At 41.1% G+C, this 51,512-nt stretch overlaps 3 protein-coding genes across 4 annotated transcripts; 1 reads left to right on the top strand and 2 right to left on the bottom strand.

Moving 5' to 3' along the window:
• LOC109823537 (cation/H(+) antiporter 15-like) lies at positions 7,779–10,540 on the top strand. The gene is made up of 3 exons (XM_020389816.1): positions 7,779–8,122; positions 8,209–9,225; positions 9,320–10,540. The coding sequence occupies exons 1-3, from the start codon at positions 7,886–7,888 to the stop codon at positions 10,538–10,540; spliced, it is 2,475 nt and encodes an 824-aa protein (XP_020245405.1). The 5' UTR covers positions 7,779–7,885.
• LOC109823536 lies at positions 21,695–22,324 on the bottom strand. Its single transcript, XM_020389815.1, has one exon. It carries the CDS (start codon positions 22,322–22,324, stop codon positions 21,695–21,697), a length of 630 nt encoding a protein of 209 aa, XP_020245404.1.
• Positions 29,745–47,699, bottom strand: LOC109823673 (cation/H(+) antiporter 15-like). 2 transcript variants are annotated; one of them, XM_020390001.1, is made up of 5 exons: positions 46,150–47,699; positions 34,149–34,939; positions 32,289–32,548; positions 31,186–32,202; positions 29,745–31,091 (listed from the first exon to the last, which is right to left on the bottom strand). In XM_020390001.1, the coding sequence occupies exons 2-5, from the start codon at positions 34,225–34,227 to the stop codon at positions 29,871–29,873; spliced, it is 2,577 nt and encodes an 858-aa protein (XP_020245590.1). In that variant the 5' UTR covers positions 34,228–34,939; positions 46,150–47,699; the 3' UTR covers positions 29,745–29,870. The 2 variants fall into 2 exon arrangements, with proteins under 2 accessions (XP_020245590.1, XP_020245591.1); XM_020390002.1 differs by lacking the exon at positions 32,289–32,548.

The raw sequence follows: 51,512 nt of genomic DNA, 5'->3' as shown, positions 1-51,512 counted from the left end.
ATTTCATCTTATTTTGACTTTTCTTCTGGTAAGTGTGGATAAAATTAGCGTAAACATGGTGTGCTTGATTATACATACATGCCATGTCCAAGGATTCTTTGGTTTTGCAAATAATTCATTTACACGTTAATGTATCAGTTGAAATAATTGCTTCCTCGTCTTATGACATTATGAAAATGGTATTTTCTTCGGAATCAAATTAAAGTTACCATATGAATATTCATATGATTCAGATGGTAGCTTGGCTTAAAACGATTCATCTATCTATAAAAAGTAGGGGAAAATGCTTCCAGCCCCCCAAAACATAAGAAAACGTGCCCCCCAAGACTTTTTCAACGAGTGCTTTGCCCCCAAAATGCTCCGCGATTTTCTTCCAGCCCCCAAAACGAATCCCCAGTCGTAACTCCGTTTAAACCCCTCACGAAATACCCAATTAAACTACCCTTCGCAGCATGTGTTCGTCGCCCTCTCACGTCGAAAACATGACGTTTCAACTGTAAGCATTAAATGGTGATTAGAATACCATTTTTTTTTTGGGGGGGGGATTCCCATTTCCCTCCAAAATTATCACCAGATATATTCCCCTTCCAGTCGTAATAAAATCACTGAGTTCCCCCCATTCTATTACCCCAACTAATCTGTTCCTTCCCCTTAATTCTCCTCAATAAAAGCCTCTTTGATTCTTCAACTACTCCATGTAATAAAATGGCGGATGGATCTCTTCTATGCGTGGTAACGAAGGCAAAAAGCAACAAAAATGGTGACGGTGTATTCGTCGTTATCAAAGAGAATACAAAAATAATCAGCTTGAAATATCAAGTATCAGAAAGGCTTAAAATACCAATGCAATCTCTTTCACTGAAGTTCATATGCGAAAAGAAAAAGAAATTCAGTATTTTAATTGACAATGACGACTTAAATTTGATGTTCGAATATTATCGGCGTAATGGATTTACAGACGCGAATTTGTATGCTACCTCCATTGGGGAATCCTCAACTTCGCAGAACACGCAGACTACGCCGGAAAATACGTAGGAATCACACTTTAGATTTCCTTATGAGTTCACTGATAGGTTTTGCCATTAGTTGTTAACCTTATGCATTGGTTTCTTAGGTAATGAGTTGGTTGTCAAGGTTAGGTTAAGGACTGATTGTTAAGGTTATTTGTTCGCTGTTACGTATACTAGTTGGTTGATATGATAAGGTGTTTGATGTTAAGTATATGCGTTTGTTGTTAAGGTCACGAGCCTGTCCTTAAGTATAAGGGTTAGTTGTTAAGGATATGTGTTGGCTGTTACGTTTATGAGTTCGTTGTTAAGGTTATCAGTTTGTTGCTGAGGTTATGTATTTTTATTACTACTTTAGGACAACACCGATAGAAAATTCGCGGTGCACAGATACCACGTTCACCCAAACCTATAATGATGAGCGTATTCCTAATGACACCCCACCAGCGACTCGATCATGCTGCTGGAAAACATGCTTAACCACCAAACAAAGATCCCAACTGAGTGGCACACCTCCATATGTGAAGTTGGTCAGAAATTTGATAGTGCTGCTGAAGTTAGATTAGCACTTCAATACTATTCAATTGCTAAACGGTTCGAGTATGATTTTTACCATAATGAACGAAGGCGCATAAGAGTCTATTGCCGATTCAAGCACACACATGGTTTTTACCACTTATGAATCTTAACTGTCTTGTTATTGTACAATCTCATTGAAGGGAGCCACTTACGAATTTCTGAGCGGGGAAGCAAACAACATCCAATGGCAACCATGTGTATGCTTGAATCGGTAATAGACTCTTATGCACCTTTGTTCATTGTGGTAAAAATCATACTCGAACTGTTTAGCAATTGAATAGTATTGAAGTGCTAATCTAACTTCAGCAGCACTATCAAACTTCTGACCAACTTCATGTATGGAGGTGTGCCACTCAGTTGGGATCTTTGTTTGGTGGTTAAGCATGTCTTCCAGCAGCATGATCGAGTCGTCGGTGGGGTTGTCATTAGGAATACGCTCATCATTACAGGTTTGGGTGAACGTGGTATCTGTGCATCGTGAATTTTCTGTTAGTATTGTCCTGAAGTAGTAATAAAAATACATGGCCTCAGCAACGAACTGATAACCTTAATAACGAACTCATAAACGTAACAACCAACACATATCCTTAACAACTAACCCTTATACTTAAGGACAGACTCGTGACCTTAACAACAAACGCATATACTTAACATCAAACACCTTATCATAGCAACCAACTAGTGTATGTAACAGCTAACAAATAACCTTAAAAACCAGTCCTTAACCTAACCTTGACAACCAACTCATTACCTAAGCAACCAATGCATAAGGTTAACAACTAATGGAAAAACCTATCAGTGAACTCATAAGAAAATCTGGAGTGTGATTCCTATGTATTTTCCAGTGTAGTCTGCGTGTTCTGCGAAGTTGAGGATTCCCCAGCGAAGGTAGCATACAAATTCGCGTTTGTAAATCCATTACGCCGACAATACTCAAACATCAAATTTAAGTCATCGTTATTGTCAATTGAAATACTGAATTTCTTTTCCCTTTCGCATATGAACTCAATTGAAATACTGAATTTCTTTTCCCTTTCGCATATGAACTTCAGTGAAAGAGATTGTATTGGTATTTTAAGCCTTTCCGCTGAATTTCTTTTCCCTTTCGCATATGAACTTCAGTGAAAGAGATTGTATTGGTATTTTAAGCCTTTCCGACACTTGATATTTCAAGCTGATTATTTCTGTATTCTATTTGATAACGACGAATACACCGTCACCATTTTTGTTGCTTTTTGTCTTCGTTACCACGCATAGAAGAGATCCATCCGCCATTTTATTACTGGGAGTAGTTGAAGAATCGAAGAGGCTTTTATTGAGGAGAATTAAGTGGAAGGAACAGATTAGTTGGGGTAATAGAATGGGAAGGAACTCAACGATTTTATTACGGCTGGAAGGGGAATATATCTGGTGATAATTTTGGAGGGAAATAGGAATTCCCTCCCCCCAAAAAAGGGCATTCTAATCACCATTTAATACCTACAGTCAAAACTCCATGTTTCCGACGTGAGAGGGCGACGAACACAGGCTGCGAAGGATATTTTGGGCATTTCGTGAGGGGTTTAAACGGAGTTACGCCTGGGGATTCGTTTTGAGGATGGAAGAAAATCGCGGAGCATTTTGGGGGCAAAGCACCCTTTGAAAAAGTCTTGGGAGGGGAGAAGCACGTTTTCTTGTGTTTTGGGGGCTGGAAGCATTTTTCCCTAAAAAGTAATAATGATAACTATTTTTCCTAGTGTATGCCAAAAGAAAAATAAAGAAAAAGATTTATAAGTTTCAGTCGTCTCAAACAAGATTACAGTTAAGATCGACCTGATGGACCAAAACCATCAGGGGTACAGTGCATCAATCCTGGTACAAACTGTTGGGAATTTATCAAATAAATAAAGATTATAGCATGAATTTAAACCTGAAAATTAAATAAATAATACATCAAAGATAGATAATATAAATTAGAGAAACAGGCCTGACGGGAGCAGTCGTGTAAACACTGCCCTAGAAGATTGAGGACCCGCCTATCGCCCTGGCGCAGATGATCCCTTCTCCCCTAGCGGTAAAAACCCCCGGAAACGGCCCGGCCTCTGCACTCGGGCGAGAGTGCAGAGCTTCAGCTCAGATGAAGAAGTTGCCCATAAAGTAAAACTAAAGTATAGATGAAAATGATATGTAGAGGAGAAAAGAAAACAAGATAAGTTTTCCACATTTTTCTTCATGTTTCTTGAGCTCAACATATGTTGTTTATATAGGGGTTGAAAAGAGCCGTTACAAAATCCCTCAATAAATTTCGTAACGTTCGTCATAATGTATAGTCATTATGCCCATTTTAATTACAAATTAAAACACATTAAAACATATTTTAATTGCATATTTTAATTACAAAAATTTATTAGAATTCATTAAGGCAAAATTGCCTTTTCTTTAAAAATATCCAACAGTCCCCCCCAAAAGGCAATATTAACTGAAAACTCAGTAATCAATAATCAATAAATAAATCAAGAAATCATAAAATAAATATAGGTTGGGCAACCTTACGTATCGTGAATTCGGGAAAGGTAGCTTTCGGCTTTGAACCTTTCCTTAGTGAGTTCATCGCCACCTGAGGGACATAATGGACTAGGCCTTGAATTAGGCCCCTTTAATCAGGTATTGATGAAAACACACACAATACGCTTCATCTATTGAGCAAAGCGGGTTGAGCGTTAAAGGCCATGCTCACAATAAACCGACTCATGAGAGTTTCTAGGGGTTAGCCCAGCCCCCCCTAACCGCGGCCATCACGGTTCCTCTCACGTAGGTAAGTCCTCAAAGGGTACTACAGCTGTTTATTTAATACCCCCCACAATACACGCGTTGGACTTATTAAGAGTAAAACTCAGCCTAGCCAGCTGTATCATAAGAGCATCGTCATCATAGAGAAGGGGTAGTAGCAAATGCTACATAATGATATATAAATATATCTAGGTCGATGCTCCACACGAGTGTCACTAGTCCAGCTTGTTTCTACCACATTGAACCGACATTGGGACTACGTCTCCAAATAAGGGTTGGGTTGCCGCTGTCAGTGACCTCATCTATGGGCTTAACCCCATCTCCCTCGATGAATCCAGAACCACACTCCTGGATAATCCCTTAGTCAAAGGGTCATCAAGATTCTTTTCACAGACTTTACAAAGTCTAGAATCATAACTTTGCCTAGCAGGCGTTGTATTTATTTATCAAGTTCTTATTTTGTAATTAGTCCATCATATTGTTTGAAATTGACATTAGGTCATGATCTATGATCATAAAAGATCATAGTCTATGTCTGAAGAGATTGACCTTAATATCTGAACATTTCAAACTAATGTGGAACTAAAAATTCTGCAGTTATGCATATGCACATACATGAATGAAATTAATAATATATACATGCAAAGCATAATAGGATTTTGTATCTTAAAATATATTTTCGTATCTTAAAATATATTTCATACTTCATAATTCAAATGCATAAAATTTTTAAATTATTCTATTATAAGAGGTTACAAATTGGTTGCCTACAAAGGAGACCGTCCAAATTTAAATCGGTTGCCTACAAATGAGACCTTCCAAATTTAAATTGGTTGTCTACAAAAGAGACCTTCTAAATTTATGTTGCCATTTTCTAGTACCACCTCTTATACAAATAATAATAATAATAATATTTGTACATACGTGCTTTAAATTTTTCAAGTGTATTCTTGCATAAAACCTTGTAATTAATCATGTAACAAATGCAAGTTATCTAAAAAGACATATGAACATTTATTGCAATATTCATCAAAATGCAATAAAAATGATGAACTTTACATTTGAAGATTTGAAATATAATCCACCATATAAAATAGAATTTTAAAAAATGCACCTCTTTGATTTGTTCGCTCATATATTGATCATTTATCATTAGGCAATATATGATGCAAGAAGCGTAATTAAATAAATGCATATGAATTTTTCTCATAATTCCGGTCCTCTTATTCCAAACCAAAAACTCCTAAAGTGAAAAGATTAAAGTTTTACCCGGGTAGTTAGCCAGGTAAGGATAGTAATAGAGGTTGATCAAAGATCAATTAAGTACCTCGTTCCTTGCAGAGTGCGTTACGCAACCCTTAAACCTTGCCTTAGACACCAACTAATCCAAGAAAACTTAAATCGGTTCACTCAATGAGTTTTTGTTCCTTAACAGTATATAGAAACTTTAAATTATTTCGTGCAATCATTTAAATTGCCTAGCAATTATACTGCAAACATATGATGGATAAGGCCGAGGAGGGGTTTACCTATTGATGTTCGAACCTCATGATTTTCATGTCTTGAGAGTAAAAACTCATCTGCTGCAGACAACTGCCACTTAAGTTGCTGAACAAATCTGCATTCACTTTTACCACCTTCTGTACTAAGCTTATTAGATGCATAAATACACTAAAGTATGGAATTATTAATAATAGAAGGTACCATATTGATAGGTTAAAGAAATAAAAGCATTAAACCCTGAAAAAATCCAGATATTTCAAAGCATTTATGCATCCATAGTTTGTTCTCTTTATTCTTGTCAAAACCATGCTATGAAATTTTCAAGAATAAAAATGTGCATTGCTACAAATTTATAGCATGTTTCAAATGCGAGCATATTCACTAGCACAAGGGAATAAGGGTAGGCTTTAGATGATTCTAACAAATATAAACTAGGCTTTTAGAAACCAAATTTTCATAGAACAGTAATTGTATTTTTATGAAATAAAAAATAATAATAATTCTCTGATGAACAGTGTTATATGTAAGCATTAAGCAGGTTTTTTTTTAAATGAACATTAAAACTGTTTTTAAATTAACAATAACGTTTCTTTTTAAATAAATAAATGAACAGTAACGTCATTTTTAAAAATGAACAGTAACGACATTTTTATAAATGAGCATTAACATTCTTAAAAATAAATAAATAGTAACGTTCCTTTTTTTTAAATGAACAGTAACATTCATTAAAATGAATGAACAGTAATTTTTTTTAAAACATTAAAAACTGTTTTAAATGAACAGTAATGTTTTTAAATAAAATTAAACTCTGTTTTTTTTATGAACAGTAAAATTTTTTTTAAGCAAAAGTTTAATTAATAGATAAGCAATTTAGTAGCAATAATTTTTTTTTAATTCGGATGAACAGTAACCATCTCGAATGAACAGTACCAAAACTGATTTTTTTTAAACAATTAATAGATAATCAAGCAATTAGCAATAATTTTTTTTTAAGCAGTAATTTTTTAAATGAACAGTAAATAAAAAAATTACCATGATGCTTACGAACAGTAAATTCCCAGGTGAACAGTAAACTGTTGATGAACAGTATTTTTTAATTTTTTTTTTAAAAAAAATAACAACTATGAATTCTCAATCTTCTAGATTGTTGGGAATTTATCAAATAAATAAAGATTATAGCATGAATTTAAACCCGAAAATTAAATAAATAATACATCAAAGATAGATAATATAAATTAGAGAAACAGGCCTGACGGGAGCAGTCGTGTAAACACTGCCCTAGAAGATTGAGGACCCGCCTATCGCCCTGGCGCAGATGATCCCTTCTCCCCTAGCGGTAAAAACCCCCGGAAACGGCCCGGCCTCTGCACTCGGGCGAGAGTGCAGAGCTTCAGCTCAGATGAAGAAGTTACCCATAAAGTAAAACTAAAGTATAGATGAAAATGATATGTAGAGGAGAAAAGAAAACAAGATAAGTTTTCCACATTTTTCTTCATATTTCTTGAGCTCAACATATGTTGTTTATATAGGGGTTGAAAAGAGCCGTTACAAAATCTCTCAATAAATTTCGTAACGTTCGTCATAATGTATAGTCATTATGCCCATTTTAATTACAAATTAAAACACATTAAAACATATTTTAATTGCATATTTTAATTACAAAAATTTATTAGAATTTATTAAGGCAAAATTGCCTTTTCTTTAAAAATATCCAACACAAACTCCATATTTAGCCAATGCCACTTAACCTTACCTCTACAAATATTTCTGTTTTTCTGTTGATCAACGCTAAATAGTTGCTAATATTAGAGAAACATAGAAATACAGTTTTTCCTTTCTAATAAAGGCGTATATTCGGTTAACAGATCTCTCAACAGCTATCTCGATAACTGGACAACCGATTCCTTTCATCTTAATCTTCAATATAAATTCTAATCCTCTCATTCTTTCTTTTTCAATTCCATATCAAATTTATTCCAGCTTTCTTCTTCTTTTGTTGAGCAGAAGCTAGCAGTCTTCGTGCTCAAATGGCTCAAGCCTCAGAGATGAACAATAGCGTGTTGAATTCGACAACTCCTAGTGTAGAGCTAGAGTGTTTCTCCCCTTATATGATCATCACCAATGGAATATGGCTTGACGACGATCCTCTAAGATACTCTCTCCCTCTTTTCCTTATCCAACTCCTTATAATAACGCTGACCAGTCGCACTCTTAATGCTATCTTGAAACCCTTTGGCCAGCCTATGGTCCTCGCTGAGATCCTAGTATGTTGATGCAAACAAGTATCATATTTTTCTTATTTCAATATTAAATTTTGATAGATGATGATTTTTGACATTTACAAATGCAGGCAGGGATGCTGCTGGGACCATCTTTTGTGGGAAAATTCTTTCAAGGATTTCAGGCTCATTTCTTTCCACCAAGAAGCATCAGCATACTGTCGTCGATGGGTAACTGTGGCCTACTTTGCTTTGTGTTCATGGTTGGAGTTGAGATGGACATAAATGTGCTAAGGCAAATGAAGAAGAAAGTAATGGCTATCGGAGCGATTAGCATTGTGCTTCCTTTTGCGATCACCTTGACTGCTGCCTACCTCTTTCGCGGCTATTTCCTTGAAGAAAAAAAGAACAATGCCTTTTATGTCTATCTCGCTCTGGCTCTATCAATCACTACATTTCCTGTGCTCGCTCGAGTCCTTAGAGATCTCAAGCTTCTGAACACAGAGGTCGGTCGAGTTTCCATATTGTCCTCTGTCATCAACGATCTGTTCTCTTGGGTGTTGCTTGCCCTTGTCGCTGTACTCTCAGGAACTATGAGAGCCGATAAAGGGATGGACGGCCTACCATTCCTCTACATCTTGCTGTCGAGCCTGGGCTTCTTTATCATCTGCGTTGTCTTGGTGCGACCGGTATTAAAATGGCTCGTGGACAGGACGCCGGAAGGAGAGCCTATGAGCGATATAGACCTGGGCGTGGTCATCATGGGGGTGATGGTATCTGCATACGTAACTGATTTCATCGGCGTTCATGGTGTTTTTGGGGCATTCATTTATGGACTGATGTTTCCATATGGAACCCATGGTACTGCACTGGTTGAGAGATTGGAGACTTTTGTTACAGGATTAATCCTGCCAATATACTTTAGTGCTAGCGGGTTCAGGACTGATTTATCAACGATGGAGCACTCTGATATTATTGCCATCCTCATCTTCATCTTCATCCTCTCGAGCTTCGCAAAAGTGGTTACCACGACACTGGCATCTTCATACTTTGGTATGCCCCTGTCCGAAGGTCTCTCCCTCGGTTTCCTCATGAACTCCCCTGGCCTTTCCGAAATAATCCTCCTCAACGTCGCAAGGGATAAAGATGTATGCATAAATGCTAAAGTTGTTCTGAATAATGACTAAGATTGGGCATTTCAGTTTCTTTCTAATGATCATTGTCTGGTTTGATTTGTCACAGATCATCGCCCAAGAGACGTTTGCAATTGTCGTGGTGATGTCCGTCCTGATGACAGCATTGATGATGCCGTTGGTGTCAGCATCATATAAGCCATTGAAGAACATCATCGAGTACAAAGAGCGATCTCTTATGAGCGTGAAGCCCAATGAAGAGCTCCGAATGATCGCCTGTGCCCACTCCAACAACAACGCCGCTTCTCTGATCGGCCTCCTCGACATGTCTAACCCTACGAAGAGATCTCCGATATCTGTTGCCTCTCTCCACCTCATTGAGCTCACGGGCAGAGAGTCTGCCGTGCTTATTTCCCACAACACTGACTCTAACTCCTCCATGGCCGGTGGCTTTAACATGAAAAACAATGAGGCTCAAGCGAAAGACGTTTTCACTACCTTCGAGACCTACGAGCAGCATGCAGGCGGCATCTCCATTCAAGCCCACACGGCCATATCTCCGTACTCTATGATGCACGATAACATCTGCACCCTTGCGGAAGAAAAGCGTTCCTCCATCATTATCTTACCTTTCGACAAGCTCCAGACATTCGATGATGCAGCCAATCTCTCCATCCGTAGTGTAAATCAGAACGTCCTCGACTGCGCGCCCTGCTCCGTTGCTATCCTCGTCGACCGTGGCCTGACAACCCCTAAGCTTGCAGGAAAAGCCAGTCTCTACACCAAACGACATATCGTCCTTCTATTTTTCGGTGGCCCTGACGACCGCGAGGCGCTTTCCTATGCGTGGAGGATGGCGGAGCACCCTGCTGTCACCCTCACCGTGATGAGGTTTGTCCCTGGTGAACAAGTTGCTGGAGAAGCAACAAGTATCTCACCATCACTGTTTTCATATGGTGATACGAATGAACTATTACTACATTCAAGCATCATCGACATAGGTAATTCGGAGGTCGATAAAAATCAGATTTCTGATGAAGAGTATGTAAGTGAGTTCTGGGTGAAAAACATGGGTAATGAATCTATCGAGTATGTGGAGATGGTAGTGAATAGTAGCGAGGAGACTGTGGCGATAATCAGGTCGATTGATTGTAGATGTGATTTGTACATCGTGGGGAGGTCACAGGGGGCATCCCCATTGACTGCAGGACTGACAGAGTGGATGGAGCGTCCGGAGCTTGGGCCGATAGGAGACTTGCTTGCATCGACGGATGTCGGTGAGGGGATGTCGGTGTTGGTGGTGCAACAATATAATGAGAAATTCACATGAAGTCGATTGCTGCGTTAAGCTGTTGTGTTAGAATGTAAAAATGATAGTTTCAGCTAACTGTAACAGTACCAAATTGAAATGTCTTTTGGCCGGCAAGATTGTAGGGGTTTGATGCAAAGTATCTCCATTGTTTTGCAAATTATCAGATTTCATTAATGTTTTAGAATTGTCTTATTCAGGATTTAAATTGCTATATTATATGCAAAGAGTGGTAACAATCCTGTGCACGAATCCAGATATTTTATCTGATCAACTTTCTACAATTAGTTTGAACAGGCCAGAAGAAATTTGGCATGTAATCCCTAGATCAGATTTCATCAACTTTTAGACTTCGCTATATATAGTTCTTGATCTGAAGCCCAATTTTTTCAGCTTGCACACAGACGATACATGAATTATACTACAAAGGTTACCAAACCAACGAAAAAGAAAAAACTTCCACATTTGACACCCATATATGAAAGTTTTTGGGTCCTTGATTACTGCTGTTCATAGATAGATCATGTTGGATTCCTAATCTATTTTGGTTTAGGATTCCTAATCTATTTTGGTAATAGGTTATTAGGATTCCTAATTTGATTTGGCTTTTGGTTTAGAATTCCTAGTATGTTTATGATTTTAGGATTTCTATATATATGGAACAATTGAAGGAGAGAATAGGAGAGAATTAGCATTGTTTTGAGCACTTTGAGAGAGAGATATTGTGAGGGAGTTGAGAGCTTTGGTTAGGGTTATATTTGAGTGATTTTGTGAGTTGTAACCCGTTGTATTTCTCCTCCATATAGTGAAATCTCCCCATCCTCTCCCCGTGGACGTAGACAATTTGCCGAATCACGTAAAAATTGGTTGTACTGCTTTTGTGTGATTTGTAATAGCTTTTAGGATCCCTCGACAGGTCAGTCCTAGAACTGATGAGAGGAAGAGCCGATATCTCACTTTGTTGAGATATTCGCTTCAGATTCTTGTTTCCTTTGTGAGACGGGAATTCTTATTGCGATCCGACTCTCTTGTTGTGCTGCCGAAGTGCTGCCGAAATTTCCGCTGCGCGCAACAAGTGGCATCAGAGCCCAGATTTCAGATCTAGGGTGTTTTGGATTTGGTGGAGGAAGTTTTTTGTGTGAAGCTTGGTTCTTGGAGTTCTAGGCTTCGGTGGAGATAGTATTAGGAGTTTCCGTTGGAGATTTCGCTTTCCTCGTGTGGATAGGAGATCTATTTGGAATCCGATCTAGGGTTCAGTTGGGTGGTTCCTAATTCTATCAAATTTATTCTTTCTCTACAATTTGGAGTTAGTTCGCAATGGGAGAAGAAGGTGAAAGCAGCAAATCGATGGCGGGTACAATACAAGTTGGTTTTCAAAACACCAAAATTAGTGTGGTATCAATTTTGGTTTGTGGATGAGCGACGTACAGGATGCGCTCAATGCTCAGAATTTGGAAGAGACCATCATGGTCCATGAGAGGCCACCTAAATATGATGAGGCGGTATGGGAGAAAATGAATAGGAATGCTTGTGGGGTGATCAGGTCCTGTTTGGAACAGGAGCTGAAGTATGATGTGATTGGGGTGACGTCTGCGATGAAGATGTGGGAAATTCTCAACAATAAGTATCTCACAAAGAGTGTTGAGAACAGGTTGCACTTGTTGCGAAGACTCTTCAGATTTCAGATGTCCAGAGGCACCTCGCTTGCGGCTCATGTGAACAACTACACTAAGTTGTTGTCAGACTTAGCGAATGTTGATGAGAAGATATCGGATGAGTACAAGGCGATTATTTTGTTAGGCTCCTTACCGGATGAGGAGTATGATACATTTGTGCTCACTTTGTTAAATGTGAGATATTCTATCAGTTATAGTGAAGTAACTAACGCTTTGACGAACTATGATTTGAGGAGGAAGGACAATGAGACTTCCCGCACTAGTACTTCAGGCGAGGCCTTGTCGACGAGAGGTAGAAGCCCATATCCGAAAGGTGGTAATAGAGAAAGGTCAAAGTCTAGAGGCCGTCACCAATTAACAAAGAACCAATATGCATTCTGCAAGGAGCAGGGACATTGGAAGAGAGACTGCCCGAAGCTCAAGGAGAAGGAGAATGGCAAGAAAAAGGGCCCGAAGGCCAATGAGGTGAACGTTACAAAAGGCGATGATTCTGATGATTCGTGCTTTTCTCTATTGATTACTCCGGAGGTGAACCATGTGGATGCATCAGATTGAATGCTTGATTCCGGCGCTACTTATCATGTGACCCCTAGGCGAGAGTGGTTTGCATCGTTCGAGAGACTCGATGTGGGTGTTGTTGTTATGGGAAATGATCAATCCTGTGGCATTTGTGGGATAGGTACAGTGCAGATTAGGATGCACGATGGAGTAGTCCGTGAGTTGAAGGAGGTGAGATTTATTCCTCAACTGAAGAAAAATCTTATCTCAGTTGGAGCTTTGGAGGCGAAGGGATTCAAGGTGACTTTCGAAAACGCTATAGCGAAAGTTACTAAGGGATCATTGGTGGTGATGAAGGGAGTCCGTAATCGGAATTTGTATTATCTGAAGGGAAGCACCGAGATTGGCCAGGTTGCTTCGGCTATTTCAGAAACGGACATGAGTAGACTTTGGCACTATAGGTTGGGGCATACAGGTGAAAAGTCACTGCAGGCATTGTGCAAGCAGGGGCTATTGAAAGGAGCCAAGAGTGGGAAGATTGAGTTCTATGAGCACTGTGTTCTTGGCAAGAAGACTAAGGTGAAGTTCGGGACTGCCATTCATCAGACGAGGGGCATCCTGGACTACGTGCACACAGACGTTTGGGGTCCCACCAATACTGCATCACTTGGTGGTCGATATTGGTTCGTCACGTTCGTTGATGACTATTCTAGGCGATGTTGGGTGTACACCATGACAAAGAAGAGTGAAGTCCTAGATATATTCCTGGAGTGGAAGAAGAGATTAGAACTGCAGACTGGGAGAAAGATCAAGACGTTGTGATCCGACAACGGTAGAGAGTATACTTCAGACCCCTTTTTGCAGCTATGTCGAGACGAGGGCATAGAAAGACACTTCACGGTTAGTCATACACCACAGCAAAATGGGGTGGCAGAGAGGTTGAATCGGTCTTTACTAGAGAAGATCCGATGTTTATTATCGCAGAGTGGTTTGGAGAAGATCTTTTGGGCTGAGGCACTTACATATGCGAGCCACCTCATTAATAGGCTGCCTTCATCTGCGATTAAGGGGAAAACCCCTATGGAGATATGGTCAGGAAAGCCAGCACATGACTATGACCAGCTCAAGGTATTTGGGTGCCATGCATATTATCATGTTAGAACTGATAAATTAGAACCTCGAGCTAGGAAGGCCATATTTGTAGGATTCAAGCGTGGTGTCAAGGGATACAAGCTTTGGGATCCAGTGGATAAGAAGATTGTGCTGAGTAGGGATGTCACGTTTGATGAGGCTTCTATCTTGAAGCTTCCCAGCTCTCATCAGGTGGAGAGCGACCCGACGGAGGAGATATCGCAGGTGGTGGAGATCGATGCAGCTCTACATTGTCCAGATGGTACAATATCCATGCAGGTGCCGACTGAGGTGACGCCAGGCGAGCACGACGGTAACACGGAGGATACGAGTATAAATGTGCAGGATCAGGAACCGACGGCTCAGGTTCAGGATTCTATTGGGGTTCGGAGACAGAGGAGAAACATACAGATGCCAGCACGGTATGCCGACACAGTTGCGTATGCACTTCCGGTGGAGAGTATCAATGAAATGGTGTCTACTACATTCAGAGAGGCCGAACAAAGTTCGGAGGCTGATTCGTGGCAGGTGGCTATGCAGGAGGAGATGAAGTCTCTTCATAAGAACGATACATGAGAGCTTGTTGAGCTTCCAAAGGGACGAAAGGCGATTGGTTACAAGTGGGTATACACGAAGAAGGAGGGCATTGAGGGCACTCTAGTGAGGTTCAAGGCTAGGTTGGTTGCGAAGGGCTATGCACAGGAGGAAGGTATTGACTATAATAAGGTTTTCTCTCCGGTGGTGAAGCACTCTTCGATTCGGATTTTGCTAGCTTTGGTGACACAGTATGGTTTAGAGTTAGATCAGTTGGATGTGAAGACAACATTTCTTCATGGTGATCTTGATGAAGAAATATATATGACTCAGCCATTGGGATTCCGAGCTGCAGGGAAAGATAAGTTGGTTTGCAGATTGAAGAAATTGCTATACAGTTTGAAACAGTCTCCTCGACAGTGGTATAGGCGATTTGATGGTTTTATGCTTGGTCATTCGTACACTCGGAGCCAGTTTGATCCTTGCGTATATTTTCGCAAGTTGAAAGGAGGTGCGTACATTTATTTGTTGCTCTATGTCGACGACATGTTGGTTGCCTCTATTTCCAGGTCGGCTATAGATGAATTGAAAGTTCAGCTATCAAATGAGTTTGAGATGAAAGACTTGGGTGAAGAAGGGCAGAATTTGTTTGACACATGTGGCTTATTTGAAGAAGGTTCTACAGCGATTCCATGTTAGCATGGATACGAAGCCAGTTAGTGTACCATTGGGAGCCCATTTGAAGCTTTCAGCTGGTCTTTCACCGAAGTCAGTTGAAGATCGTGAGTTGATGACGAAGACTATATATGCGAGTGCAGTTGGCAGCTTGATGTACGCGATGGTATGTACGAGGCCGGATTTGTCACAGGCGGTGAGCATAGTGTCGAGATACATGCACGATCCAGGAGTGGGTCATTGGGACACCGTGAGATGGATTTTGAGGTACATTCGAGGTACGTTCAATGTTGGTTTGGTTTATGAGCGGGACACTACAGGTGGGCAGTTGTGCATTTGATATGTTGATTCGGATTATACCAGGGATTTGGATAAGCATCGGTCTACTACAGGATATGTGTTTACTTTGACCCGTGCGCCGGTGGCTTGGTCTACGACGGAGGCAGAGTATATGGCGGTTACGGAGGCTGTGAAGGAGGCTATTTGGCTTCGAGGACTTTTGGAAGAACTTGGTATATCGCAGCGGTCCGTCACCATTCATTGTGATAGCATGAGTGCTATCTATTTGGCGAATAATCAGGTTTTTTATGCGAGGACGAAGCACATTGACGTCCGTTATCACTTCGTTCGGGATGTTCTTGAAGATGGCGATGTGAAGATTGTGAAAGTCCACACAAAGGATAATCCGGCGGATATGCTCACTAAGGTGGTTCCGAGCAACAAGTTTGATCATTGTCGAAACTTGTTGCACATTCGTGATTGTTGAGGCTGTTGACGGCCATTTGGATGAACTACGGGCGGCTTAATCCCTTGGGAGAGGGGGTACGTAGGCAATCATATTGGTGCAGCCGAGTTTAGAAAGACGACACATTGATGCTCATGTTGGTGTCAGCTCAGTGTTGGGAACACTTCGCCGAGGTGGAGAATTGTTGGATTCCTAATCTATTTTGGTTTAGGATTCCTAATCTATTTTGGTAATAGGTTATTAGGATTCCTAATTTGATTTGGCTTTTGGTTTAGAATTCCTAGTATGTTTATGATTTTAGGATTTCTATATATATGGAACAATTGAAGGAGAGAATAGGAGAGAATTAGCATTGTTTTGAGCACTTTGAGAGGGAGATATTGTGAGAGAGTTGAGAGCTTTGGTTAGGGTTATATTTGAGTGATTTTGTGAGTTGTAACCCGTTGTATTTCTCCTCCATATAGTGAAATCTCCCCATCCTCTCCCTGTGGACGTAGACAATTTGCCGAACCACGTAAAAATTGGTTGTACTATTTTTGTGTGATTTGTAATAGCTTTTAGGATCCCTCGACAGGTCAGTCCTAGAACTGATGAGAGGAAGAGCCGATATCTCACTTTGTTGAGATATTCGCTTCAGATTCTTGTTTCTTTTGTGAGACGGGAATTCTTATTGCGATCTGACTCTCTTGTTGTGCTGCCGAAGTGCTGCCGAAATTTCCGCTGCGCGCAACAGATCATTGGATACTTTTCTACAAACCCAGCTCAAATCATCCTTGGTTTTAATTTAAAGGTTAGATTCTATAGTTAGTTCTGATCTAAGTCCTTAAGCATGCATGCATTGCAAATTATGTTTTTTCGGAACATAAATTCTCTATATTTTTCAGTTTGAACAATCTTTCATATACATCTCTTTTCAATAAAATTTTTTATTTCATCAAGGATGTTCCTTTTTTTCTTCTATATTACATATATATAATCTAAGGATTTCTTGAAACAAAAAGGTATGATTAAAATTTATGGAAACTTACAGCAAATCTCAACCTGCGCTTACAAGAGAAGAAAAAGAACCGTAGCCATAAAAGAGAGATCAAAGTATTAAAAACTGCCTTCTGCAATTAAGCAAACGATATTTCAAACAGAAAGTCGTAATTGTAATCAGGTCGATTTTTCAATATCAATCAGAACATAAAATCTAGCCATTACCCAATATTTTCTTCAAAATGCTAAAATCTTTTCATGTAGCATTACCCATCAAAAGTTGAATCTCTGAGATCATCAGATGGAGATCTTTTCCAGCACATTGCATCAGTATTTTTGACAATAGTAGAATACATTTGCAAATGCAACTCAAGAGACTTTTTATAGGGGTTAGGAACAAAATATGTGCTTTGATACATGTCATAAGCAATATGCATGCTTTTTATTCTAGCTAGCACTTAACATTTCATCTTGAAAGTTTCTATCAACATCTTCTGGTGATTGATCCAAAGGCAAGGTGCTCATCTACCGAGACTTTATTAGTAGCCAACACGTTTCAACCCTGTCCATAAAACTTAAATTAGCATTATGATATAGTGAAAAATCAATTTAAACTTGTAATAAGAACAATAAAATGCTTTACAAATTTTACAAGATTGAAAAATAAATAAAACAGTTTTGATTGTTTCTTTTACTTGTGTTCTGCCACCTGAAACCATGTTGGATTCCTCAACCTTTTGTCAATCAACCTCGAGAGGTCTTAGGGCTTTTTTGTCAACTCATCCACTAAGTTGCATTTGGACACTAACTTGGATAAGGGCTTATACTGTGTTTGGCAAAAAACTTGTACAAGGTAGCAAACTTCTTTGCTAACTGCTTCTTTAATTTGTTTCTCTCTTCTAAACACGGTCCTGCAACTAACATGTCATCAACATACAATAATAACATGATATAGCTGGTCTCGAACATCTTAAAATAGCAACAATGATCTAAATTATATCTTCCATAGCCATTGCTCTGCATGAAGTTGTCGAACTTCTTGTACCACTACCTCGGAGCCTGTTTCAAACCGTGCAAGCTCTTCTTGAGCTTACACACCATCTCTTCCTTTCCTTCTTCAATGAAGCTAACATGTTGCTTCATGTAGATTCATTCATCCAAGTCACCATGAAGAAAGACAGTCTTCACATCCAACTGCTCAACGTAGAGATTTTCAGCAGCTACTAAGCTTAACACCACTCTAATAGTTGTAAGCTTTACAATGGGGTAAAATATCTCAATATAATCCACTCCTTTCTTCTGTTGGAACCCTTTCACAACTAATCTGGCTATGTACCTCTTGCTTCCATCACTCTCCTGCTTGACCCAATAGACCTATTTATTATGTAAGGCTTTTTTCTGTGCAAGTAGCTGGTCTAACTCCCATGTCTCGTTCGAGTGGAGAGAATCCATCTCTTCTTGCATTGCCTGCTCCCACTGCTGAGATTCACTAACTTGCATAGCCTCCTCATAGCACTCCGATTCTCCGGCATCTGTCAAGAGCAAATATTCTAGTGACGAAAGATATCTAGGATTCGGTTTGGGTACCCTGGATGACCTCCTAAGCTCCACACCCTGGGTAGTAGCCTCTGCACCTGTAGTCTCCTCCGTTCTTCGGTTAGAACTAACACTATCTCCCCCATATGAAAGTTCCTCCAAATCCATATACTCAGATCCACCTACATCCTTAGTGCTGCTCCTACTACTTTGGTTACCTTTGTTATTGTCTGTCCTTGTACATCACCTCCTCGTTAAATATCACATCTCTGCTCCTGATGATTTTTCTGTTCTTCTCACCCCAAAGATGATACCCAAACTCATCAATGTCGTATTCAATGAATGTATATTTTTGTAACTTAGCTTCTAGCTTATCCCTGATATGGTCACTGATATGAACATATGCCAAGCAACTAAATACTCGTAAATGTGAGAGATTAACCTTCTTGTCACTCCAAACCTCTTCTGGAATCTCAAAATCCAATAAAACTGATAGACATTGATTAATCAGTTAAGCTGTCGTATGCACCGCCCCACCCAAAACATATTAGGTAGATCTGCATGGAAACACATACTCCTCGTACGTTCTGTCATCATCCTGTTCATCTCTCTACAACGCCATTCTGTTGCGGCGTCTCTGGAGTTGTCCTCTCCAAATAAATCTCATTTAGAATACAGAACCTCTTGAACTCCTCCAGGTTATATTCTCCATCATTGTCTGATCTCAGACACTTCACCTTCAGATCTGTCTCGTTCTCTATCATGGCTTTCCACTTCTTAAAGATCCCGAACACATCTGACTTGTGCTTCATGAAGTATATCCACACATTCCTCGAGTGATTTTCGATAAAGGTGACATAGTACGTGTTTGGTTCAGAAATTTCTATTTTTATTGTCTTGATTCTATTACAACTTTAGTCGTTACAATAAACTCAAATAAATAAAAGTTGATCTTTTTATAAGATCTTCTTACACAATAAAAATATAAAGATTATAATTCATTCAAACAACACTCAACATCAGTTTATCTCCTGTTGCTTGCGTGCGATCTTTGTCTGTGTCGGGTTTTATCCTTGGACCGCCTACGGATCGGATCCGGTTGATAGAATTATTGATCAGAGCTCTCACTTCATGAAGGAAGCAATCGCTGAAGTTTTGATCTCGACCAAGCGAAATCATAACTCTTCTCAAGATCAAAACCAAGTTTGATTCGAAGGAAAGGGAAACGAGCCTCAGATCTCTCGAACTCTCCTTCTTTATGCCGAAGAACTCGCCAAGATCTGCTAGCCTCTCTGAAATTCGTCAGAACCTTGCTCTAGCTCCTCTAAAATTCATGGCTCCCTTCAAATCTATTTTTATGAGGATGCTAGGGGTGTATTTATAGGCTTTAAATATCGTGTTTGTGGATAGGAATGGCGTGTTTGTGGATAGATAGGGTCGAAGAACAACCGTTATTATCTGTTTAGGTGGGTTTTCGATTGTGTAACAGCTTCCACACATTTAAGGATAACCCCACATGTTTGTGTATTACCCCAAGGAGTTCTAGAAACTAATCTTATCAGAAAATACACCAGGAGCTGACCTGGGCGCGAGTCACTTTGACTGTCTCGCACATGTCCGAGATAGCTTAGACTGTCTCGGGTATTTTGGTCTTAACTCTTTCGTCTGACCTTAGAATGAGATGATTCAAGATATGTTGAAAAGCCAAAGATGAGATCTACAACCTTCCATAGGTGAATCATATATGGAGTGGACGATACACGAGTGACACTTTGTCTTTCGTGAGTGAAACATAATTCCTAATTGGATCGTTTCTTCGCCATTCTGTCCTCCCGTTGGTTCGTACGCTTCGCCGACTCACTTCATTCACTTGTCGATGTCAGATAATCCTTCTTGACTCGTATAATAATATTTATTATTTTTTCTCTGTCTCGAGCTGCGTGTGAGAACCCATAAGTAACTTTTAACGCCTATAGATACCCCCTCCAAAGTGTTTTAATCTCGCTTCTTTTATAGAAAAGCCTAAAATACTTTGGATATGATAGGCCCCACCTTCAATCAGTGTAAAAGGACTTATAATTAGCTTTAGTTCTTAATTTCTTCAATTCTCAGTCTATTCAGTATTTTGTCGAATAGTTGAGATTATGTTGGTGTTGCGTTTATCATTTGACTGTTGTTGAAACCTCGAACTGAAACTGGTGTATTAGTTTCTGATATTAGCTCGTGTCATTGAGTCGACGTTGAACTGACTATCTTCATCGGGGATTCGTATCTGAATTATGATTGAACTCCCTGGGATCATCCTTTGACCTAAAATTGATCTGAGTCTTGTTTCGGCTAAAAATTATCGACGTATTGATCTTTATCGTAATGTGTTGATTGGCGTTGACTTTTCCTCACAACACGTTGAACGACATAAATATTGAGATTGCAGGACCAAATATTGGGGCTTGGTTCTTCTGCAGGTATGGATTTTACCCTTACATCCCATTAGTTATTTATTTAACCACGGGGGAGTTTTGGTTGTAGGATCAGCTTTTGGAGCTGATACGGCTATCATTGCAAATGTTATTAAAGTTCCTCATGGAGACTTCGGCTGGAATTGATGTTGTCTCGGGTGCTCAAATCATGAGACAAACTGATGAAGCTGATGCGTCAGTGACTATCGGACTTCTAGGATTTTTGGTAAATTTTCAGCCATCAACGGATTTGATAAGCCTTTACCGACTACTGTTTGAGTCGGGCTAGCATGCAGATTGTCTAAGTCCGTTCCGTATGTAACGTTGTGCTAAAAGAGTTAACTCTCTTAGACTTAATGTTATGCTATTGAATACATAGACTTCGTTATTATTACGGGAATAAGCTACACGGCAACGCGTATTGGGCATAGACTTGAACAAACCTTTAATCTCGAGTTATCCTTAAGAATATTATGTGTAATATTCTTCAGGAACTTCTCGCTGGAAATAAGAGAAACAGTTTAGACTCGTATACCCAATTAGAGTATCATAGAGAAGCAGTTTAACCTCTTATACTCATTGGAGGATGGGAGCAATTTAACCTCATATACCTATCGGAGGAAGCCATTCTCATTTGGATTCTTTCGGCATTATGATGCCAACGTTAACCAAGGCTTGAATACTATTTTTTAGCGTAATACAAGTATTGGTGGGGTGATGGATCCTCATGTGATACGCACAGTACTTTGGATCCGAAATCTTATTTGCTTCCTCCTGACTTGTAATCGGTGGTAGCTTGATTTTATCGTTGGTGAGGAGGTATTTGAAGATGGCTGGAACTTCATCATATTTGAAAGAATACTCCTCCTAGAACTTTAAATTAAGAGTCCCTTGTTGCCTCCAAGGTGGCTGTTGATGAATATCATCAGCAGTTGTAGGTACTTTAGTCGTCGGTTGGCCTCTCTCGAGCTCCTTTTCTTTTGAGGAAGCACTCGACCTGTTCTCCATGTAGTTTTAATTCCTTCCATGTGGTTAAGGGGACAACCCCCATGACTTCGAGGACATCGATAGAGAGATTGTTATGGTAAGTCTGCAAGATGAACTCCTCTATGATAGGATCCTTGCAATTCATTGCCTTATTACGAAAGTGTTTGACAAAACTATCAACTAACTCACTATCCTTCTGCTTCTCCTCCAGAAGAGCTCCGATCGACACTTCAGTGTTATCGTCAAAGAAGTTGTTAAGGAACGAGCTTTCCATATCGTCCCAGCAATTAATGTTTCCCAGCTTGAGACGTCGATACCAATCGAAGGCCGCCCCACGAAGGGTGCCTACGAATGACTGAATCATCAGGGATTCATTTTCAGAGATCACTCCCAGGTGGGACTTGAAATAAATTAGGTGCTGAGTGGACGAACCTTTCCCATCAAACAACATGAAGTTAATTAGATTAAACTTCGTCAGGTATGGGATTGAATCACACTCTCTTGGATATGGGCACAGAATGCCCGTTCTCCTTACTTCTTGAGTGGACATTAAGAAATTGACCTTATTCTCCAGCTCTTTCATCATCTCATTGTTGTCTACATCTTCATTCGAAGGACGTTGAGGAGAATGAGTTGGACCACCCCCAGCGTTTTTATTTTTAGGGGGTGCATTTGAACCACCCTTAGTGTTATTGAGGGGTGCGATTGGACCACTCCCAGCATTTTGGAGAGGTGCGTCAGCAATGATGACTTCGTCCACTTCTGGATTACTGTCGATAGCGATGTTCTAGGTGTGGCGACTGGATTCAACTTGCTGATTTGATAAAGCTTGAAGTTGCTGGTCATGTAACTCCCTCACCTGTTGTATGTTCAGCTCCATTTGCATGTTCATTTTAGCTCTAAGCTCTTATCGCTATCGAGCTAAAGCCTCTTGAAGCATTTGAGCCACTTGATCTGGGGTGATCATGAACGACTCCCTTACTTCCCCCTTACTGGACATTGTGTTGTTAGAGGCAATTGCAGAACACGTATCTAAGGGATCGTCATCTGAAGTGACTGTGGAGCAAGTGTCTGACAACTCGTTATCTAAAGATAGTCCTTTGTGCATCCTTGGATAATCCCTATGTCCGATGGCTTCTAACTGGAGCCGAGACATTCGTTGGGCAATTCCTAGACTGACTTTTCCTCCCAGGTGAAAGTCAGGATTAGGATCATTCGAGCGCCATATTGATTTTTCTTTGTCAACCATATTGATGGTGACTTCAGATACTTCATCATCCTGAATGGTGGATTTTCTCTTGTGGAAGCATTTTGGCTTGGGCTTTGATGCTTCAGTGGAAAGCTTCTCGAATATCGAGATCCTTTGTGAAATGATCCTGGGGCAGCTACATTTTGATAATACCACCTTGATAAGCCTCTCACATGGTTAGTGAGAGTTAGTTTCTTAGACATTCTTCTTTTGGGATTTGTTCACACCGCTAGCCTGATGGTGCAGCTCATTAGAGCAATCCACCGCTTGTTGGTGTGATACCCCAAGTATAACGTTGTCTTTTAACGAACACGTTTTTTTTTGGGGATGAAGAACCTTGTTGACATTCTTGGGACGATTCGTTGTCACCTTTGAATGATCCAAGGTCGCATAAGGAGTCGCATAAGGAGTCGCATATTTAGAACCACCCCTTGCGAGCGTGAGGTCTTAACGGGCTCTTGGGTTCCAATATGAACCCCCAGATGATAAATGCCAGGAGTCCTCTTATGCATGGTGCATGAACACGTACAATGAGGTGCCCCGGTTTGTTTGGAGGTAGCGGGACACATTTGAGCGGTCTTTGGCTTGACAGGAGTGTTTGTACGACCCCCAACCTGAGGAACTACTCGGGTTTTATTCACCAGAGCTTTGTCTCGATCTTCATGTAGAGGACCCAGGCGATCTTTCATCGGAATCTTAAATTTGGATAGATCCACACTTCCGTAGGGCTTTGTCGGAGGTGCGGGAACAAGACAAGTGGGCTCGGAGGCCGACGGAGTTGATTTTGGCGTTGTTTCGGCCTTTGGCACCCTGACTTGTTTGGATTTTGGTGGTTTTTTGGCCACCTCTTCCTTCTGCATGCTTTGAGCTTTTCGCATAAAGGCACGCCTACGTGCAGCACGTGCGTGTCGCTTTTGTATGTGCTCCTTCAAGGTTGAACGAGTCCTTTTGATAAGAACCCATTCTCCCGTCGATGGGTTGGAGGAAGTAGCAGCAGCTTGCCGTTGAGGCGGCTGGATTAAATGACGCTTCCTAGACTCCAAGTCTGCGTAGTAGCGAACTCTATCGACTTATTCTAACGCGTTGGCAATTTGACGAGCTTGGTGTTGGCGTCACCTCTGATGAGCCCTCTTCGTCAGAGTTGGCGTACCTTGATTGAATAACTCCTTGATTGGAGAGGAGCTATGGCAAGAGTCATTTGTAGCCTTCATTGACGAATACACTTCCTTCAAAGACGGGATCTTTCCGCACTTGTAGGGAGAGGAGGATTTTGATGAAGACGAGGATAAATGTTTCTCGAATTTAGCTTCGTCAAACTCGTACTCGACCTCTGAATCAACTAGGATCTTGATGTTTGGTTGCGACACGACTGCCTCGGTGACAAGACTATTGGCTCCCACTGTGGTCATCAACGTGTTTGGTTCAGAAATTGCTATTTTTATTGTCTTGATTCTATTACAACTTCAGTCATTACAATAAACTCAAACAAATAAAAAGTTGATCTTTTTATAAGATCTTCTTACACAATGAAAATATAAAGATTATAATTCCTTCAAACAACACACAACAGTAGTTTATCTCCTGTTACTTACGTGAGATCTTTGCTTGTATCAGGGTTTATCCGTGGACCGCCTACGGATCAGACCCGGTTGATAGAATTATTGATTAGAGCTCTCACTTCACGAAGGAAGCAATCGCTGAAGTATTGATCTTTGACCAAGCAAAATCACGACTCTTCTCAAGATTAAAACTAAGTTTGATCCAGAGAAAAGGGAAACAGGCCTCGGATCTCTCAAACTCTCCTTCTTTATGCTGAAGAACTCGCCAAAATCTGCTAGCCTCTCTGAAATTCGTCAGAACCTCACCCTAGCTCCTCTGAAATTCGTGGCTCCCTTCAGATCTGTCTTTATGAGGGCGCTAGGGGTGTATTTATAGACTTTAAATGCCGTGTTTGTGGATAGGAATGACGTGTTTGTGGATAGGGTCGAAGAATAATCGTTATTATTCATTTAGGTGGGTTTTCGATTGTGTAATACTTTCCACACGTTTAAGGATAACCCACATGTTTATGGATGACCCAATGAGTTTTAGAAGCCAATCTTATCAGAAAACACATCGGGAGCTGACCTGAGCGCGAGTCACTTCGACTGTCTCATACATGTCCGAGACAGCTTGGATTGTCTCGGGTATTTTGACCTTAACTCTTTTGTCCGACCACAAAATGAGATGATTCAAGATGTGTTGGGAAATATGAAAAAGAGGCCTATAACTTTATCTTTTGAGATTCTTCAGATTCGAATCTTATAATAGCTAAAATGTGCGAGACACAATTAGTATCTCGTAGGTACAGAACAGTCTGGACTGTCTCGAGTGTTTTGGCTCTAACTCTCTCGTCCAACCTCGGAATGAGATGATTTAAAGTGTGTTGGAAAGACGGAGATGAGATCTACAACCTTCCATGGGTGAATCATATGTGGAGTGGACGATACACGAGTAGCATATTTTCTTTCGTGAGTGAAACGTAATTCCCGATCGGATCATTTCTTCGTCATTCTGTCGTCCCGTTGGTTTGTACGCTTTATCGACTCGCTTCATTTGCTTGTCGATGTCAGATAATCCTCCTTGACTCGTTATAATGATATTTATCATCTTCTTCTCGTATAATGCTGTAGTGGTCGCCAGCGTGTTTGGTTCAGAAATTGCTATTTTCATTATCTTAATTCTATTACAACTTCAGTCGTTACAATAAACTCAAATAAATAAAAAGTTGATCTTTTTATAAGATCTTCTTACACAATAAAAATATAAAGATTATAATTCCTTCAAACAACACACAACAACATTTTATCTCCTATTGCTTGCATGAGATCTTTGCATATGCCGGGGTTTATCCGTGGACCGCCTATGGATCGGATCCGGTTGATAGAATTATTGATCAGAGCTCTTACTTCATGAAGAAAACAATCGCTGAAGTATTGATCTCGACCAAGCAAAATCAATACTCTTCTTAAGATTAAGACCAAGCCTAATCTCAAGGAATGGAGGTACGGGGTTTCGGATCTCTCGAACTCTCATTCTTTATGCCAAAGAACTCACCAAGATCTCTTCCTCCTCTCTGAAATTCATGGATCTTGGCTCTGAAGTTTGGCAGCACCTCCTCATCTTGATAATCATTCGCCCCCCGTGAAAGAAGACCCTAGACTTGTATTTATAGGGCTTCGGATGCGGTTATTTGGATAAGAACAAAGGATTTGACCATATCTTCAGTTGACAATGACCTAACCCCGTTTAGAGATGATATCCAATCAATTAAAATGCTCTAAAATGAACAAATCCTGAGAAATATCAAGAAACGCGTCAAAAACACGGTTTGGGCAGTTACGGGTGCGTGGCAGGCCACGGTGACCCGCGTGGGCGTGGGTCACCAAATGGTGACCCGCATGAGTGCGGGTCACCAATTGGTGACCAGCATGCCTGCGGGTCACCAAGTGGTGACCCGCTTGATCGCGGGTCACCCGCGTGTGCGCTGGTCACCAAGTGGTGACTCACGCCCCCACGCAGGTTCTGAGGCTTTTTTGAGCTTTCAGTGTTTTCTGACTTTTTCAGACTTGTACTTTCTACCATTTTACATATTTGGTCATATTGTTGACTTGTACGCTTCGCTAACTTGCTTCATGCGCTCGTTAGCTTCTTGATAGCACTTGGAACTGGCCGACAAGCGTAGTAGCCATTTGGAGCTGGTCGACAAGCACGGCAGGCACTTGGAGCTGGCCGACAAACGCGACGGGCACTTGTATAACTCTTCTTAACTCGAATGGTGATGTTTATCGTCTTCTCTTCATCTCGAGCTATGTGTGGGGAACCTATAGGAATTTTTAAACGACTACAGTACGCCGAATCGCCAAGAGAAGACACGCTAGCTGGAACCTAAACATATGTGTGGACAAGCTCTAGCTTCTGAGCTTTAGGTGGTCTTCCACTCTTCTGAAAGCTGACCCTCTTTTGCTTTTCGTAGATATAATCCTCGCAAATGCCAACTTTAACTAAATCGATTCCGATTAGCTTTCCCTGTGAGTGTAAAATCTTCATACCATTATCACTCATGTGTCCCAGCCTATTGTGCCACAAATTAGCACTCTCATTGCTAGCTGTAACTGCGAGAGTGTCACTCGCATGTGAAGTAAGGTATAGAGTTCTTGTTTTATTACCGCGGACAACCATCATAGTATCGTTGGAGATCTTCAACGAATCCCCGATGAATGTTAAAATATAGCCTTCTGCTCTAAGCTAACCAACCGAAACAAAATTCCTCTTCAGCTTCGGTACGTGTCTGACATTCTTCAGATTTCACTTAGAGTCCTTCATCTGAACCTGCACATTGCGTCTTCCAATAATACTACAAGGTTCGTTGTCCTCCAAGTACACTTTCCTAAAGTCCCATGCTACATAGTTCTGAAAAAGCTTCCTATTAGCAGTAGCGTGGAAAGAGGCTTCTGAATTAATTACTCATGAATTAGAATCGATGTCCATAGCAAGGATCAAGGCATCTTGCACAAGATGAGCATCCTGCTCATTTGTATCCTTCTTTGGCTCTTTGCAAACTGAAGACATATGGCCTTCCTGGCCGCAGTTCCAACACTTCTCTTTGATAGGCCTAACCTTCGAGTTCGACCTCTTCTCCTTCGACTTTGACTGATTCCTGTTCTGATTTCTCTTCTTCTGGCTTCGGCCTCTCTGCTCGAGATATAGGGATGAACCTGAACCTTCTGATTCAAATGATTTTCTTCTAACCTCATCGGATAAAATCATGCTAACAACCTCGCTCAACTTCAACTTCTCTTTCCCCGCAGAGTTGCTAATTGCGGTCACGCAACCTGCCTAACTATATGACAAGTGTAATAGAATCAATACGGCCTGCACTTCATCATCAAACGTGATGTCGACGGAGATAAGTTGATCAACGATCGTGTTGAACTCACTGAGATACAACGTGAAGGAATATCCTTCTGCCATCTTGAGGTTGAAGAGCGTATTGACGAGATGCCGCAAGAGCTTCCATAAGCCCCACCGTCGTCTTCTCATTTAATATATTGTGGGTGACTGGTTTGGCAAGCGACAATCGAATCTGCCCTAGAGCCCTTCGATCCAATATTTCACAGTCCTTGTCAGATTCATCCTTCTTTCCCTTAGCCTTACCCATCAACGGACGGTAAAGATCCTTCTGGTATAGAGTCCTCCATCTGTGACTTCCAGCAGGCGAAGTCTGATTCGTTAAACTTCTCAATCTTCGATTTGCTTTCCTCTACCATGGCTCTCGCACAAATCTCCTGAACGAAGCTCTGATACCAGTTGTTGGGATCGAACACACAACCTTTGCCCTTCCGGATCTTGTGTCGAAAGTAAGGAAGCAGGAAATCACAACAAATAAAAGAAAAACCTGCAGGAAAGAATAATCAAACAGAGAATACCAAATTTAACAAGGTTCGGCAAACGTGTCTACGTCCTTGGGAGCCACACAAAAAACTTTGATTAATTGAAGAAGATTACAATGCTCGCAATAGGCCTCTCTCTAAGATCTTTGATCTCAAAGTGCCGTCAAAACCCTCTTTCTTCGTGTTCTACAAATCCTAAAACGTTTAAGGTATATATAGTATCACAGCCCAAAATAGATTTCCAAACAGATTAGGAATCTGAAAAATCCGACGTCGGTCGACCGATGCAATGACATCGGTCGACCGGCTAGAACACTGATTTTATTTACAGTCTGCTCGTGCACGTTTCGGTCGACCGGTGCCCTAGCGTCGGTTGACCGGTTGACTACTCTCAGTCGACGGCGTTCAGCAAGATTCTCGCGACCGGTAAGAGTGTTTCTGGGTTTTCGCGCTACCGCATTTCGATCGGACAGATCCGAAGCCTGTCGGTCGACCGGAGATGGATTTTTTAGGCTTTATTGTTGATTTCATTTTCAAGTTTCGGTCTCCATACTTCCAAAAACAACATATAAAATGTCTTTAAAAAATAATAACAAGAGAGCATATATATATATATTATAATATAGATATAATATACTATATATATAATATAATATAAGTATATATATTATATATATATATATATATATTATATATATATTATATATATATATACCATTATATATATATAATATTAGAGAGATGAGAGATGAGAGAGAGAGAGAGAGAGAAATGGCAGAAAACTTGGTACGCAAGTTGCTTGTAGTGATGTGTAGGCACTAATCTGCCCTACATCACACACTCGAAGATAGCTCTCAGCGCACGACGCTTCACGCAACTGCGCAATGTAAGATGTAGGGACAGAGATTAGACGCGACATCACTATAAGGCTACTTGTTTACCAAAGTTTCTCCATTTTCTCATTAATATATATATAGTATATATATATATATATATATATATAGTATAATATATATATAGTATATATAAGACATCGTTATATATAATATAAAAGAGTCATTGCGCTATATAATATATATAAGAGAGCAAAGCGAAATGAAACTATTAGGTATTGAAGTGCTGTTTAGCCAAAATAGTAGTTGGAAGTCAAGTCTAAAGAATAGAGATCTTCAATATGTAATAATTCAAATATTTTAACAATATTGATTTGTTCCACTGATCTTTATAACTTCAGCTTCGATTCACCCTTTGGAAATTTTCCTTTTCTTCAAAACCCTTACTCATTGGTGATTCTCTCTCACACAATGAAATTTGAACACGTGAAATGTTAATGAAAAACCATTTATTGAACTCTCTTTTCTCCATGAAAATGATTGTAAACTGTTACAGAAAAAAACTATCATCTGTTCATTCTAACAAGAGCTAGCTTAATATAACAAGGGTTTTCAACTTCATGTGAATTTCTCATTATACTGCTGCACCACCAACACCGACGTCCCCTCTCCAATATCCGCCGATGCAAGCAAGTCCCCAATCGGCCCGAGCTCTGGACACTCCATCCACTCCGTCAGCCCAGCTGTCATCGGCGATGGGCCCTGCGACCTCCCCACGACATACAGATCGCATGTATGATCCATCGACCTGATTGCCGCCACAGTCTCCTCACTACTACTCACCACTGTTTCCACATACTCGATTGACTCATTGCCCAAGTTTGCTGCCCGGAACTCACTCACATACTCATCATCAGAAACTTGACCGCCATCAACCTCGGAATTCCCTATGTCGATGACGCTTGAATGCAGTAACGTTTCGTTGATCTCGTAGGATGATAACAGGGGTGATGACATGCCTGGAGCTTCTCCAGCAACTTGCTCTCCAGGGACAAACCTCACCACAGTGAGGGTGACCGCAGGGTGCTCAGCCATCCTCCACGCATAACAAAGCGCCTCGCGGTCGTCAGGGCCACCGAAAAACAGAAGGACAACATGTCGTTTGGTGAAGAGACTGGCTTTTCCAACAACCTTCTCGGCGGTCAAGCCACGGTCGACGAGGATAGCAACGGAGCATGGCGCGTAGTCGAGGACGTTCTGATTTACACTTCGGATGGAGAGATTGGCTGCATCATCGACTGTCTGGAGCTTGTCGAAAGGCAAGATAATGATGGAGGAATGCTTTTCTTCCGCAAGGGTGCAGATGTTATCATGCATCAAAGAGTACGGAGAGATGGCCGTGTGGGCTTGAATGGAGATGCCGCCTGCATGCTGCTCGTAGGTCTCGAAGGTAGTGACAATGTCTTTCGCTTGAGCCTCGTTGTTTTTCATGTTAAAGCCACCGGCCATGGAGGAGTTAGAGTCAGTGTTGTGGGAAATAAGCACGGCAGACTCTCTGCCTGTGAGCTCAATGAGGTGGAGAGAGGAAACAGATATCGGAGATCTCTTCGTAGGGTTAGACATGTCGAGGAGGCCGATCAGAGAAGCGGCGTTGTTGTTGGAGTGGGCACAGGCGATCATTCGGAGCTCTTCATTGGGCTTCACGCTCATAAGAGATCGCTCTTTGTACTCGATGATGTTCTTCAATGGCTTATATGATGCTGACACCAACGGCATCATCAATGCTGTCATCAGGACGGACATCACCACGACAATTGCAAACGTCTCTTGGGCGATGATCTGTGACAAATCAAACCAGACAATGATCATTAGAAAGAAACTGAAATGCCCAATCTTAGTCATTATTCAGAACAACTTTAGCATTTATGCATACATCTTTATCCCTTGCGACGTTGAGGAGGATTATTTCGGAAAGGCCAGGGGAGTTCATGAGGAAACCGAGGGAGAGACCTTCGGACAGGGGCATACCAAAGTATGAAGATGCCAGTGTCGTGGTAACCACTTTTGCGAAGCTCGAGAGGATGAAGATGAAGATGAGGATGGCAATAATATCAGAGTGCTCCATCGTTGATAAATCAGTCCTGAACCCGCTAGCACTAAAGTATATTGGCAGGATTAATCCTGTAACAAAAGTCTCCAATCTCTCAACCAGTGCAGTACCATGGGTTCCATATGGAAACATCAGTCCATAAATGAACGCCCCAAAAACACCATGAACGCCGATGAAATCAGTTACGTATGCAGATACCATCACCCCCATGATGACCACGCCCAGGTCTATATCGCTCATAGGCTCTCCTTCCGGCGTCCTGTCCACGAGCCATTTTAATACCGGTCGCACCAAGACAACGCAGATGATAAAGAAGCCCAGGCTCGACAGCAAGATGTAGAGGAATGGTAGGCCGTCCATCCCTTTATCGGCTCTCATAGTTCCTGAGAGTACAGCGACAAGGGCAAGCAACACCCAAGAGAACAGATCGTTGACGACAGAGGACAATATGGAAACTCGACCGACCTCTGTGTTCAGAAGCTTGAGATCTCTAAGGACTCGAGCGAGCACAGGAAATGTAGTGATTGATAGAGCCAGAGCGAGATAGACATAAAAGGCATTGTTCTTTTTTTCTTCAAGGAAATAGCCGCGAAAGAGGTAGGCAGCAGTCAAGGTGATCGCAAAAGGAAGCACAATGCTAATCGCTCCAATAGCCATTACTTTCTTCTTCATTTGCCTTAGCACATTTATGTCCATCTCAACTCCAACCATGAACACAAAGCAAAGTAGGCCACAATTACCCATCGACGACAGTATGCTGATGCTTCTTGGTGGAAAGAAATGAGCCTGAAATCCTTGAAAGAATTTTCCCACAAAAGATGGTCCCAGCAGCATCCCTGCCTGCATTTGTAAATGTCAAAAATCATCATCTATCAAAATTTAATATTGAAATAAGAAAAATATGATACTTGTTTGCATCAACATACTAGGATCTCAGCGAGGACCATAGGCTGGCCAAAGGGTTTCAAGATAGCATTAAGAGTGCGACTGGTCAGCGTTATTATAAGGAGTTGGATAAGGAAAAGAGGGAGAGAGTATCTTAGAGGATCGTCGTCAAGCCATATTCCATTGGTGATGATCATATAAGGGGAGAAACACTCTAGCTCTACACTAGGAGTTGTCGAATTCAACACGCTATTGTTCATCTCTGAGGCTTGAGCCATTTGAGCACGAAGACTGCTAGCTTCTGCTCAACAAAAGAAGAAGAAAGCTGGAATAAATTTGATATGGAATTGAAAAAGAAAGAATGAGAGGATTAGAATTTATATTGAAGATTAAGATGAAAGGAATCGGTTGTCCAGTTATCGAGATAGCTGTTGAGAGATCTGTTAACCGAATATACGCCTTTATTAGAAAGGAAAAACTGTATTTCTATGTTTCTCTAACATTAGCAACTATTTAGCGTTGATCAACAGAAAAACAGAAATATTTGTAGAGGTAAGGTTAAGTGGCATTGGCTAAATATGGAGTTTGTACCAGGATTGATGCACTGTACCCCTGATGGTTTTGGTCTATCAGGTCGATCTTACTGTAATCTTGTTTGAGACGACTGAAACTTATAAATCTTTTTCTTTATTTTTCTTTTGGCATACACTACGAAAAATAGTTATCATTATTACTTTTAATAGATAGATGAATCGTTTTAAGCCAAGCTACCATCTGAATCATATGAATATGCAGATGGTAACTTTAATTTGATCCCGAAGCAAATACCATATTCATAATGTCATAAGATGAGGAAGCAATTATTTCAACTGATACATTAACGTGTAAAAGAATTATTTGCAAAACCAAAAAGCCTTGGACATGCCATGTATGTATAATCAAGCACACCATGTTTATGCTAATTTTATCCACACGTACCAGAAGAAAACTCAAATTAAGATCATAATCAGTACCTGGCCATGGTTCACCTAAGCATGCCCCCGCCGCCCCCCCCCCCCAGCATAAGAGAGCTATTGACTATTGCGGTCGGCATGATTTCTAGCTGTGTCATTACTTTATTTGCCATCTTCATGGAAAAGAATTGCAGTTTAAGCAACGACAGTAAGATTTCGCCCCCCCACACCCACCGCCCCACCCCCCCTCCCCACTCCCCACTCCCCCCCACCCCCCCCAAAAAAAAAAAACAATAGCATTAGGTGCTCATAGCTAGCCTCATCGCTCAATATAGTAAGTACTGATGGATATCTCATTGGATAAATGCTTATCAGACATTTCACATATGGTAATATATTTTGATCTAATGATTTAAGTATGCGCATACATATACGCATATGCACTATTCAGTTGTGCTTGTAACAAGATTTCTGTTGTTGTCCAAAATGTTTCTCTTAATTTTGTAACAGATCATGAATGTTTACAATTTCATGGTAAGAGAGATAACCACAAATGAGGTAAAAGTGAACAAGAATGATTACCAAAGTTAGAGAAAAACTGATAGTATAATATCAACAAGACAAGACTAACATTGTCAAATTAATTCTCCGTTACTATAAAAATTAGAAAATAATAGATTAAGGGAAATTGTTTGTATGTTGAGGGCAATTCACCCTCAAGTCTGCACTCAAGTGCCAAGTTTTTGGCCTTCAACTGATAAATACACTAGAACATTTATCATGTACTGCTAAACATCACACATATGATTTGAAGGGTTCATATATGGGAACTGGAGATAAATTAAGAAGTAAAAAACCATGGTTTGAATAGTTTTCTCAAAAGTTACTACGTGCAAACACCTACGTTTTATGGCTAATAACATAAATCAAGTGTATAATAAAGCTCACCTCTGCTCTGCTGCATCACATAATGCGTATCATAACCTCTTAAAATATTTATACCCCCTTCAACAAATATATTATACATCTACACCAATTTCCAGAGAGCTTCACCACCTTCCACAGTTCTGGAGGCTATCACTCGACGCGAGAGCATAGGCATAAATCCCCTCGAAAAGCTTCGAACCAAATAAAACCCCTCGTGCTCGTGTCACCGATAATTTGTACTTCAAACCTCTTAATGACACGCACCGGAATCGGAACGCTTGAACACACCGCAAGCCAATGGGAGGCTTCGCCGGTGATCGGGTGAGGGATCAACGGCGTGACCCGAACCAATGTGATCCATCCGAACTTGTCCTCAATCTTCTTCATCTTCGTCGGCCTCCCGAGCTTCTTCAGTCCTAGATTTGGAATCCCTGAGGAGGTAACAGGCGTGGCGCTTCTTGCAGTAGCGGGACCCACCAGAACACGGGAAGCTGCAGGCGCCGGTTACGGGATTCCTTCCTTTCTCTTTCTTTCTTTTTTTTTTCGCTCGCTAGAGCAGCGTGGGGTTTTTGATGGGCGCGGGGTCGGGTGTGGTCACCGGTCAGTGAGATTATTAAGGGAGTTCTGGGATGACGACTTCTATGTTTGTCCTTTCTTTCTATTTTTGTTCTAAACTCAAATCTAACAAGACACAATAGAACTTTCTCCCTGCCAAAGGAGGATCAAATGTATACTTGCAAAAAGAAAGACCAATTTTTTACGAACAAAATTCGGCGACCTCTGCTGTTTCACTTGAATCAACTGTTTACATCCTGAAATCAAAAGCAAAATTGATGGTCAAGAGAAGAGTAATGAGAGTTCAAAGTTACACAAACAAAAGTACACTAATAAAACAAATACAATACACGTACAGATAACAACATTTCTTCAGCAACCATAGAAATATTACCTACACGAAAATAAAAAAATATTTTGACCATATATCCTCTCTAACCAACATTGCAAAAATATTCTCCAAAAAATCAAATAACCCCGTCGTACTTAAAAACATTTTTGACTTGAAAGCCTGTATTCCTGAGGCATAATTTATATGACCATACTGTAGAGAAAGTATTTTTGATAATAATAATGAGAGATACAGAGTCCTATATATAGTACAGGAGTGAAAGCTATACAAGGAGAGTAGCCTATACAAAGAGGGAGAGCATATACAAGGAAATAGAATAATGAGAAATAAATGAATAAATAAAGCAATTATTTATTTCCTAATACGTACCTTGCTCTCATAACAACTATAACAAGAGCAACGCACCAATAAATTCATTAGCTTTTTAAAAAGAAACAACAACAACAACCAAGCTTTTATCCCAAATTAATGTTTGGGGTCGACAGCTTTTTTAAAAGAAACAAAAAGAAAACTAACAGGCGCGGACATACAAAGGTACAAGTAGAACATAATTTCAGTGAATTATTTGAGCAACATCACCAGGAATTTGATTGCATCCTGGAATCACTCTCCCTATAATTGCATTTGGTTACAGTGTTACTGAGATCTGACTTCTACAACGTATACAGCATATCGCGACGGTCAGAAACCATTACCACAGAGAAAAAAATGTCACATATGAGCTACAACAATGGTTTTGGGGCCGTCAGGCTACATCTGACTTGTTTCCATCCTTTCAGGGATCAAAGCCATGGAAGGCTATAGAAGTGTCTGCTGATAAAGATAAGACATCTTAAATAATTACAATACACTATACTAGATACTTCAAAAGGAGAGTGAGTGGATCATGCTTAGAAGTTGTCTGCCTCTGCGTCTTCTGCCCGACTTTGGCCAGCTCCTTTAATCCGAGATCAATGACAGCCTTGTGAAGAATCGGCTACTATTGGCCCAAAATGATCAACGACGCTATCGCTTACGCCAAGAGTTGCCACGCGTGTCAAATCCACGCTAATTACATGCACAAACCACCCAAAGACTTGCATCCGACAGCAACTTCGTGGCCATTTGAAATGTGGAGGATGGATGTCGTCAGACCGATATCTCCTCCATCAACCAAAGGTCATTGCTTCATCCTTGCAATAACCGACTATTTCTCTAAGTGGGCCGAAGCTGTCCCCTTAAGAGAAGTCAAAACCAGTGATGTGATCAAGTTCATCAAGAATTACGTCATCTACCGATACGGTATCCCAAGGCGCATCATTCATGACAACGGATCACAATTCGTGAGTCATGCATTCACTAGGTTCTGTGACAGATTCGGAATACAGAACCTAGCATCCACGGCTTATAATCCCTCAACAAACGTATTAGCCGAGGCTTTCAACAAGACGATCATCAAGATCTTGACCCAGCTGACCTCCAATAGCAAGCGTGACTGGGATGAGAAGCTAGGTGAAAGTTTATGGGCGTATCGGACCACGGTTCGTACATCAACCGGCGCCACACCTTACTCATTGGTATACGGTTGTGAGGTCGTGTTGCCACTCGAAATTCAGATTCTGTCCCTACGCATCACACTTGCAATGGGGATGACGACTGAAGGTAGTCATCAACGACGTCTCACCAAACTTTAGGCTTTAGATGAAAAGTGACTTGCAGCTCAGCAGCATATTGAGTTCTATCAAGCCCGAATCTCCAAGGATTTCGATAAGAAAGTCAAACACAGATCCTTCAAGGAGGGGGAATTGGTCCTCGCAGTTCGACGACCCATGATCCTCAACTCCAAGAAGAAAGACAAATTCTAACCCAAATGAGAAGGTCCATTTATAATAGAAACAGTCTATTCAAATGGAGCTTACCGCCTCGTCAAACCGAATGGCGATAAGATCCTGATGCCTATCAACGATAAATTCTTGAAGAAGTACTACCCTTAGTCTTCTCCCAACTTCATTCATACACTCCAACTAGTGCACGAGTCTAAACTGCTCCTCATATGCTCCGACAAGTACACGAGTATAAACTGCTTCTTCATATCCTCCAACCGGTGCACGAGACTAAACTGCTCCTTCTATACTCCAACTAGTGTACGAGTCTAAACTGCTCCTCATACACTCTAACTAGTGCATGAGTCTAAACTGCTCCTCATATACTCCGACAAGTACACGAATATAAACTGCTTCTTCATATCTTCCAACCGGTGCATGAGACTAAACTACTCCTTCTATACTCCAACTAGTGCACGAGTCTAAACTGCTCCTCATACACTCCAACTGGTATACGAGTATAAACTACTCTCGACCTTTGACGGAAAGTCCTTAGGGAATGCTACACATAATATTCTTAGGGATAACCCGAACCTCCCACTGGTGCATGAGGCTAAAGTGCTCCTTATATCTCCCACTCGGTCAAACCTTCCTACAGTTAGGACCAGAACCGAAACCCTTTCTCGATTCGTTCCACGAACGAGAGATCTACCAAATTGAACGATCAAACTTTCTCACAGTTAGGATCGTCCCAAACTCCCCCTTGGTCAAAACTCCATATAGTTAAGATCATGGCCAAGTTAATCGCCAATTCTCTCTAATAAGATGGTGGGTCTCAAAAACTATCAAGTTGACAGCCACCTCTGATAGTCATTTCTCCATCGATCTCATTTAATTGAACGATGAATCTTGTAAAACTATCAAGTTAACTATTACCTCTGATAGTCTCCTCCAAATCTCCCCCGCCGATCCTCCCCAATAAGACGTCGCGACCACTTTCATTGTCATGTTAACAACTACCCCTGACAAAATCAACTTACAAAAACTCTTCAATTGGATGGTAGGTCCTCAAAATTGCTCCGATCGCTACAACTCTTATCACATTAATGATTACCTCTGATAGCCGACACCATCATTCCCGCAAATAATATTGTTCGATCAATCGTCACACTCAGACGTCCTTGAACGATTTGATCCATTTCCGAGCGTTCTAATATCCTTAGAACAATCGACGAGTAGTGGCTTACCGCGCGATGGCTACTATATCGGTCAGTCGTCACACTCATACGTCTCTGAACGACCTAATCCATTCCGAGAGTTATAATATTTTCTTAGAACAATCAATGGGTAGCAGCCTACCATGTGATGGCTCCTACAACAATCAATCGTCACACTCATATGTCGCTGAACGATTTGGTTCCCCCAACATCATCATTCCCGCAAATGACGTTGTTCGTCAACAACGGCCTACCAAGTAACGTGCCCTATCGACACTCTATCCCGGTCGCTCCCGCAAGTGACCGGTCAATTCGAGCTAAGTCGTTACACCTAACAACGTGGCCCAACCTAATTATGGCCTAAACTATCGTGATTAACCTAAACCGACGTCTCGCACGACTAAGGCTAGAGAAAAAATCTTAGCATTAAATCTAAGAGAAACTTCTCGATAACTCATCGTACTGAGGGGAATAGTACGACTAACCCAATTCAAACGGTAATCGGTAAAGACATACCAAACCCGTTAATAGTTGAGGGTTTGCTAAAAATCCTAAGTGTTGGCTAACAGGAGAAACGAAAGCGAGAAAATAAGCATACAAGATATTGAAAACGATAAGCAGATAAAAAAGATAATTGTATTCATAACGAGAAGTTTAGACTATACATTCAAACAAAGTTAAAAACTTCTCAGTCGTGACTCGACATCTTGAGTCGCTAGTACATGTTTTCTCTGGACCCTCCTCGCAGCCTCGTGGCGAATGTCTTCCTCGAAAATCGAAATGAGGTTCTCAAGCTCATCCCTCACTGCCTTCAGCGCTCGCTCTTTCTCCTCCAGGTCGTCGATAACAAGCTGCTGCTGATTTTCAAGATCCTCTAGCTCTCCCAACATTTCTTGGTGGGATTGCTCTTTTTCGGCTAGGAGCGCCTGAGCCTCTGCTATAAATTTCTTTGTCTTCAATATGATTTGAGCTAAGTCATTTAAGACGAAGTTGACCTTCCAACTTGCTCCATTGGTCCAGCACAAATCACAATTATAGCAAGACAACGAATTTTATGTGGTTCGGCAAATTGCCTACGTCCACGGGGCAAGGAGGGAGAGTTCTTACTATTAGAGATGAAGAGAATACAAAATAGGGATACAAAATCACTCAAAACCCTAAAACAAAGCTCTCTAAATCTCTCATCAATCTCTCATAATTAGATGCAACAATCCTCTTTCAAAGACTGCTCAAAACGTTCTTACTTCACCCTAATTAATTAGGATTAAGAATATATATCAACTCAAAACGAAACGGAGCAGAAAATAGATTTTGGCCCAAACCCGCTACGTGGTCGACCGCCGAGCCCATCTCGCGGTCGACCACCAAAAGTCCAAAGGCCAAATCACCTACAGGGTTTAAGCGTGGTCGATTGCAGAACCCATCGTGGTTGACCGCCAAAAGTCCAGAGACTTTTTCCTGTTACGTGCACGTTTATGGTCGATCGTCACGTCACCCGTGGTCGACCACCAGTCACCCAAATCATGTTCTTCGTCTTTTCCTACGGTCTTCGTCGCTGTGTTCGCCATTTCTACAATTTATTATTACACGCCTATGCGGAAGCATGGTCACACACCGAACGAACTTGTAAGCACGAGAGAAGAGAACCAATCCACACACGAGCACAATTCAATTCAAAATACGACAAATCAAACCAAACATAGAGATATACGTGGTTTGGTAATTTGTCTACGTCCACGGGGAGAGGATGAGGAGATTCCACTAAATCAAGGAGAATACAAATGGTTACAATCTCACTCTACGTCCACGGGGAGAGGATGAGGAGATTCCACTAAATCAAGGAGAATACAAATGGTTACAATCTCACAAAATCACTCAAATAAACCCTAAACGAGATTCCACTAAATCAAGGAGAATACAAATGGTTACAATCTCACAAAATCACTCAAATAAACCCTAAACGAAATCTCTCAACTTGCTCATAAGTTCTTCCTCTCAATATGCTCAGTACAATCTCATTTTTGTGGAGTGGAAGAAGAAAATAGAGCTACAGACAGGTAGAAAGGTAAAGACTCTTCGTTCAGATAATGGTGGAGAGTATAAAAGTGATCCATTTCTGCAGTTTTACCGGGATCACGACATTAGGCGACACTTCACACTTCGAGAGACACCGCAACAGAATAGGGTGACAGAGATTGAATCGTACTTTGCTGGAGAATGTGCAATGTATAATGACACAGAGTGGATTGCCTAGATCCTTTTGGGCCGAGGTGTTGGTTTATGTGAGCCATCTCGTGAATATGTTATCGTGCATTGCGATACAGGGGAAGACTCCTATGGAGCATTGGTCTGGTTCGGTGGCTAGCAAGGTTATCGATTGCGGATAGCGTCGCGTAATGGTGAGGCATCGCTAAGGCTATTTCGGGCTATTGCGACAAAATAGCGGTAAAAAACGCAAAGTTAAATAGCGATCTAATTTAGATATGTATAAATACTAAAAAAATTAGAGAAAAATCTAAAAAATCTAAAAGTACATATCGGATGATTTAAAGAGATCATAAACATGAAATAAACATGTAACAATCACGTAATACCGAAGATGACTGAAGGAGTCAAAAAATCGTCGTCTTCGAGAAGAAGAGCTTAGCGGTGACAGGACTACCCTAAGAGAAGCTCACGGTGAAGAAGGTGAGAGGAAGTATCAAGGTAGGTGTCAGAGACTATGAGAGGTGACGGGAGTATGCTGAAAATCATAAGAGACGGTGGAATGCAATGGTCAAGGGTTGAGTTTAATTTTTAAAAAAATAAGCCTCAAACCGCTTTTAAATAGCAGTCAAAAAGTAAATTTCGAATGCAATCGCTCACTATTTACCGTTATGACACACTATTGGTCGCTTTTGTGAGCAGACATATTCCGTAATATGTCACCGTTATTACACGATAGCGTAGCGGGTGATAGCGTCGCGGGAAGGGACCGCTAACGCTATTAGCGTCGCTATTGCGGGGCTATTTACCGTTATTTATAACAGTGGTGGCTAGTGACTATGAGTCGCTTTGAATATTTGGGTGTCCTACTTATTACCATATCAATGATGGTAAGTTGAATCTGAGGGCGAGGAAAGCAATCTTTGTGGGACTTAGAGAATGTGTTAAAGGTTTTAAGTTATGGGATCCACAGGACAAGAAGATAGTCATTAGCAAAGATGTCATATTTGATGAGGCATACATGATGAAACCTCAAGTTTCTCAACAGGTGGAGGAAGACCAGATTCGAGAGATATCACAATAGGTGGAGGATGATGTGATTCCACCCACTCCAGATAACATTGTATCCATTGAGGCTCCTACAGAGGTGACACTGGGAATAGAGAAGATGACACCCGGACATATAGAGGATATAGTGGATGGTGAGGCTCATGAGCAGGGTCATGTTCAGGAGTGCATTGCAGCAAATAGATATAGAAGGGTGATTCGTCAGTCAGCTAGATATAATGATGTCATGATCGCATATGCATTATCAGTGAAGGTCGTTGATGATATGGTTCCTTTTATATTCAGGAGGGTAGAGTCTAGCTCTGATTCGATCAAGTGGAGGGAAGCTATGAATGAGGAGATACGGTCTTTTCAAAAGAACGACACTTGGAAACTTGCAACGCTACCCAATGGTAAGAAAGTTATTGATTACAAGTGGGTATATACGAAGAAAGAGAGATTTTCTATTAGGGACATCAGGTACAAAGCCAGATTGGTTGCCAAGGGATATGCACAGTTTGAGGACGTTGATTACAATAAGGTATTTTCACCCGTTGTGAAGCATTCGTTGATTCGGATTTTATTGGCATTGGTGGCACAGCTGGATTTGGATTTAGTCCAAATGAATGTTAAGACAGTCTTTCTACATAGAGATTTAGATGAGAAGATCTACATGATATAATACTTGGGATTTAAAACTGCAGGAAAGGAAGATTTGGTGTGTAAGCTGAAGAAGTCTCTTTACGGTTTGAAACAATCATCGCAACAGTGGTATAAGAGATTTAACAGCTTCATGATTGACCAGGGGTACACAAGGAGCCCATATGACTCATGTGTTTACATGCACAAGCTACAGGATGGTGAGCACATATATTTGCTATTATATGTTGATGATATGCTTATTGCTTCCAGGAATTCTTCGGTTATTCGAAAGTGAAAAGAGGAGCTGTCATCCGAGTTTGAGATGAAGGATCTTGGAAAAGCTAAGAAGATATTAGGTATGAAGATCGAGAGAGACAGGGTGAAGGGGAGATTGAAGCTTACACAGAAGAGCTACTTGCAGAAGATGTTGAATAAATACAGCTTTGATGGTAATACAAAAGCAGTTAGCACTCCATTGGCTCCCCACTTCAAGCTTTCAGCTTTGATGTTACATGTTTCAGTTGAGGACAAGATTACATGTCGAATGTTTCATATGTCAATACGATGAGTAGTTTGATATATGCGATAGTGTGTACGAGGTCAGATTTATCACAAGCCGTGAGCATGGTATCGAGGTACATGCATGATCCCGGAAAGGGTCATTAGGAGACCGTGAAGTGGATTCTACGGTATGTTAAAGGTACCATGGATGTTGGTTTGATTTTTCAGAAAGATAAGAAGAATTGACAAGATTGTATTGACTACGTAGATTCAGATTATGCGGGGGATCTTGACAAGCGCCGGTCTAATTCAGGTTATGTGTTTACATTAGCAGGAGTACCGATATGTTGGAGATGTATACTTCAGTTTACAGTAGCTCTCTCTACTACAAAGGCGGAGTATATGACGTTGACTGAAGTTGTTAAGGAGGTTTTGTGGTTACATGGATTGTTGGAGGACTTGGGGATTGCACAGGAGACCCTTCAGGTATATTGTGATAGCATGTCGGCTATCTATTTGGCGAAGAACCAGGTTTATCATGCACGCACGAAGCATATTGATGTCAGATTCTATTTTGTTCGTGACATTTTGGATGATGGAGATATCATATTGGAGAAGATCCACACGAAGGACAACCCTGTGGATATGTTGACTAAAGTTATTTCAGGTTTGAAATTTGGTCATTGTTTGAAGCTATTAAACATTCTTCAATATTGAGGTCCTTTGGAGGCCATTTTGGGTGAACTATGTTCGACTTGATTCCTTGGGCAAAAGGATACGTAGGCAGTCTTTTCGATGCAGCCGGTTGGATTTGTTGATTTCGATAGAGGCGATTGTTTGAGCTGTCTTTTGGGTTCCCAACTTGTTGTGGATTGAGTCCATTGTCGTGGGTTGTTTTTACTTCGTCCTGCACGCAACAAGTGGGACATTTGGATGATTTGGTATTGGCTTAATTTTGGAAGAAACTTCACCGAGGTGGAGAATTGTAAAAATGGTGAACACAACGACGAAGACCACAGGAAAAGACGAAGAACAGGATTTGGGTGACTGTCGGTCGACCGTGGGTGACGCGGCGGTTGACCGCAAACGTGCACGCAAGGGAAAAGTCTCTAGACTTTTGACGGTCGATCGCAATGGGTTCTGCGGTCGATCGCGCCTAAACCCTGTAGGTAATTTGGTCTCTGGAGTTTTGGCGGTCGACCGCGTAGCGGGTTTGGGCCATAATCTATTTTCTACCCCCGTTTCGTTTTGAGTTGATATATATTCCTAATCCTAATTAATTAGGGTGAAGCAATGACATTTTGAGCAGTCTTTGAGAGAGGATTGTTACATCCAATTGTGGGAGATTAGTTAGAGATTTAGAGAGCTTTATTTTAGGGTTTTGAGTGATTTTGTAACCCTATTTTGTATTCTCTTCATCTCTAATAGTAAGAACTCCCCCCGCCTTGCCCCGTGGACGTAGGTAACTTGCCGAACCACATAAAATTCGTTATTTTGTTGTGATTATGATTTGTGCTTTTGCTTAGTTGTGATCTATCCCGTTCTTGTTCGTGTGATTAGAGTTCCGCTGCGCACAACAACTAGCAAATGCTACTTTAGTGACCTAGGTCCCAAACAAAAAATTGTCAAAATTTCTAGCAAATTGTACCAAAAAGTATCTCATCAAAATCCATGTTGCTTACATCGACCAGATATGAGGAACTAGTGTGTGTTTAATGCTCATGGAACAATGTCAACTCCTCTCTCCCTTCTCAGAAGTGATCAGTTAACATTTTCAATAATAAGGACATAAGGATTAGCAAATTCAAACATGGTTCCATCATCACAAAAGAAGTTCACTGGCTTGAACAATCTCATGAACTCGGGCTGAACTTCAAATTTTTTAATAACCATGAAGGAATTTGTGCTTTGGCATGTGAGTGATGAGTCCTTGACATATAATTATTGTATACAAATTTCCAATCTGATACATGAGCTTCCCTTTTTCCGAATCAATAGTGTATAGTTTCTCAGAACAATATGCAACTGCACGTATGCGATAATTTAATTTTTTAACTTTCAGGACATGGAGTATATCCAAAATTTTGATGGAGTGAAGGTTTCTTACAACTACCGCTAATAAGATTTGTTCTATTTTTCAAGTTCTACTAGCATTTTAAATTAATCAAAAATTGAAAAAAGTTACGGGACTTTACACCTCAAACAACCATGTTTTTGGGCTTGAATATTGACTCGTAAAGGATTTGTGGAAACAAATCGTTCCAGATCTGTGAACTTATCACTAACATCCTGCCATTCTAAAGCACCAAAAAGAAAGCTGATCTTGAAACCCATGGCACGTTAGTTTCTTAATAAATAACGTCATTGGAAATAAAGACTAGAAGTACAAAGCACAAAGTTTGTAGCAGTTGGTAATAGTAGGAAGAACTACGTTATAGAACACGTTTCAACAATCTGATTAAACGATCCTGACCCTTGGCAGTTTATACAAAATATCTGATGCTTTAGAGCATCAATATCAATTTCCATAAAAGCAACCAGCAGAGGATGTAAATGTAGCTTCATCAAAAGATAGATTTGTAGTTTCATTGTCATAGATTCATGTCAGGTTCAATATATATTCACAAACCTAAAGTAACAACACTAATACTAATTCTGAGGACTGAATAACGATATTTAGCATAAAAAACTTATAGTTTATTTCTCAAGTCTCCATCATTTGTAAATAATGAGAAACTAAACCATATTCTCTTGGTTTCTTTTGTTCTATCCTAGCTTGTGTCTGCTTCTAGAACCTCCTCATACTGTAGGGTGCGATTCATTAGTTCATAGGCATCGAAACCTCCAAAGCAAAGTTATCATCACCTTACTAAACTCCTGATATTTGAAGTGATTGAAGATATAAACCTAAGTGGTAATCGAGGAAGAAGAAACCAAAAAGAACTCACTAAGAACATAGCTATTAAGGCCCATCTCAGAAAATGAAACTCTTGCCAAAGGAAAGCAATTGGAGAAGGAGACCACAAAATTAACTGTAAAAATAATTGGAGGATGTTGTTTAGACTTAAGGAAGCTGGTACAAGGGAATAAAATAATTACTGATGCACCATAAGAAAAATCAACAGCTCATGTTCATGTCTCCCAACATTCAAAACCAGCGGAATAGAGGTAAAGTTTCTAATAGCTAATATAAAGCAGAATAGGAATGAAAATTGAAGTGTCTGAAGGTAATGTAATTAAGATAAAATATACATCAAATTGAGTTGCAAGAAGCAATAAAAAGTGGACAAAATTGCAGGAACTATGGAGCACAAACAAGTCAGACCAACAGAAGCACTCAAAACTAGGCGAGAAGGAGGAAATCGTGGAATGAAAAAATGCATATATTTTGTCAAACATACATACACATATGGAAAAGGGAAAAAAAGATCATAAACATGAATTCAAAATGAGGAAAACAACTCAATTGTACATCAAATCTGAAATACATCTTCTTAAAATCATGACAAGCATCAAGTTAGTATAGACGGCCAATATATTGGTATGCCACTCTGAACAGAAAATATTCAAATATACACAAACAGACTAACTGCAAGCTAAAAGAAAAGAAATCATGCACAGACATCTAACGCATAAAAGTTAATCAAAGGGAAAAGGCAAAGGTATAACTTGAGCAATAAAGAACAATCTCATGCCCATACCTGTTATGCCCCTGACTTTGGGTCATCGTTCACCATAGAACTCATCAGCCTGCATTCCGTTATCATTGAACTTCACTTGAAAGGATTTTTCAGAAGTGAATCCCTTATCCTTGAATCCTGTGATTTTAAGAGAAGGGATTCGATGCGAAAACCGTAACAACTCTTTTCTTTTAAATGCCATAAACTGCCAAAAGCCTTCGTGTAACTGTCTTTTGAATACATTCTCATGACCCTCTGCTCTAACTAAGGCTGCCACGATTAACCTGCTTCCTCAGTGAAATCAGAAACAATCTCTACCAACTTATATTGGATGTTATTGCTCAAGTCGGAAATTGTCCAATTAATATTCCAGTTCATGTAGATCGCCCAGACTTCACCTTTTCTAGGATATACTCTGAAGAAGAGCTTTGATGGTTGCTCATTAGCACATATCAGTCTGTGTGACAACACCTTTTGCTCAATTCAAGTGGACTGAGATGCCTTAAAAGTCCCACATGCCATAGGTAAGTTTGCTTCAACCCACTGCACCTCTTCATCAGCAACAGGATGAGGTCGTAATATTGTCACCTCTAACATTCCTCCTGAATTGAGAAACTTACCTATACGAGCATAAGAGGGAGGAAGTCCATTTAGTCCATTAAAGAATGCCCGTACCTCACCCAATTTAAAGTTCTTTTCAACTGCTTCACATTCCATCCTTTCACTAGCATGGACTCCAGCTGGGGAAATATTGCCACTGCTTGGTTCCTTTTTCTGTGAGTTCTCAACAGTTTCCTCTTGTTCTACTGCTTTGTTTATAATGCAATTTTCGGTTGTTTGTGGTTATTCTCTTGGCTAGCCACGCTAATAGGGTTTCTCTGTTTATTGATGAAGTGTTCAATAGCTGAGGAGCCTGGGCGGACTTTTGATCTTTCCAAAAGAAAAGGATCACTGAAGGAAAAGTAATCGGCAGATTTCTGTGGCACCATAAAAGGATCTAGCACAAAAGCTCCCCTTAGAAATTTTTTCCTACAATTTTCATCAAATCTGTAAGATGGTATCTTGTGTGAGAACCTGTAGAATTCATTTACAGGAATCAGGAACTCTCCTTCACTTCCGAGATCACTCCTTCTCTTGAAAAGGCCTTTGAATCCCTCAACTCTCCTTAAGGGTGCTACTTTTACATCTTTTTCTGTTCTTTCTATAATCGCTACAATCTGATAATCTAGCGTTCCTGTAGGATTGCAAGCTGTTACCAGATTATGGTCTTTGTAGATTCCCCAAACTTCGAATACGTGGGGATATATATCAATAAAGGAGACACCTCCAATCTTATTGTGCTTCACAGTAAAAAGAAGAAAGCAATAAGAGAGAATGAAGCGTTTATCAGTTTCTTCAGGTGCTACAAAAAAATTTCCACAAACTGCAGCAAAGCCAGCTTCATGCCATTTCTTCTCATTGTTGTAAATGGGAATAGGAACCAATTCATGCATTACTAGCTTGGTATTCTGATCTGATCCTTCATAACGGACTTCAACATAACTTTTTGACGGAACTACGGCATTCGCTGCACCATAGCCAACCCTAGATAATAGCCCCTTTTGGAATTGTCACAGGCCAATCGATCAAGGACACCCAAGAAAAGATAATCGTTGTTGATCTTGAGCTTACTTCTTTGAAAATCATCAACATAGAAAGGCAAAGAGGAAGGATCTAACTCCAATAAATCATCCGCAGACTTCTCCCCAGGAATTCTAATATAAGGAACCTGGTGAGAGAACGGTTCCAAAGCTTCATGCCGAATTTGGAATTCAGACTTATGTCTTCGAAAACAATTTCCATTTTGTCCTGTGACTGAAACCAAAAACACAAATTTGATGCCCATAAGTTCGTCATAATCCTCAAGAACCTCTAGCATCTGATATTTGAGCAAGGTAGGAGCCCCATATCCAAACAAGGTTGTAGCATCGTGTGCTCTAATGGCCCAAACCTTGTTGGGAATTTAACGCCTAAATCCCTAATGCAACAGAAACGTATAATAGAGAACAGTACACAAGATTTACGAGGTTCGACAACTGCCTACGTCCTCGGGAGCCACACAGTCAATTTCTTATTTAATCTAACAAGAAATTACAAATCAAGAGCAAATCTCTAAACTGAGATTTCTTAAATGAACACTGTAGCTACAGTGTTAATACCCACAATAAAATCCCTCTTCTCTTTTCTCTCTCTTCTTAAATCTCCCTCAACCACTGTTGAAAACTGGAGATTAAATGAGAAATCGCTGCTGCGATTTGGGAAGTTGAACGCTGCTGCGTTAAAAGAGGATCCACCGCCAGAGAGATCGGGGGAGAGGAGCCGCAACCCTAGGGCATCGAAGGGGGGCCTTTTATAGGCAAGGTTGATGGGCTGGCGACAACCTGTCGCCAGCGCACGAACTCGGACGCGATGGTCGGAGGCCAAAACCGCGAGCGTGGGGTGCTGAACGAGGCGTCGACTTCGCCTGAGTCGATGTCCGCGCTCGCCTGCAACATCCTTGAGCTCGCCGGAGCTCTTCGTCGACGGAGGTTGGTATCCACCCCCAACCTAACAATCTCCCACTTGGAGACCAAACCGACGTCAAGCAGGCTATCCCATCAAGCTCCTTCCCCTGTGTGGCTCCGCCCTCATCAACTATGCATGAAGGCCAACTGAAGTTGCACACAACTCCAGTTTCTGAAAGGTCGCAGCCTTTGTCAACTTATCCGCTGGATACTTTCTTCCTTGGATATTCTGTTGAAATCCTTTGACAACTTGTCGGGCTCTGTATCTTCTGGAACCATTCTGCTCCTTTTTCACTTGATACACCAACTTGTTGTGACGTGCCTTCTTCCCCATGAGAAACTCAGCTAGTCCCCATGACTGGTTGGAGATCAGAGATTTCATCTCTTCTTTCGCAGCAAACTCCCACTTGCTCGCATCTCCACTCTGACAAGCTTCATCAAAGCTTTCAGACTCTCCTCCATCTGTCAGCAACATATAATTCATGTATCTGCTGTTAGGCACAGGAGGACGAGTACTTCTTCTTAATATCGGAGCTTGTGCGTCGGGCTTCTGCGCATCATTCTGTCCAACAGTCTCTTCTGGCTGAGGACCTTCTGCATTGGGTTCTTCCGAGAGGTTACTCGGGACATCATCTGCATCTACAAATATTGACTCGCTCTCTGAGTCATCAGTCTTGTGCATGTCCTTGTACATCACCTTCTCGTTAAATATCACATCTCTACTCTTGATCACATTCTTGTTTTCGTTGTCCCAAATGCGGTAGCCGAACTCGTCTTCACCATACCCGATGAATGTGCATTTCTTAGACTTGGGATCAGGCTCATTCCTGCCTTGATCACTTATATGCACATAAGCTACACAACTGAAAACTTTGAGATGTGAGAGGTTTACCTCCTTTCCGCACCATACCTCTTCTGGTATTCTGTGCTCCAATGGAACCGCTAGACCTCGGTTGATCAAATAAGCTGCTGTGTTGACTGCTTCTGCCCAGAACTGCTTCGGTAGGCCTGACTGCGTCCGAATGCTTCTGGCTCTTTCTGTCAACGTTCTATTCATGCGCTCAGCCACACCATTGTGCTGAGGCGTGCCGGGCACGATACTCTCCATTCTGATACCGTGCTTATAGCAGAACTTCTTGAATCTGGTGTCTTCATACTCACCACCATTGTCTGTTCTGAGTTTCTTTACCCTCAAACCGGTCTCATTCTCGACCATGACTTTCCATCTTCTGAAAGCCTCAAGCACTTCTGACTTTTTCTTCAGAAAATAGACACATACTTTCCGAGAGTGATCATCAATAAAAGTCACGAAGTAGTGTTTCCCACCAATCGATGCGGTGGTTGTTGGTCCCCAAACATCCGAGTGAACGAGCTCTAGCTTCTGCTTCCTAGGGGGTCTGCCACTTGTCTGAAAGCTAACTCTCTTCTGCTTTTCAAGTCATCAATCTCTACTGATTGTAAACCTGGGAGTTTTCTCTTTGTGTGCATAACCTTCATCCCCTTTTCACTCATATGACCGAGTCTCTGGTGCCACAGCTTTGAAGTCTCATTGCCTGCCGCAACTGAGATCGAACAACGTGCACCCGCTGTCATATACAGGGTATCAGTCTTCCTGCCTCTGACAATCGTCATTGCGCCTTTCGAAATCCTCCAATCATCACTATGGAAAGTCATCGTGTAGCCTTCACTAGCCAGCTGGCTTACTGAGATTAAGTTCCTCTTCAGGTCGGGAATATACCTGACATCCTTCAGCTCCCATACTGACCCATTCAGCTTAATCTTCACTACACCTTTGCCAATAATGGCACATGCTTGATCGTCACCAAGATATACATTTCCAAGGTTTCCGGGGATATACTTCTCGAGGAATTCTTTCTGAGAAGTAGCATGAAATGATGCTCCCGAGTCCAACACCCAAGACTCTTCCTTGCTCTCCAAAGAACATATCAGCGCATCATCTCCTCCTGAGGTGAAAGCAACGTTCACATCTGCATTTGCCTCCCACTCCTCCCGTGCACTCCTGCACTGATTCTTGTAGTGCCCGGTTTTCCCGCACTTCCAACACTCGATAGCCTTCGAACTGTTGGGATTTCTGGATTTGGATCTCCTATCATCTGATCCATTTCCTCTGGTTGAACTTTTACCTCTTGACTCTGTATGCAATACTGAAGAGGTTGTAGCTTCACCCGACTCTCTCCGTCGGATCTCCTCACTGAGAACCAGATCACGAACGTCGTCAAACTTCAACTTATTGCTTCCCGATGAGCTACTCACAGCTGTGACTGTAGCGTTCCAACTCTCTGGTAGGGAAGACAAAAGGATCAACGCTCGAACTTCCTCATCAAACTCAATATCAACTGAACTCAATTGGGTCGTGACTGTATTGAGTTCATTGAGATAATGTGCTACCGATGCACCTTCCGCCATTCGCAGATTGAATAACCGCCTCATCAAATGGACTTTATTTGAGGCTGATGGCTTCTCATACATATTTGAGAGTGATGCCATAAGACCTGCCGTGGTCTTCTCCTTCGCTATGTTGAACGCAACTGTAGGCGTCTAAAAATGCCTATAGGTATCCACACACAGCTCGAGACAGAGAGAAGACGACGGACATTGTTATCCGAGTCTAAGAGGATTATCTGACGCCGACAAGCGCCTGAAGCAAAACGGCGAATCAAGTGACCTGCGCGCTTGACAGTCAGCTCGCGCGCGCCAATCAGCTCGCATGCGTCAATCAACACGCACGCGTCAATCAACTCAAAGCATATAAATCAACGAAGCGAACCAAACACACGAAAGGACAAGTATCAAAGAAAGAGAACGGAAAAGAAAAAAAAA

Source organism: Asparagus officinalis, chromosome 9 (assembly GCF_001876935.1).
Source record: "Asparagus officinalis chromosome 9, Aspof.V1, whole genome shotgun sequence".
Lineage (NCBI taxonomy): Eukaryota > Viridiplantae > Streptophyta > Magnoliopsida > Asparagales > Asparagaceae > Asparagus > Asparagus officinalis.
The sequence above is the reverse complement of the archived record's forward strand: the minus strand, read 5'-3'. Positions and strand labels throughout refer to the sequence as shown.

Bases quoted from the DNA above. Each gene is read 5' to 3' on its own strand.
- LOC109823537 (XM_020389816.1), top strand. From the start codon at position 7,886: ATGGCTCAAGCCTCAGAGATGAACAATAGCGTGTTGAATTCGACAACT. The intron at 8,123-8,208 runs GTATGTTGATGC...TTACAAATGCAG, and splicing joins TGGTCCTCGCTGAGATCCTA to GCAGGGATGCTGCTGGGACC. The intron at 9,226-9,319 runs GTATGCATAAAT...GATTTGTCACAG, and splicing joins ACGTCGCAAGGGATAAAGAT to ATCATCGCCCAAGAGACGTT.
- LOC109823536 (XM_020389815.1), bottom strand. From the start codon at position 22,324: ATGATGAAAGAGCTGGAGAATAAGGTCAATTTCTTAATGTCCACTCAA.
- LOC109823673 (XM_020390001.1), bottom strand. From the start codon at position 34,227: ATGTATAATATATTTGTTGAAGGGGGTATAAATATTTTAAGAGGTTAT. The intron at 32,203-32,288 runs GTATGTTGATGC...TTACAAATGCAG, and splicing joins TGGTCCTCGCTGAGATCCTA to GCAGGGATGCTGCTGGGACC. The intron at 31,092-31,185 runs GTATGCATAAAT...GATTTGTCACAG, and splicing joins ACGTCGCAAGGGATAAAGAT to ATCATCGCCCAAGAGACGTT.